The sequence below is a fragment of the Eucalyptus grandis genome, chromosome 6, assembly GCF_016545825.1.
Source record: "Eucalyptus grandis isolate ANBG69807.140 chromosome 6, ASM1654582v1, whole genome shotgun sequence".
NCBI lineage: Eukaryota > Viridiplantae > Streptophyta > Magnoliopsida > Myrtales > Myrtaceae > Eucalyptus > Eucalyptus grandis.
Genome location: NC_052617.1, coordinates 29498317 through 29569542, shown reverse-complemented (window position 1 = coordinate 29569542; position 71226 = coordinate 29498317). Strand labels below are relative to the sequence as shown.

Genomic DNA, 71226 nt, shown 5'->3' with positions numbered 1-71226 from the left:
TAAGCACGATCTAAAACATAAATTTATTTAGGTTGAAGGAAATATTCTTCAAACTAATAGAAGAAAAAGATATGAGTTTCATGTTCATAAAGGAGATTATAATATTTTTCTTAGTTTCTTTAGCTTGATCATGGAAAGTATTAAACAACTATTGTATAATTTCTTTGTTTTCTTTTGAATTGAATTCTTTGCTTAAAAATTTTAGGTTGGGGTCAAATTCTTTTTCAAGAGTAAGAGTCTTAGGGTCTACTTTGTGAATAAGTAGGAGAGTGACGAGGAGAATCTAATTTTTCAAGGTTTTGTTCAGTTTGGTCCCATTGATAAATGGATCTAAAAATCTAAAACTGATTATCAAGACCACTAATATTAGTTGTTATAAGATTACTAGGCTGATTTGAAGGTGTGGCATTATCTTGGTTTCTTGGTGGAAGAGTGATAATAGGAGGGAGGTTTGGATGAAGATCAACCGATCTTCTCAATGAATTAGAAGGAATTGATCTTCTATTAAATGATCTTCTAGGAGATAGAATGGTTATTTTTCCTTCTAGATATTGTACTATGTTTGTTAGTTCATTATTTCAAACAACACTTTGAGGGACTTGATTTTTCAACTCCCATGGTTTTGGTAAGAACATATCACTCCAATGTATTGATCTAGGGATGGTGGAATTGGCTCTATAATATCAATTTGAAGTAAAAAGGTTTATCCTTTTGGACTATATTTGAAGACGTTAACTTTTTTTTTTTTTGTCGAAAAGGTATTTTATTTATATCATAAGACAGAAGCACCAAAGCCCTCTGCTGGGGCATCAACACATAACAAAGCCCAAAGGCCTGGAGGAGGAAAGGCCCACTAGTTCAGAGGAATGGTTTTCTTTTGCTGCTGTCTCGCGGCCCAATCTGCCACAGCATTAGCTGATCTTGGGCAACAAACCAAGCCCACTTGCGGCAATTGCTGCAGAAGAACTCTGCATTCGAACAACACCCCATGTGCTTGCCAGTCTGTCTGTTCTTCACGCTTCAAGTGGTTGACCGGAACTTGGTTGTCAAACTCCAGGACCGCTTCCCCGATTTCTTTTTCCTTCAAGTACTTTAGGGCTTCGAGAACCCCTAGGGTTTCCACCCGCAGAACCGTCTCCGCCCGAACTGTCTTCGTGAAACCGTCTAAGAAGTTGCCAGAGGAGTCCCGGACGACGCAAACCGCGACTCCCTCGGTCGATCCCTCACTCAGCGACCTATCAATGTTCAGTTTGAGAGAGTCGGTTTTCGGAGCTTGCCAGGTAAGCGGGTTCTTCTGTTCTTTGATTTTTTCAGCTGGTGAATACCCAAATCCCCATTTTTGGTAGCTAGCATACTGAAATATTGCTAGATTTATGACTTTGCATACCTCTGGTTTTGTACCTTGAAAGACAAAATTGTTGCGCTCCTTCCATACTTGCCAAAGAAGATTTCCGATCCTCTCCAGAGAAGGGAGGTGCGAATTTTCCTTAATGAACTTTACCAGCCATTCATCCATTCTTTTAACCTCCCGTGCGTCTACTCGCAAGTTAATTTCCGGGTGTTTCCATACCCTTGCAACCTGAAGACGTTAACTTCAAAGGCTGAAATCATTGCTTTATAATGAATTCTATAAACAAAAGCTAAAGGAATTGAACTTTTGACTAGTTTGTAATATGTGTTTTAACTTTGAGGGTTAAAGATTTAATAATGTTTGGGTCTCTGAGTGATATTGAAAATTTTGGGTAACAATCGAAATGAATTTGGCCATTACAAAGACTTATTTTTATTATTATTAATATGGATTCTTCAAAATTTAATAATCTTGAATCACGTAGGATTAAGATAATAGAAGTATTTAAACCTTCTTTAGAGTAGGGCTCTAATACCAAATCCTCAAATCATGTAGGATGATACCTATGAGATATATACCTATATGTATGTATATGTATTCCGTGAATTTCCTTGCAAGGTGACATTACATTTACCAGAGGGGCAAAAAGGAGGTCGAATAATTCAAGGCATAGACTGAAGCATGGAACAAAGATTAAATAACACTCATTTACGTCTTTTTCTTTCTTTTTATATAGAAAACTTCTCCTTTATTGGGCAAGAGTTGGTCTTAGTCTGAGAGTATTACGGCCTAATAATTGTGGTGGCTTAACATTGCATGATATATTTATAAGAATGATTAATTACAATCATAATATAAACAAAAATATAATCAAAGAAAAACCCCACAATGCATATCAATTACATATCAATGGTAATAATATCGGAAAAGAACTAAACACGTCCATATGGCTTAGGAAAAACAAAATATGCACCGTAGAGCTTTTTGACTGCGGAAGCTGCCATCTTTGCTAATACTGAAGCTCAGAATCAAGCAAAGCTAACTCCCAGCCAAGCTCGAGCTATGAACTAGTGAAGCACTGCCATGTCCGATGGGTGATGTCGGTGATGCCATGGTTGCCGGAGGCGACGCCGGTAGAGGAGGAGCTCGGGCAAGGGGAAGGAGAGAAGAAAATGCTTCTATGATTATTCTCTCTCTTTTCTTATTGTATGGGTGAACCGGTTCCTCCATACACGATCTGAAACTGGAATTTATGTGCAGACGGATCATCTAAAATTTTCAGTAGTTACTTGTCTTCCCCGACGACACATGGCGAATATAGATTGGTTGAGATGATATCACACTCGGCGATCCGAGAGCAACCAATGATTTCTCGGTCAACCGAGTTTTTGGATTACCTCCCACCGTCAGGCGCATCACGTGGTGCCACGTGTAAGTGGCAACGACCCGCGATCCCACGGACCAAACCGGTTTTGACTTGTCTTTGGTCTTTTGACTTGTCTTTGGTGTTAGCGGACCAAACCGGTTTTGCCCACCTTCTGTGTTCGTGGTGATCCGATCTCGATTGATAAATGTTATCAAGTTCGAGTTGAAGTGTCGCTGCATCTGTCTTTACAATGACGAAGCTCATTTAAAATAGGTAATTTGCAATATCCATGAAATGCAGTTAAAATCGAGCAGGCGATCCAAACAAGAAATAAATATATATATTTTTTTTATACCTAGGATCCACCGAGCCCGCCAGGCTTACGCCAGGCAGTCCACGGTTCGTAAAGTGGGCGGTACACCTCGGACCAAGCCTCAATATCTGAAGGGAAGCTAGCACAAGACCTCACTCCCATAATCCTCCACTTAAGACGTGTTAATGAAATTATTCATCCTTGCTAATATGAATAATCAAATTAATGTAACATTTCTATACAAATACTATTCTACCAAATTTTTTTTCTTGATATCTATTGTACTAGTTTGATCTACAATATAATTCTTCGTACTTGAGAGCATTTTCTACTTGGTTAGATTAAGTGAGCCTCTTACATAGATTTTTTCTTTGCTGTGACGGTAATGCCGTTATCTTGAATAGATTGAGTTAGGAGTTCACTAGCATAATGACATTGTTATAGACAACTTGTAACCGTGCAAGCAGAACCACACATTCTACTATGCACAGGATAGGAAACCGAAGCACACAAAAAAAAAAAAACTGTTGGTGGGGATTCAAGTGGAATTCTTCCTAATTTCCCAAGGAAATTGGAGAAACAAGTCATCCAATTTCCTTGAAAAATTATAAGGTGTAAACCGCAACGTCATTCTTTCAAGAGTAATGATATAGTCAATTGCTTATTTTTCATTGAGTTACTCTGAGTCATGGTATGCTAACAAATAAGTTAAACACAGAAACGTTATATGATTAAAAGGCCACTTGACAGAGTCTTTCTGTAGCAATTTCAATTGTGAAAACCTTTTATAAGGCGTTTGCCAGAAATCTCATAACTGTAACACCTCTAAAGCTACAACTGTTTAATAAAATTTTAGGAAGCTGTCTCTCCCAATTTGAAGGTGTTGTAGCTATTAAATATGTATTACCAAATATATTATTTACAACAAGCACTTCACATCCCAATCACAACACAAGATAGCTACAATTCAATCATGGATATAGCAAACGGGCTTTATGATGGAACAATTCCCCTTTTTGGATGCAATATAGAGTAGATTAGTCGGTTTTCAACAAGTTTGCAAAAGTGTCTCAAGTCGGTTTTCAATAAGTTCCCAAAAGTGTCTCAAATTCTTTGCTTTCTTAATTCTGAGGTATTATTCTTTGAAAGCGTGACAAGCTGTATTACGTACCATTCAAATTCATAGACATCTTTGCTTGCTTGAGCAGCTCTTTAGCCTTTTACGCAATGGAAGAGACGATAGGAAGTCAAATTTGCACTTCTTACAAACCTACAGGTCATTGTCCTAATTCATTGAACTCCTTCACATTGTCGACGCGGGCCTGCCTACCACCTAGAAAGTAGTGAACAAATGAAAGAGAGGCGCACAAAGACAGCTTCAAAGCCTTTGACTTTTCTTCACCTTACCCAATTTGTCAACTTCCACGTATAACAAGTATATATATAGATAATAGATGGAGATAAAGGACGTAAAGAGTTTCAATTATTCCCCGATCTAGGTAGTTCTTTCTAGATACATCCCCAATCGCTCTCGATTTGAAAGCTTGTTCCGCGATCACATTGTCCACATTTGATATTTCTTCTACCAATATCGGTGCCCCAAGAAAACTCGAGTTCTGGTTTCTGCAAAATCAGGCGCATGTATTATGGTGAAGATTCTTGAAATGGGTTATTGCTGCAGAAGAAGGTCCAAGATGGAGAGATCGAACGCCTCAGACAACATGGTCAGCCACATCGTCGCAGCTCAGCAAGAAGGAATTAGGACAATTCGGTCGTGCAACTCATGCGACTTCTCAAGCGACCCCGACGTCTGCATTTGCTTGGTTACTTGGAACATGAATGGCCAGGTGTGTTACGTACTCCTTTGATGATGATCTTGAGATATCCCACTCGTCTATAATCAATTCTCTTGAAAAGGACTCAACTGCCCGTTGCTTTCAGAAAATTGCTTTTATTTCCTTAATTGTAAGGTAACGTAAACCCCCGGTTCATGGGTCTTGATTACATTATGAGATCAGGAGAGGCGCGAGTGGATAGAATGGAACCCTACATCTTTAAATTGTCAGGATCAGTCCCTCACCAACACGCTTATTGAGATAAAGGATTTATTTTTGTGTTTGAAGGTATCTTATGAAGATCTTGCGGAGCTGGTCGGAAGCAAGCGAAAGTTCGACCTGCTGGTTGTGGGCTTGCAAGAAGCACCGCAAAAGAGCATCTCAAGAATGTTGCAAGCAACTTTGGCCGAAACACACGCGTAAGAAAGTTGCCATCAACATTTCTTTTAACTTCTCATTTCGAACGATTTCATGCCTAGTCATTCATGATCGGATCATTCTAGAGAACCTCCTGATCGTTTCTATATCTTCAGCTGGTACTGCCCTCAATTAGTAGGCACTGTACACAATATTTTTCCTTCCATATAAGACCCTTAATGCGCATTTGAAATACTTGCAGTCATCCCTCCGAACTTTTCTATGTTTCAGTTATTGATCTCTCTCTCTCTCTCTCTCTCTCTGTGGCATGACATTGGTAATCTTTATCCAAAAATGTAATTGTGTTTTGGTGACTTGAACAAGAGCTGCATATGACTACGGAGGACTGGCCACTAGATGGGCCATTATTTTATTTTAGTGAGACTTGTTCTGAGGCTAAGAATAATTGGAATATGATAATGCATCTTCTTTTGAGAGCATCGTTCTACAAATAGGAAAATAAAAGAAAATCTCCCGCCAAGATTCAATTGCATCATCAAACTACAACTATAATCTTACGTACTCTTCCCTTTCTTGTTGAGTCAATGACAAGATCATCAAATACTGGCTTCGAATCTAATCACAAAATACTTTTGACTTTTCAAAGGATGGAAAGCATCCAAACCAAAATGAATTTGGTCTGAACATTTATCTAGTGGCCTGAAAATTATTTTCAACCATCGTGTGTAATCAAACCATTCAATTTGGAAACCTTAATGTTGGAGGACAATTTGATCAAAATATTGGACAGATAATTGTGATATTGAAGAGGTCAGTGGAATCATAACTGGTTCATTGGTTTTTGGTTATTATTTTTCGTACTTCTGATTTTAGATTTTTGCCAGTAGTCGATGAATACTGACTCTTCATGTGTGACGTGAAGCTTGTTAGGAAAAGCCATCATGCAATCCGTGCAGCTGTATGTCTTTGGACCCAAGGACTCAGAATTGGACACCAAAGGTACGTACTTAGGGTTTGTTTGGGTGTCAATCAAATTGATCAGCAAGATTGAAAAAACATGACAGCTCTAGTCATAACCTCCTTCTCTCCATCAAATTATGCATTGCAGAACTGAAAGTCGACAAGCAATCCGTTGGGGGACTTGGAGGACTGATTGGGAGGAAAAAGGGAGCAGTTGCGATCCACATCAACTTCAGAGGTATCCGAATGGTGTTTATCTCCTGCCATCTCTCGGGTAAGTTTTTCAGATCCTGACTGCTTCTCATACCGAAATGGTAGGGCTATATGGCTCGGTTAGATGTTCGAGTTCAAAATGACTATATAGCATTACGTGTTCCTTTTAAATCAGGTTTTGAGGGGATAAATACATGCACAACTCTTTTGCTATCAGACTCTAAGTCCACTCTATGCTTTAAGTTTGATTAATAATCTGATAACAAAACAGTAGGATGCTAGTTTACGTCCAAATCTTCGCTCACATCATTCATCTAAGAAAGCTTTGTAAAGTTATGTCTTATGCATTAAAGATGGACATGGAATGGACAGAAATTCTAATTTTGATTAAAACTTCTCCGGCAACTCAGCGTTAGTCTCGACTCTTTTTTTGTAAGCAGCTCATGCACACAATGTGGAGGAGAGGAACGAGCAGTGCAGGCACATATCGCACTCCCTCTTTACCAAGTCCAAGCACTGGAACCCGTACGCACCACCCGCCCAACTCACTGTCTGGTTGGGCGATCTCAATTACCGACTGCAAGGCATCGACAACCAACCTGCCCGCAAATTGATCCGCAAAGACCTTCACAAGGTGAGCGATTGTTTATTTGTTCATTTACGTCAAACAATACGATCTTACCCGAGATAGCACTGTTTGTTCTTCACGAGATTTCTGAAACATTGAAGCCAATTTCTGAACTCGCGATCAGATAGCGCCTCATGATGAGACTGGAAACCTAGACAGTAAATTGTGTGGGTGCAGATGCTGATAGGCAAAGATCAACTCTTGCAAGAGGCTGAGAGGGGAGAGATATTCAGCGGATACTGCGAGGGAACGCTAAAATTCAAGCCAACCTACAAATATGATGTTGGAAGCAGCGACTACGATACAAGTCATAAGGTACGACCACACCATGAAACCCACCAGCTTCGCCAACTACCTCTCCACCCTTTTCTAATTTTAGTTGCTTAGAGATTAAATTATCATCACATCAAAATCAATAAGTGAGACAAATTAGGATGTTGGGTTCTTGATTTAGGAATTTAGATTAAAGTAGGAACCTATGCCCTAATTTTGAAGAGAGAGAGAGAGAGAGATATTGCCTTTTACACATTGAGTGCACTTCATGCAATGACAATTAATGAGATGGGTGTCTTGTTTTTCCACAAAATTAAGAGAGAATTATCCTAAGTTAAATACAAATATGTGATTCTAACTAATCATGGTTTTGACTTTGCTGCTAATAATGCAACGCGTGCTCCCACTCAAGTTGTCGCTCAAAAGACTAATGAAAAAGTAGTCATTCATGTTCTCGAAGTGCAACCTTTGATAATTACAGTACTTAATTCTTATATAAGAAATTCAACTTCAATATATCTTTATTGTGTTTGATGTCCAATTTCATCATGAAAAAACTAACACGAACTAAAGGAAAAATAAATTTATGTATATTTAATGCCTAAATAGATTGGCAATATTGACTTTGCAACTCATATTTTTTTAATATGATCTATCTTCCTTTTTCCAAATTTATGTTTATATTTAATAAAAAAAAATTATGTCTAATATTATATATAATGTCTCTAATATAATTGACTTCAATAAAAATCTACTCGAAGCATGAGCAAGAGTGCTAGTATTCATATGATTTGCTCTTTCAATTTAACTACGACTATATTCTTGCATATTCATTCTTGTTCAAGATAGAAGAGTGAACTCATTTAGGCAAAGATTTCTCTCAATGTACACTTTTCTTTGGACTTATGCTTATTTTCAAAATTATATTAGCACGACATCCAGTAGATCCTTCAACAGCAAATTCTTTTAGAATGACGACGAATTAAATTTAGAGTACACTTTCTGTTTTGTGTTATGATATATGTTCAGTTCTTTCTCCTACCAAAGAAAAAATGTTTGACCTATTTTTTGGTGCAGGTACGAGTGCCATCATGGACGGATAGGATCTTGTTCAAGATAGAAGATGCCAACAAAGTCAAAGCAATTTTACGGTCTTATGAATCAGTGGATGGTATTGAGAGTTCTGATCATAAGCCAGTAAAAGCTCATCTGTGCTTAAAGCTTAACCCCAGCCAAGATCAATGAAATAAAAACATAGTTTTTGAAACCGAGTTGTACATTTATTGTTCTTCTAGTGATATCTGTTCGCTCGAAAACCGCTGGCTTCGAATTGTCGATTTGACGGTCGAAAATCGAGTTCTACTTTTATCTCTTTTCCTAGTAGTATTCTTTTTCCACTATCTGGGTGGTTTCGACTTGTCTGGGATGCAATAGAAGTCCTTGAAGCCGAAGACAGCTGGTCATCCAAAAGTAGGAATTATACCATTCAACGCACATCAATTACGCGAAAAGAAAACTTACCCGTGAGCAGCACAGCTGGTTGAGATCCTTCCTCCAGTAACGAAAGTCAAGGATTCAAAACTCTACGTTGTTAGCGATTAAAGCGGAGGGCCCGGCAGTGAATTGCTAGGGCAGTTTTCTCCGAGGTATAATCGCTGTTAGGTCTCCACCACAGAAGCCCGTGAGATTCCAAATCGGCGTAAGCCGACAAGGGCAAGCTTCAGCGAATCCTCAATCACTAAAAAAAAAAAAAAATTACGCGAAAAGAAGCACATTTTAAGGTTTCTTTGGTTTTGCCAAAAAGTGAGAGCAAGAGACAAGGAGCTCCGTCCTCGTCTCAATGGCAGAACTGAAGCCAAGTTCTTGCAATTGTACCCGGTCCTCAAATCGAAGCTGCTCTTAGATGATTCGCGTCAGTGGTCGATCGGATGTGTCTCAAAATCTCATTTTTTTAAATATGATCTATCTCTTCTTCTTCTTTTTCCAACTTTATGCCGATATTTAATAAGATTATCTAAATTAAATACCATATATATATTGTCTCTAATAAAAGTGACTTCGATAAAAATCCACGAGAAGCATGAGAAGAGCGCCAGATTCATATGATTTGCTCTTTCCATTTAACTACGACTATGTTCTTACATACTTGGGCTAGCCAATATATATTTGTTTTTGGGGTCAGTGATTATCCAATATTTAACCATGATTTTATTGTAATTTTCTCTTGGATATTCAACTGTGGTTTATTTTAGTTCTCTCTACCTTGATTGTATTAGAAGATGCCTTAAATTTTATCTCTACGTGCAATAACATTTGTGGTCACCTATCTCGTTTGTCTCATATTTACAATTCGCCCTATATCTATTTTCATTTTTTTCCAATTAATTCTTTCGAATGGGATTAGCAACACTAATAAGCAATTTCATTCATCTACCAGAAACAAAAGTGCCCCCCCAGTCTTTATTTTCCAAACTTTTATCGAATCTCTATACGTCTTTCAAAATATATTTTCGTCTTGCTTGGAAAAGGAAGTAATTAATACCGATACATACATTGTGACCTTACTTGCGCACGTGCACACCAAAAATAGATTTGTCCAGCTTTCGTGCGGTTTTATAATTTATGCCTCAACATAAGGTTGGTAATACATGAAAAGTTACTAAAAAAAAATCAATTTCAAAGAATAGAGGTCAAAGGAGAATGACCAATATGCCACTTTCTCATTCTGTCGTTGTATCCTAATTATATGTTCAAATAGCGATTCGAGAGAACTCATTTATAAAAAGACTTCCCTCAATAAATAATTTTCTTTGGACTTAAACTTATTTTCAAAATTATATCAGATCAAGATATGACGGCTAATTAAGGGTGTGTTTGTTTAAAAAAATTTTTGTTCCTAGGATCACAATTTTTTGTTCTTTTGTTCTAGGGAACAAAAAAAGAATAGAAATACGTTTGTTTACACTTTTTTCTCGGGAACAGATTTGGAATAAAAATAAGAAGTAGAAAAAACTTGTTTTTTATTTTCGAGAAAACTTTCGAAAAACACTTTTCTCTCTCTCTCTCTCTCTCTCTCTTCTTTGATGATCCCGGAACCCCGTACACCGGTAGCCTAAGGTAAACCAAGAGCGGCGCTAGCCCATGACACATCACCAAGGCGCCACACTTAAGAATTCCCAACAACAGCATTGGGACTCGAACTGCCCCCCTCTTGGATGAGGGTGAGAGCACAAAGCCAGCGCTGCCATTGCGAGTGGTGGTCTTTTTTCTCTTTCTTTTCTTTTTCTTCTTCTTCTTTTTGCTAGTCATCGGCCTTGGCCATGGCCAGTGCCGGCGACTGGCCAGACGAGGGCCAGTGACCTCGCTGAAGCGTCACTAGCCCTTGGAGAGGCCGAGCCACAGCAAGGCTCATTGGCCCGAGCCTTGCCGTGGCCACGTGAGGCTCGACCTTCCTTGGGTTGCGCTAGGCCGAGCTCCACCCAGCCACCGACAAGGCTCAACCTCCCTAGCCGACACAAGGCCGTGCCTCGCCAAGCTAGGGCGAGGCTAACCTCGCGCTACCTGGGTGAGGCCGAGCCTCGTCGGTGGCCTAGCGAGGCTCGCCAAGCCTCGCCCTGGCCTAGTGAGACTTCGGCAAGCTCATTGAATGTTGCCTAGCTAGTCACCGGCGACAGCGGTGGCCAACAACCGGCCAAAGAAAAAAAGAAAAAAAGGAAGAAGAAAAACTATATATAAAAAAAAAAATACAAGTTTACTAAATGTATTTATATTCTTTTTCTATTTCAAAAATAGAAATTTTGTAGCTACCAAACGCGTTCTTTTATTTAAAAATTATTCTTTAGAACAGAAATAGAAAAATTATTTTTGTTTCTAGGAATAATTTTTAAATAGAAATGTTACTAAATGCGCCCTAATTTGGAGTACATTTTTCTGGTTTGTATTGTTATATATGTTTAGTTCTTTCTCCTACCGAAGGCGAAATGTTTGACTTAATTCCGGTGAAGGTACGAGTGCCATCATGTACGGATTGGACTTGTTCCAGATAGAAGATGCAAGTCAAAGCAATTTTACCGACTTTTGAATCAGTGGATGGTATTGAGAGTTCTGATCATAAGCCAGGGAAAGCCCGTCTGCGCTTATAGCTTATCCCTAACCATGACCAGTGAAACTAAAAAACACGAGTTCATTGAAAACGGAGTTGTCCTTTCATTCTTTTTCCCAGCAGTATTTGTTTTTTCAAAATTGCTCACTTCTTATTGTCGACTTCATGGTGAAAATAATTGCATTTCAACTTATCAATGATCTGGACATAACTTCGCAATCTTTACAATTTGACTTGACGGATAATTGTACACAAAGAAAGAATTGAGAATTTGACAATTGGGTTCGAGAAATCAATGAAATGAATCCATCAATAAGAACACAAATCATTCTAAAGGAATAAGAACAAGTGTTTGATTGGCAAAGGTGAAAATACAACTGGAATGACTAGAAATAAAACGACCGGAGATAGATTGAAAGGAAGTAAAGTGCGGTGACAAAAGTAATTTTTTTTCTTTAGAAGTCCGTGAAAGTCTCTTCTCAGATCAAATCTCATGTTTATATTTATTGTCATCCATATTGATTCCAAAGCATTCATTAATTATCCAAGTGGCCATCTTTGTCTGTACCCTTTCCTATCACGTTATCCACTCATAATTTATTTTCCAAGAAATAAACACTTCTTACTTTTAAGTCCTTTTAATTTCAAATAATCAAAGCTGCTAACTTGTGATAAGTTGACTTATTCTAGGAAAAGCAATGGTTATGATGAAACGGTGGAGCCACGCGGGCGACGAAAACCATACGGCAAGAAAATGGTTTGGGGACGGACGATGATCTCAATCATCGAGAAGGCCCAACTGCTCCTCTCCCCCAACATTAATCAAATTGAATTTCCCATTTCCCATTTCTTATAAGGTTTTGACCTTTTCTAAAGGGCATTTTATTTAGCCATCTTCTTTGACCTTCGAGAGTCATCGACTTGTTTCCCAAACGCTCCGTACGCGTTTTGCCGTCTAAAAAGGAGAAGAAAATATAGGGGAGACACGCGCCGTGGGGGCGGGGCCGTTAGGCGTTAGAGAGAGAATGAAGTTGCTTGTCCTTTGTCTCTTGGGGTTCACCCACTTATTAAAATGAGACGGACCCAAGTTACCGCAGTAAACGGTTTTATTACCTTTTTTGCACTTGACAGTACAATTACAGAATTGCCATCAAAGACTACATAGTTTTCTATTCTCTACATTTTCTGCCTCAGTTCGATAGCTCCTACGAAATACTACCAATTCAGGAGTAAATTACAACAGCCATGGGCAAAAATAATGGATATTAAGTCTCGTTTCATCTGACGACTATCACCCAAGTCGCATAAGCCATGTGAGTCCTTGAGTATGATGGGGAAAGAGTATACACTATTAACAGATAACAAGTAACTCAATATAAGACCCTATTAATTGAGATTTTGCTTACATGGAGGGAATAATTAATTCATGGACAGGTTCTAGCTCTAGGAAAGATGTAACATATAGGTAAAATAAATTTAAGATTTTTTAAGAAATAACAATAGAAGTTTGTCAGACAAAAGTTTGGAAAATTGAACTAGATGACTAATAAATGTACACCATATATACAATAAAAAAGGAACCTTTGGATTGATATGCAATTAAGAATCTCCGTGATGGAAAATGATGGATTTTTTTAATTACTTGCAAAAGGAGAAAAAGTGAATGGGCTCGTTTGTTTGCCATTAATAAAGAGCAAAACGGGCATGTTTGTTTTATCGCTTATTTAGATATTATTCAAATTTTTTTTTAAAAAATGAAATTAATCTTTTTTTTGTTAGAACATGAAAATAATTTGCGTACCTATAATCGTATGTCATGAAAAATTTAGTAGTTTCAAATTTAAAAAAGAATCAAATTATGCAGATCACAAGATTCTAATCAAGTAAAAATTACTAAAACACACTCTGAATCATTCTACACATTTAAACCTAGCGAAAGAAAGATTTTTAAAGTTCACATCCTTCCGTTCTTTCATCCTCCCCAATGTCGAATGCTTTTTAGTGCTTTATTTTCCAAAAAAAAAAGGCCAGAATTTACTTGTAAGCAACTAATAACATAGTAAACCACAAGGTTTGCCCTATTAGTTGCCCTTCCCACATGGAAATGAGATATGGGGTTTGAATCCTCATATTCTCCCGATGGAAACGTTTTAGTTTGAATTGTGGATTTTGACTCTCATCGCTTTATAAGGAAGTAAGGTAAAAGCTTGAGAATGAAAGTTATAGTAAGAGTAAAGTAGGATCAACAAAGAAGAAGAAGAAGTAGCAAAATACTTCAAATTGTTGTAAGTAATTGTAATCAAGATTAGTCAATCGTCCCCAAGAATTGGTAAATGAAACATTAATAATCATCTTTGGCCCATAATAATTTATTTAAAGTCTAGAAGGCTGAACATCTAAGCAATTTGGGCAAAAGCCACAAAAAGCCCAATTATGCTCAATGCAACATATTTACTTTAATTTTTTTTTCAACACCAAAAATCTCAAATTTGCATCTATGTGACACATTTATCCTCATCAAGTTTCCCAGGTGAGCATTGTTAAAATTTTGCTTACATGGACGCCATAAAGCAAAAGATGTTGACATGACACCTATGAAGCTTAAGTGAAATAAAATCAAGGTGTTTTGGTTGAAAAATCATCTAACAAAACTTTCACGGGAGTAAATACGATACATAAGCATGTGTTTGGATTTATTATGTCATAAAAAAAAATTAAAGTAAATATGTTGCAATGAGCATAATTTGAGATTTTAATGTCATAAAAAAGTTTTGAGGTTTTTAATATCACAAAAAAAATTCGAGGCAAATGTGCCACGATAGGCATACGTATAGGTTTTTGTGATTTTTTCCAAAGTAATTTTTCATCAAAAGTCATAATCAACCTAAATTTATCGTGAATCTTTTTCTCTATTCTTATAACCTCCACAATATGGCATTTCTAAACAATGTGTAACCATGTCAAAGACTAATTCTTCTCAAGTGTTGTAATTTCACTGAATCAATAGTAATATTGATAATCTTTCAATAAGTTATCTTTCCTTGTGAAATCATCCAACGATTCATCTTCCTTTTTCCTTTCGATCCGTCAATGCATATTACATACGAGACCGATTCAGTGTATCGCCGGACCAAACCCTAAAATTTCCCAGGCTTTTGTCTTTTTTCTTCTTCTTTTTTCCCAGACGGTCTTCCTAGGAAAGTTTTAAAGCTCTCTCTTTTTCTTCCTTTCTTTATAAAAAAAAAAAAAAGAATTATTTTAAGTTCCGCAATTTTTTTATATTTAATCAAACACGGCGAAACAGCGTTAGAACACGCGATGACGGAGAAAATTCAAAAACTCCAGCTGGGGGGGTTGGCTTGGGTGGAGGCGGAACCTTCGTCAATGAAATCGCATGTCGGGACCGTGTGACAATCACGTCAACTGCCAAGTTCTTGTCTTCGTGGGGTGGGCTTTGGCTTTGCTCCGAATTTGACTTTGAACTTGCGTCCGATTCAAGCACCCTCCCTCGTTTTCCTTTCCACACCTGCGTGCTTCTGTTCCTCCCTTCGATACCACCTGGCCGAGCCAAGTCAATTATCATCTCGGGGATTTGCTCCTCTGCGATTATTGATTTTCCCCCAAACATGCGTGAAGACTTCCCATTTGTGGTCTGACGAAAAGAACCCAGAACAGGTTTCTCGCGCTTTCCTCTTTCCGGTTGCCGTCTTTTCGCGAGCGAGAGAGACAAAGATCAAGAAGGGAAAATAAGAAAAGGGGTGGAAGAAAGATTGGACGGCGTGATCGAGAGCGTCTCTAGGACAACTCCGGTGCTGCTCTTTTGGGCAAATCAGGATCTTTTCTGATCTGGGTCTCTCCAAAGTTCCCATCTTTTCGCAGGCTCCTCTGTTCTTTTGTTTGAGGCGGGTCAGTCCTTTTTACTCTTTCGCTTTCTTTTCTTCCATGTGGATATGTAGCTGTAACTCTGCGAATTCAATTTTCTCTTTCATCGAATTGATGTCTGTTGGTTTATCTCTTCAAGTACATAAGATGTTTGGGAAATTCCTTATGCATTGTACGAACAAGTCCCAGGTTGTCTGCTTTTGAGCTCCGTCAAGCTCTGGTTTTATGATGGTTGGTGGGTGACTGCATTTGCTTGTTTTACTTGTATACCTGCCTGATGAAGAAAAATTCAGTACTGGCTCTTGACATTTGATTGTGCAACACCTGCTTGCTTGAGAATTTCAGATTATGAATGTTGGTATTGTTTCTTGAGCTTTAAGGATTCATTAACCCTTTTTTCCCCGTTCAAGATTCGAATATGTGCTAACATGTACAGGCGTTCCTCTTATTATTGCCATCACTTGTACTTGAGTCGATTCTTCTTATTCGGGAGTAATTGAAGAGAGTTGCATGGTCCTTTTTGTTTCTGGGTTTTCTTGTTCACCTGCCACAAGAATGTAAATTTACCTGATGATGCTCCTATATTTCCTATTGGTTGCGCGCAGATAATAAACACCATAAACTGTTCCAATCCATCTAATTATTGTGGAAAACAACATAATCAAAAGCTGTTTTTTAATCTATATGGCCTTTCAAATTTTCTTGTAGTTACTCGACTGAATAAAATTTCTTATAGGTGGAGACGTCAATGACCATGAACAGATAATATTATGCATCATGAGTTGGCTCAAGAAAATTTTCAAAGGTTCCAGCCATAAAATCACGGAAGGGCATCACCAGGGACATTATGGGGAGGGTCCCAATTATAACGCTCCTTCCACTTCACGGGTAATCACATCTATGAGTTCTTGCCATATTCCTTCAATATAACCATGTCTATCATGTGCTAACTTAGTTTGTGTTTTGTTTAGCTTGTATCATCATCATCCCACTAGGGGCTGGATGTGACTTGCTCTTATTTCTCAAATGATCTGAATGACTTGTCTTATGTGATCAAATGGACTGATGGAGTTAGTTCATCATGTAAATGGCACTTAACGTTTGAAAATCAGACATTATACTATTACGAAATGCAGTAGTCATCCTATTTTCCTTGACGTTGTCTGCCAGTATTAAACTTTTGTAATGCGATTCAGATTCCTGATTTGCTCTCTCCTTTTAACCACATTTGGTGGGCAACTAAATGTAGGACGCATGGTTGGAGTATGAGAATCAAGATATAGATCGTGCCATCGCATTATCCCTTTCGGAGGAGAGCCAAAATCAAAATAATGTGATTGGTGAGTGATACGGCCAATTGGCCATTTATTTCATCGGTCAAATTTTTTACTCCATATTCTGTTGGAGAGACAGACTATGTGCTTGTAATTCTGCTTTAATTCTTGAGCAACAATATGATGCGGACCTTTAAGCTATGATTTGTGGATGTCTTCTCTGTGTTCAAAACTTTTATGTACTTTCTAATTGAATGATTGGATCAGACAATCAACACCAACTGGAAGAAGATGAACAACTGGCTAGGGCCATCCAAGAAAGCTTGAATGTTGCGTCTCCACCCCGTAGAGGAAATGGACACTCTCCTTTCCCAAATGGAAATGGTCATATATATCAATCTGTACCATTCCCCTATACCACAGGTTACAGGTATGACAGCTTTTATATTGTGGAAAATTTGTTTAATTTTCATTTTGACTCTTAAGTTGTGTTTATCAAAAATTTGGTCCTAGGTTAATGGGCACTGCATGAGTTTGAGTGTAATCTGGGAGTAGGTAGGGAATGAGAAACCTTTTTACCCTTAAGTTACTTGAACAAGGTCAAGCAAACATTCTACTTGGATGGAATGGTTTATTTTCTCGACCTTATTCCATGGAGTTTGATTGTGTAACAAGAGCCATGTTTGTTATTTAGGCCATTGTGAACAAGTTTGGAGATCATGTACTATTTGGATTTAAAGTTTGAAAAGGGAAGGGTGTAGGAATAGTTGAAGTTTCGTGCTTGATTTCCTCTTTGATTCGATTAGATTTATATTATTACAGGGGTCATACCGTTAGCAGAGCAGTCATGTTAATAAGTTCACCAATGACATTAGTCAAGCACTTCTGATAAGGAAAACTTCAAAATTTTTAAAATACTAATTACATACATCAATAGAAAAGAAAAGAGGATCTTTTAAAATATGAAAGCTCCCTTTTGCAGTTGCGTGACAAGTGCCCTGAGAGTACTACGTTAACAGAGCCTTAATATATTTTATGACAAACTACATTCTCACTAACTTATGTCGAAAGAAATGTTTGAATTATCCCCCTATCTGACACATTACACAAGTTTTCACCCTTTCGGAACTTTGGATTATCAACGTTCACAATTTCCAGAGTTTTGAAGTCGTGTAAAATATGAAGAGGTGTGCTGAACATGAAATGCAGCCTTGATTGTGGGCTTATGCTTTTAGGACTTCGTGCATGATTACTGAGCTTCCTGATATATGTAAATACCATATAGTTCATCCATGAGCTTGTACTCTTTTGAATTTAAGCAACTACATTTTCAACTTGAATAATTTACAGCTTCAAGTAAATTCAATAGGCCCTAAAATGCTGCTTGTTACCATGAAGGATACTGGTGGTTTACAATTTTATTCATTAATTCTATTGAAGTCTCCCTCTGCAAGAAGCACCTTACTATGACCCACCATCCGTTGAACCTCAAATCTCTGTTATCCATTCAATCATCGAACTGTATTTTGATATACGACTGACGCTGACATGACTCTCTGACCTAATCTCGTTCATAAGGGAAAGATAGTGAGTCATTTTCTCCAGATTTTTCACCAATCCATCATAAGCTTGCTGATAAGGGAAAGAAGGTGTTTTCTCCAAGCATTAAACAAAAGAAGAGATGCTTACTTGTGTTTAGGATTTGCAGCAAAATGTGTCAAGCCCCCCTTTTTACAAGTGATACTCTTTGGCTAGTTGACAGTCTGGGTTAGTTGGTCACTTCACAAAAATTCTTTCTCATCACTTGATGCTGAATCATTGACATGCTAGCTTCTTGGGAAAGCTTTAAATATATTAGTAGTCAAGATATATTAAAATGAAAGTTGTTAAACGTTTTCTTATCAGGTAAAATTTCCTTTTACCCTCTTGTTACAAAAAATTCTAGTCAACTATTTCCTAAGAAATTGCACTTTTTTGGTGCCTATGTCTCTGTATATTTTGTTATGATGTATAAGATGTTCTATGGTACATTTTCCTTTTTCCCTTTTTAAGGAATGTTTTGCACATCTGTCATGCCTATGCATGAGTATATTTTCTTGTGAAACTACATATTTTAGTCCAAAAGAATGAGAAATAACCTTCTCTGCTGCATATCATGTTAGGTTTTACCATTCCTGTTATAATAGTTGAGGATGTAAAGGCTTAGACCAGGGGGACGAGATAAAAAGAATTTGGAAAATCCTGTAAAAGAAATCTTTCATGAAAATTCACACATACATAAAAAATTACTGAAGGTTACACTATGCACCTATCAGATTGGGAGTTTGGGGTCCCGTGTGAGCCCCTAAGATATGTCATTGTGTTAGAGTGGCATAGCTGTGTTTGCAATTTATGTCAAATTTCCGTTACCATTAGATTAGAAAGCCAGATTGACTTGCAATAGAAACAATTCCATTTGCATCAACAATCAATTTAAGTGTATCATGACTTAAGTCATTGTGTCGTGTAAATGATAGGTGTCCGATATTGCTAACTCTTTCATCCTTGACAATTGGCAAGAATATAGTTTCATCAACTTTTATCCAGCATGCCTTAAGTCTCTTGTTTCTTTCTTCTGAAGTTGATTACAGCAGAAACATGACAATTGAGTGCCTTCTCAATATTGTAGAATTTGCGCTGGGTGTAATATGGAAATCGGTCATGGACGGTTTCTTAACTGTTTGAATGCTGTTTGGCATCCGGAATGTTTTCGATGCCGTGCTTGTGGTCGACCAATTGCTGATTATGAGGTAAATACTGACCAAAATTATTTCTTATATAATTGATTCGTTTAGGAATTTATACATTTCTGGTTTTTGACTAAGAGGGTTATTTGGGTGGTTTACACCAACTAATCAAGCAAGATTATCTGTGAATTGCAGTTTTCTGTATCAGGAAATTACCCTTTTCATAGGTCTTGCTACAAGGAGCATCACCACCCAAAGTGTGATGTTTGCAGGCATTTTGTAAGTGTCATGGAATATACTTCTTTGAACTGGCTATATATAGCTTGAACGTGTTCCCCCTCATTGGATGTGCGTAAATGTGATCTTTCAGTTTCATCTGCTTTGAACTGACTCACCCTACTCTACATTATCTCTATTTGACTGTCAATAGACCCATAACTCATGGTCATTTTGTAAATGATTCCATCTCTCTTTTGTAATAAGGAAACTATACTCTGCTCATTTTTGTCAGCTGTAATTCTTAAATGGAGAATGACAAGAATTGTCAGTTTGTAGTAAAATCCTGCTACACTGAAGGAGGAATCTACTTGAATTCACTGAGTATTCTGTTTCATTAGGTTGACTAGAAACAGTGTTGAAATGAAAGGATTTAGATGACAATATCAAAATCACAGATAAATAAAATTTTGAAATAGAGCAAAAAAATTGAGGGACACTTGAAAGGAATACGCATAAAATTGGAAAATATGGGCAGACCTTCCAACTGACCATACAGTATCTTTCTATATATGGGGAATTATCGGTGTTGTAGATTGAAAAGACTTTGTATGCCTTAAGATGTAAGACGATGATGTATGTACCATGTAAAAACTATGAATTATATCCTGAGAGGCGCCACTCATATCAGAATACATCTCCATTGACAGATTCCGACGAACCCTGCTGGTCTTATTGAATATAGGGCACATCCTTTCTGGGTTCAGAAGTACTGCCCTTCACACGAACATGATGGGACTCCTAGGTGCTGCAGCTGTGAGCGAATGGAGGTCAGTCTGATGAATCCACTCTATCTCCCAAATTAGCATCTCAACTCTGCAAGAGAGATCCAGCAACCTATATTTGCTTGAAAGTTATAGGTTGAGATATTTTCTCCTCATGTGCAGTCACGAGAGATGCAATATGTCGCACTTGATGATGGTCGGAAGCTCTGCCTAGAATGCTTAGACTCGGCAATCATGGATACGAATCAATGTCAACCACTATATCACAGTATACATAAATTCTATGAGTTTTTGAACATGAAAGTGGCGCAGCAAGTTCCGCTTCTCCTGGTGGAACGTCAAGCTCTAAATGACGCCAGAGAGGGAGAAAAAAATGTAAGGCTTGCTCTTTTGCATTCCCTGTTATTGGCATGTTTCTATACTGGACAGTTAGTTAACCATTCACAGTCTTATTGGATGATAACATGAGAAATAGAAACGTAAAGAACGTAAATTGCAAGGCAAAATGTGCATGAACGTGTCTTTCATTCTAGAAAATGGTCATGCTTTGACATAGTAATCAAGAAGGATTTGATGGTCAGACAGTCTCATTTCTAGAACTTTTTAACATGCTTTTATAGTGACATGTCTCTGAGTATATCAATCATGATCAATGGCACTTTTGGGGGTACATTGTTTTTGCAGTTAATCACTTCAAAACATTACTTTTTGACCAGGGCCATTACCACATGCCTGAGACAAGAGGACTTTGCCTCTCAGAGGAAAGAACCATCAGTACGGTAAGAACTCCTGTAGAATGCTCAGTCTGTGAAATAGCATTTATCCATCGTCTATCTCTCTCATATGAATTTCTACCTTCTATGGCAGATATCACGGAGACCAAGGATTGGGGGAGGCCGAGCTACGAACATGATGACAGAGCCCTTCAAGCTAACACGGTCTTGTGAAGTGACTGCCATTCTCATCTTGTATGGTCTTCCCAGGTATTGTATGTGCGTGATAATTCTAGAACTCCATGCAGAAATTCATGTTTTGGAAATATTTGTTTTGCTGTTGCAATCTATTACACTTTTCCCGCTTGTTAATGCAAGTATTTGGGAACAGGTTGTTGACTGGATCGATCCTAGCTCATGAAATGATGCATGCATTCCTTCGACTTAATGGTAATTTCCTAGTCAGTGCCATTTTTATTATGGAATTTGTGTGCTTTCACAGATTGAATCCTATGTTTTCACAAGCTCTGATGCTCGGATGACTGAATTAATTCTACCATCATATTGAGTTCCTGTAAAATAACTTGTCAGCGATTTGGAGTGACATATTCATCATCTATGCTTAAGGTTTTCGAACTCTCCGCCAAGATGTGGAGGAAGGCATCTGCCAAGTGTTGGCCCACATGTGGTTGGAGGCAGAGCTCAACTCAGAATCAAGCAGCCACAGGGCACCGTCCTCTTCTCAAGGACTGAAGGGAGGCCCTAAATCTCAATTCGAGCAGAGGCTCGGTGAGTTCTTCATGCACCAGATTGAATCGGACTCGTCCCCAGTTTACGGTGATGGTTTCAGGGCTGGCCGGCAGGCAGTGAAGAAGTATGGTCTTCGAACGACCCTCGATCACATTCAGTTGACAGGGAATTTTCCTTGCTGATGTGAGATTCATTTATTTTTTCTAGCAGCAGAGTTGAGGATGATTGGCCGTTCATATTATTTCAAGGTCAATGTGCAGGGATTAGTAGGTGGTACATAGTAACTTAGGATGACACTCATTCCTCGTGAGAGTTCACCATACACATTCTTTGTCCATTACAATAGAAACCACAGGATCAGGTCATACTCTTATACATTCTTTACTTGGAAATTCTTTTCTCTCCCTCCTCCAGATATACCTTGTTTGTACTTCTTTTTCTGCGAGGAATGGAATATCGAGTATTCGCGACCGATATGAGACAACGATAGACATAGGATGTATGCACCCACAGAATGACACTTTCCCTTTTTCATGTGTGCAAATTCATAAAGAAGAAAACATGTTAATTTCCTAGTTTTCTTCTTCATTTCAACTTTTCCAGAAGGGGAAAATTAAGGAAGACTGTCAAATGCTTCTCATAACCTGCTTTTGAATGGAGACAGCAAACGGAAGGCTTCCCAGGGCCACAACCAAGCGCAGCCTCAGTTTTCCCAATTTCCCTTTGTATCTTGTCTTCATTTCTTGGTTTCTTGTCAGTGTTTCAGCAAAATTATCACTAGCTAAGTGCTATATAGGCTGACTCAATAACAGAGAGATGGCCAAACGAGACAAAGGGAAAACTACAGGGGGCTAAAAGTAAAACTCCCTCTTTCTCAAACAACAACGCGGGCCCATAACGTAACACCAAAAGCCCACAATCCAAATTCCTCTTTTTTCTGCCATTTTCGTCAAACCACCAATTTTTGCGCAGCTAGAACAGAGAACTCGAACCTTGGCTTGCTCATCATCATCTTCATCGAGCTCTCTCGGTACGACGGTCGTCCCTCTCTCCATCTGCAACATGCAACGCCGAGTCTCAGAATCAAGATGACACCCATCGTAGGCCAAACCCTCATCTACCCCACGATCTCTCGCCTCTTCACGTAAATGCTGAGGCACTCGTCAAGATGGCTCCTTCCCTCCAACCCACGTCGAGTCCGATCCTTCCACGCGCCGTCGTCGTCCCCCCGCTGGAACCCCCGAGAAGAGTCCAGGCTCAGCCGACCCGAGCTCCTCGACCGGATCGCCCGCATCCTGGTCCTCCGTCGCCTCAGCGCCCTGAAATGCCTGCCCTTCGCGTTCTCCGACGACCTCCTGGGCTCCGTTCTTCACCGTCTCCGCTTGAACCCCACTGCTTGTTTGAGGTTCTTCGAGTTCGCCTCCGAGCAGCAGGATTATCGGCCTGATGTGAAGGGTTACTGTAAGCTCGTTCATATACTGGCCAGAGCTAGAATGTACGAGGAAACCAGAGCTTATGTGAACGAACTGGTCTCTCTGTGCAGGAACAATTATGTTTCGTTTGTTGTGTGGGATGAGCTCCTGAGGGTTTATCGGGATTATGGGTTCTCGCCCGTTGTTTTTGATATGATACTGAAGGCGTACGTGGAGAAGGGCATGGTGAAGAATGCGCTCTACGTGTTTGATAAAATGGGCAAGTGCGGTCGAGTGCCGAGTTTGAGGACTTGTAACTCTTTGCTGAGCAGGTTGGTTAGAAATGGTGAGAGTTACACCGCAGTTCTCGTGTTTGATCAGATGGCGAGGATGGGGATTGTGCCCGATGTGTTCACTTGTGCGATAATGGTGAATGCAAATTGCAAGAATGGGCAGGTTGATAAGGCCATGGAGTTTGTGGAGGGGATGGAAAATGCTGGTTTTGATATGAATATAGTTGCTTACAATAGCTTGATTGATGGGTATGTGAGTTGTGGGGATATGGAAGGAGTTGAGAGGGTGTTGAAGATGATGGCCGATAAAGGAGTATTAAAAAACGTGGTTACGTACACGTCTGTGGTTAAGGGTTTTTGCATGCAATGTGAAGTGGAGAAAGCAGAGAAGATTGTTGGGGCAATGGAGGATGACAAGTCCATTGTTCCAGATGAGCGTACTTATGGCATATTGTTGGATGGTTATTGTAGGATAGGCAAAATGGATGATGCTTTAAGAGTTAAAGAGAAGATGCTGGAGCTGGGTTTCGGTTTGAATAATGTCATTTGCAATTGTTTGATCAATGGGTATTGTAAATTCGGTCAACTTTCTCAAGCAGAGGTCTTCGTATCGCAGATGATAGATTGGAATATGAAGCTGGACTCCTACGGTTATAATGCTCTAGTAGATGGCTACTGTAGAGAAGGCTTGATAGGAGAGGCTTTTAAGTTATGCAACGAGATGATTCACGAAGGAATCGAACCATCTGCTGTAACTTATAATACTCTTCTCAAGGGCCTGTGTCGGGTTGGAGACTTCAATGACGCCTTACACCTGTGGCGTTTGATGCTGGAAAGAGGCGTGGCGCCCAATGAAGTCTCCTTGTGCACATTGCTAGATGTGTATCTGAAGATGGGGGATCTTGAAATGGCGCTTCTGCTGTGGAAAGATATCTTGGCGAGGGGCTTCGCCAAATCGAGCATTGTCTTCAACACCATGATTCACGGACTGTGTAAGATGGGGAAAATGGCCGAAGCAGAGGAGATTTTCCAGAGAATGGAGGGACACAGATGCTTGCCTGATGAAATAACATATCGAGCCCTGAGAGATGGGTACTGTAAACTAGGGAATTTCGAACGAGCTCTTGCTTTTTCGTCGAAATGCCAGACTGTATAACGACACAATGGAGCCCCCAGCTCGAAAATAAAAGATGATTCTTTTATTTTTTTATCTTGGATGAGTTAGCTTTCCTTATAATGAGCTTGAAGCATCTCTTGAAACTCAATGTCACTTGACCCGGATGAGCTTGTATCGAGTACAATCAGGCTTGCATTCGGTTCTAGCGGACATTGTTGAGTATCTAGCGAGTTTGCTCAATAACCAGGAAAGAGATCCACCAGGGAGAGCTCCAAGATGAAGGGTAAGGGCCGGCTAATAAGGAAGTAACTGAGGCAAGGACAAGGAAAAGTTCAGGTGCTTGACCAATTAAATTCCGAGCAGTCGGATCCCACACCTATCTCAAGTTTGAAAGAGATTGAAAACGAGGTTAACCATCTTAAACGGTTCATAATGCCATTCTTACTACTCTCTCTCTCTCTCTCTCTCTCTCTCCCCAAAGTCTTGATACAATTACGTTCATATCCTTCTTGAAAAGCTACATGAGAACCGAGAAATGATCCTCTGATTATTAGAAGTTCCCGACATGTACCGTAAATATTAAACGTGGAGGGATAAAATCGTACTACCCACGAATTATATAGGAGATTATCCATTGTTTTTGGAAAAATTATCCAAAATCTTAAACCTTTTAATTGTATTAATTAAGTCCTAAACATATTTAAGTTTTGTCAATTGAGTCAATTCATCTAATTTTGCCTTGAAATCGTTGACGTTGATGTCAGTTATCATATGTGGCATAATCAACGAGGACGTGAACATTTTTAAATAACAATTTAATATTTTTTTGATTTTGATTTTGATTTTGATTTTGATTTTGATTTTTTTTTTTTTCCTTCCCTTTTTTTTTTTTTTTCTCTTATTTTCTTTTTTTCTTTTTCCTTTTTCTTTTTCTTGCCCCAAACCATCTTTGAGGCTCAAGTAAGAAATGCCAAGGACTAGGCCGATGATGGTTAACCTCTCTTGAGGCTAGTGCTTCACTAGTCATCGACGAGGCCCGATGATGGCTGGTGTGGGGAAAAGGAAAATTAAGAAAAAAAGAAGTAAATAATGAATAGAGAAGAAAATATAATAAAAATATAAAAATTCAAAAGGCTTTTTCAGATATTATAAAAATTTATTATATCGTGTCGATCGTGTCATGTAGGATGACCAATGTTTACATCAGCGATTTCTAATCAAAATTAGCTGAATAGACTCAATTGTCAAAATGCAAAAAAAATTATGAATCAATTGAAAAAATTAAAATATTTAGAATTAATTTAACAAAAATATAATAAGTTTGTGACAAAAATGCAATAGATTTATTATCCACATAAGTCATTTTTGCGTTATTTCGTACTTATAGGGGTCAACAAACCTATTTTACACTATTCTTATCCGTACGTAACCGCTTCTTCTATGAGATAAGAGAAAGGAAAATAAAAATAAGAGGAATTCAAAACAAAACAAAAAATTGAAAATGACAAAAAGTCCATCGTTGTCAACCACTTTAACAGTTTTTGGACCTCTCCTCGGCTTGAATGGACATGAAGAAGACATGTATTACTCCTCCTGATGATAATCCCATCAGGTACAATTTCGTGACATGTCAAAGTTAATGGGCAATAAAATAAATTGAATTCTCTCACGCGTGACATTCCCTCTCAAACTCACCATTCCATTGACTTTGACTTTATTGTTTTTTCCGCCTTTGCCCGTAGACTTTATAGATTAATTATCAAAATTATTCAAAGAACAAGATATCACCATTGACCGCTATAGTTGTTTTCCCTCAACTCACACGATGATGAATCGTTTACACAAGAGAGTATATTAATCTAAATTAAAAAGGCCATCCAGAGATAATCATCCAATCAGTCCTAAACTTACTTTACAAATGTTAATGCTGTTCTAAATCCTTATGCGAAATTTTAATATAATTATTTCAGCCAATTGCATAAAAAATTGCTGACATTGCCCAGCCATCCTACGTGACACGCTGATGTGAACAACTCGTGAATTGCATTGCTAATTGAAATTTAACGTAAAAATTTTGAATTGACATCTATAGAGTAGGTTTAGAATTAATTGGGTAAATTGCCTAGTCATTTTTATAGTGCATTTTGAAATTGTGCTAATGATTCCACATTTAATTCAGAAAAAAAAAAATCAGGTAGTTTTTAGCTATAAACTGATTATTCATTTTCATAACAGAATCTACTAGTTGATGCAATGAGATTTGAAACAAGTTATATATATTGACATTGGAAATCCAAAGGAGTTGTTCAAGTGTTCTACGTGTTAGTCATCCTCCACATTCCTCTTTTGCCACAACCGCGAATGTGTGTTGACCGCCCCATTATTAGTTTATTGATGATATGGTGTTTGTAAATTGAAACCTCATCACTTGTTATTTCCATCAAATCTAGAACAAGATAATTGAGTTTTCGTCAGTCTTGCTCTTCGAACACTCAATCTATGTAGTATTGATATGGACACGCAGCACGCCATATAATATGATATGACATGCCGACAGGTCATTTATCAAAAAATGAAAAATTCCTACACATTCCGACACGTTATTTATTAAAAAATTTTTTTTATATATAAGTGCATAAATGAATAAATAATAACAAAAAGAGCCTAGAGTTAATTTACACTAAAAACATTAATTCAATATTTGTTAGTATCATTCATTATTTTAATTTGACAAATTCAATTACATTTCATTACAATAATCCATAAAACTTGGAGGAAAAAAACAAGCCATCCACATTATACTATTACGTGCACTACAAGTCCTAAAATATATAATGAAAGTGCAATTGAGTCGAAAAACTTATCAAATTGATATAGTCAAGCTTTTCCATTAACACCATCAATTTGTTTAATGGAAAATGTTGAAGTGGTATTTTTAAATTTATTTATTTATCTTACATGGCATCTAATCTTTTTTAAAGAATAGTAAACAACTTTTGAAAAAGCTAAAATAATTCTTAAAGAAAAAGAAAAAAAAGAAAAAAAAAGGCAAGGTCGTGGCTAGGCACACCATTGCCGCTGTCGTTGCTACCGTCCTAGGGGGGTTGACAACCTAGGTGGCTGCCCTCGTCAGCCCAAGTGAGGGCCAAGCAAGGCTTGGTGATGCCGATCCTCGCCTATGGTTGGTGAGCCTCCTAGCCCTAAGTGAGGCCTTACTAGCTCTAGGCAAGGACTGACAACCCTTGCCAGGCCTAAGCGAGGGCATAGTGTTGCTCAGATCTAGGCGAGCCTTGGCTAGGCCTTAGCTAAGGCAAGCCTCGCTGGCCTTTGCCTAGCCAGCAATGGCCTCGCCCAAGTTGGTGACCACCCCCCTCCCCCGGCCACTTCACCGACCTTCTCCAATGGTGGTAGCGGCAGCAGCAGCGATGTCCAACCACGATCCCTACCCTTTTTTCATATATTTACATTTTGATCCATTAAGTATTGAATTTTTTTAAATTTAACCCCATGCTTGTTAAAATCACATGTTGGAATTCTAAACACGCATGTTAGGGACACGTGTCGAAATACATAAAGACTCTTGGAGAGTGTCAATGTTTCTTAGCACTCAATTAGCCAATAATATGAACAAGGAAAAACGAAAATAGAATTTGTGGCGGGTATGAATCCCACGCACACGGCTCTTTTGGCATCATAATAGAGATTGCCTGCTAATAATCAAATTTTTTTTCAAATTTTGGCTCATATCATATTAATTTTATGATAGTAGGATTTTGATGCACAGATTCCTTCGAGATGAATCAGAATATTATAGTTTTAAAGAATCAAATTAGGCAAAAAAAGGATACATAATAACTTTAAGGATTCGCAACAAATCATACAATATTATTTTTAGGATGGATGCGTTCCGTCCCTTTAACATTACAAGTGCCATCATGCACCATATAACAATCGACCATGACGCTAAAAATGCGTTGCATAAATAGTCCTTCGTCCGTCATGCACCATATAACAATCGAAGCACATGATTTTAATACTACGTGACTCGAATATCGAGTAGGAAGCATGAATTAAAGGCGATTTGAGTTCTATTATCTTGATTAGGACCCACCTGTAGAAATCACAAGTCCGTCCAGATCTTATCGTGCACCGTACAAATTATATCTTAACATCATCACTCCCTTCCACCTTCCACCTTCCACCTTCCCTCCCTCCACCGACACTCCGTACTGAATTTTTTGAACACGATTAATTCCTTGTTCTTTTTATTTATTTTTAATATTTTGTCCCTTTACCCAAGAAAAAGCAAATCGAAAACCATTTTATTTTCGGTCAACGACATATTCAATCGTATGATTAACACAATGCAGACATAGGAAAAGGGAAGTTCGCACAGGCTGGCTCGTTGAATTATCCACCGCTCTGAGTCCGACTGGTGTATGCGAACCCACAACGAACGACCGAGCTACACCGCTCGTTGAATTATCCTTCGCTGTACATTTCACTCATTAACCTCAAATTTATGACATACTTCACTAATCTCATAGATTTAACACCATGTGACTCAACAATCGAACAAATATTTTGAATAAAATATCATTCCCATTTGATGATATAAGTATCTTATCAAACATGGGTCATGTCTTAAACTGACATACGATATAAGCATGTTAAATGCTTAACGATAAAGTCATTTTGTGTGATTTTAGCTGTTTATTTGCGATGGAATTCTATGGACTCTGTGAGAAGTTTGGATCGTAAGATTTAAATCTTACATACCAAAATGTTTGACTATTCTACATTATTTGTGGTCAATGTTGGAACTTCCTATCAATGTCATTTTGAAGCTGTCAATCAGAAATCAGGTTGTCTTCCATTATTGACGAATGTGGGGAATTGTTTATAGCCAGTTGGGGGGGGTGTGGATTATGGATTTTGTAATTATTTATGGGGAAAATAATTATAAAGGCCATATGGAAGCTGTATCCATGGCAAGTTCTAGCCAAAACAATGTTCAGAAAATGAAATGGAGTTTCAATTTCAACCTTCATGAATGCCTTGACTAATCTCCACAGTTTATTTCCTTGTGCTTAATGAGACAAGCATAAGCATGGATGTGAATTCATTCTATTTATATGATAGACTCAATGGAAAATTGTGAACACTAGGTAGAGTTAATACTGCTGTAAGTAAGATCCCGCGTTAAATAATGTGAACCGGTCAAGTATATTTGAATTAAGTCTAGCCAATAACCTCTCGAAAGTCCTCATATGAACAAGTACCGTAGCACGACTAATTTTCGAGCTGCTAAAACAGCCCAAGAAATTTAATTTGCAATAACGATAATGTCTAGAGACAATAGAACTTTGGTTTAATTTTTCCTGGATAATGAAGCCTCTTTTATTTTTCTCTGCAGAGATTGAAATGTGCATTTTTATGCGTTTGAAGAGCAAAACGATGCTGCACCAAAACGACTTCTCTGCATCATCCTGAACATTTTATTGATTTTGCGTCCGTCGTACGCAATTACACATCAAGATCTCTTATATTATCTACAACTTTCACATATTTGAACTAAGATCAGAACTTTTCGATTGAAAAAAGAAGAAGAAACTAAGATCAGAACAAAAGGCTCAAAGGGAAACCATCTTGGCCTTCATCAGAGATTTTCCCAATCAGGTGTGCATGTAATGCTCAATTCATCGCCGTTCGAGGCGTCGGTCACGCGATCCGATATCAATCCTCCGGCTAAAAGGCCCCGACGTAAAACCTTGAGCATGATGTCTGATGTTTCTTTTCAAGAATCCAAAGAGAATGGAGTCTGCAAGAGATCGTAAGGAGCCCAGAGAGCGTCCAAAGGGCACGGCCGGTTGGCGTCGAGCCGGGCCCATGGCTTCCCCTTCCCGCTCCAATGCAAGAGGCTCACCGGCCCGGGATGCAAATCCCGGCACAGCCCTCGGAAGTTGTCCCCGCCAAGCCCGTGCTGGTTCCACCGGTGGTCGACCGCTGCAATCCCCCTGCGAGCACCAGCAAGAAGGGCGGCAGTGACCCTAGCTCGTATATCCTCATCCTCTTCTGCAGCTCCATCCACTCCTCTATCTTCTTCGTGTAGCCCCCGCGTCGCCACCGATCGAGATCCATCACCATCACTCCAGTGTTGAAGTAGCACGGCGTGCGGCCTGCGAAGGTCGATGACAGCGAAGGGTTCGACCAGAAGGTCAGCGTGAAGTAGGCGGTGAAGTTGGCGTTGCAGTACTCAGGGGCGGCGAGGATGGTGCTCTCGCCAAGCGGTGTCGACGCAAGCTTTGCGATGTCATCGACGAGGATGAGGTCGGAGTCAAGGTAGACGACCTTCCGGACACAGGGAGGGAGGAGGTCGGCGAGGTAGCTCCGGGCATAGTTCAGGGGACAGTCGAGCGCGGAGCGGATGGACGTGGAGATGAGGCCCGAGACAGCAGAGTCGTGGAAGCGGTAGAGCCAGAAGCGGAGGTAAGGGAAGGAGGCCGAGATGGTGGCACGGAGGTGTGGGGCGTCGGCGGAGGCGGAGGCGACGAAGTGGAAGACCACGTTCTGGGGGCAGGAGGAGTGCTGGAGGATGGAGAGGATGGCCGCCATGGAGCCGCGGATGTACGCGGTATCGAGGGTCATGGCCACGTGGACAGCCGTCTCGGAGCAAAGGAAGATGCCGTCATCATCCGCCTCAGGCTTCTCGGCGTTGTCTTCGGCTCTGTGGTGGTTTTCCACAATGGAGGGGCAATCTGGGGAGTTGTAGAATTGCGGGGCTTCCTTGAATTGTCGGGCAGCGACGGTCGTGGTGGCGGTGGAGGAGAGAATGGAGGAGAGGAGTAGGAGGAGGAGGAGGAGGAGGAGGAATGGTTGTTCAGGCATACTTTCGTGGGGATAGAGAAAGAGGGAAAGAGAGAGGGCATGTATTTTGTGAGAGGAATGTTGTTTTTAAAGGATAGAACTAACAAAAAATGGACCAACCTCAACTTCAGATTTCGCTTTTTACATGAAGGCTTGAGCATTAAACAAGAATTCTCTGATTTACAAGGACCCAATTACAAAAAACTAAGGAAAAAGTAGGAAATTGGAAGATTTGGGGGAAGAGAGAGAGAGAGAGAGAGAGAGAGAGAGAGATTTTTGGTCAATGTAAGTTTGTTTGAGTTCACATCAGCAATGGCAGGTTTTAAAGGTTCTTTGGTGATGGGTCCTCTTCTGTCTCTGACATTTCATTTTCTCTGGTTTTGCTCTTCCTCCTCGTGTTATTGTCATTTGAGGTTTGTGAAGTGAATAGGAAGTAAGACAGCCTAAAGAATAGAGAGATGATTGTTTTGGAGGGAATGGAGATGATATGCGCAAATTAGGTAATGAAGTCAAAAGTTGCTTTCCCCTTAATCATTTTAATCTCCCCCAAAGCCCCTCTTTTCACAACCTTTTGCAGGTAAACTATCTTCATACCATCATTATTCAAATAAATTTGCATAGTCGATACAGGACAGTAGTCTCTCAACCACCTATTGATTTAGTTTCCTAGTTTATTATTGAAAATTAGATTTCAGCTAGGATTCTAGGGTATTTATCTTCATTAATTTGTGACACGTTGGAAATTAACTCCCCTTGCCTATAAATATAGGCCAAGATAATTTTTTTTGTTACAACCACAGTGATTTGTATATCGAGCTTGTTGAAATTGGCATTTCCATCTTCTTCTTCTTTTTTTGTCACTTGTTGTTTGCGTTCTCGTATTTCTATTTGATTTTCCTACCCTTTTCTACGATTTCACATAAGCTATGACTTTCTTTTTGTAATTAATTTTAAATAAAATATTATGCAATAGGCTAACGTGGGAGAGGACATCCTTAGTATTGTAACTGAAGGTGGACTAGTCGAGGTGCATAAAAACTGGCCCGAACGCCACTTGACTATGAACACATACAAAAGGAAACATATTTATCTAATGAGACAATTTTTATCTACAAGAGTGGACCGCAAATAGGTGATCCAAAGACCACTCCAATCTCAAAACACTTAACCCTAACGCTAGTTAAATTAGCATCTATGCTACCAATTCATCGATACCTCCGCCTTTTCACCTTGGTGAAATTGCCCTAGTTGCAACATCAAATAGATAATATGAAGGTTATGATCCCCTTCGAACTCGCAAATCGTTAACTAATGTGCAATTGGAAAAGCTCTTCCCTTAGAGTCAAGGGTCAGTCCATACAAGGGTCTCTCTTTCTAATGTCACTTTGCCTCTTCCTGCTTCTGGGGTTCATACGAAAGAATGGGTTGCTCCATGACAAAGGCAACTAGCAATATAGCTTTGGAACTAATTCACTCCACAGGGAAGAATTGAAAGGTCATGCGAGGGTTGTTGAGGTTTCATCATCAATGGAAAAACAAAAAAACAAAAAAAAATAATAATGATAACAACAACAATGACAACGCCCTCTTTTTTCCCTTTATTGACCTTCCCCCTCCTCAGGTGTTGAACTATCACATTCTCAGAGAGGTGAGATTTAGCAATCGGATTCTGATGAATACAAACGAGCCGAATTGAAAACAAGTGTAATTGCTTCAAGGCCAAGTCTCTATCTCTTGAACCCACGGTTGCCGCCTTCCTTCTCGTACATACAACCTTGTCGCTCCAGTCAAAATCTGGGTTTTCTGCCTCTTTGTTTTTTCCCTTTCTCTCTCTCTCTCTCTCTCTCTCTCTCTATGTTCTCGTTTCGTTTTATTCGACCAGTCTAAAGCTGGCGGTTGTGATTAGACTTCTTTTGAAGTCTGGGTGGCCCATTTCGTATTATTCATTGTTTAGAGAATGTAGGTGGCTGTTAATTACATATTCTCAATTACATGTATACAGTTTCCTCTCTCTCTCTCTCTCTCTCTCTCTCTCTCTCTCTTCTGCTGAAACACACGTATGGAGTTTCTGCTTCCCACCGTATCAGCCTCAAAACAGCTTGTCAGCAATTTAAAAGATACGGGCGATGGTCCGCGCCTCTTATAGAACGGTCCGATTTGAATATCAAGTGCCACTAGAATGAGTCGACATAATATGGTGCAAGCCGGCAGAAGGATAATATAAGAGATCTATCTTCAGAGTCTAGTCCCATTTTCTAGTCACCTAAAGTTGAATAAAGACCCAAACCACACGATTTTGTGAGCCACCACTCCCACAGTTCGTGGCTCTCAGACACGGCTAAAACAGTGGTCAGGCGTGCACCATGAAGTTCAACTAAGCAGACCCATTTGGGGAAGCTCAATGACAGATTTTGAGAACGAGGCCAAATTCCAAAGGGTGCGAGAGATCAAATACGCATTCCGTCGAACACTTGCAGCATGAGGTAGGTCGGTCCAGTCCCCCAAACTGTCTCCATCACCGCGTAAGGACAGTGGCCCTATAAAGAGGTCCTAGTTATGGACAAGTTGAACGTGAAATTAAGGAAGGGTGGGGGTGTTCAAGAATGGATGACGAATGGCATAAAAGACCTTTGTACCTCCTAGGAACCGAGTCCACAACCGTGTGGGTCTCCCAATTCAGTGGACCCATCACTCTGCAGAAGAAAAATGTCAAAAAAGGAGGAGGAGAAGAAGCAGGCAACAGCCAAAAAACAAAAGAGTGAACCTTCGTCCACATGCCCTTTTCATTTGACCCATCACTCCTACAAAGTGAAGAGGGACTGTCACATTGTCAACCTAGGTGATGGGAAAACATGGTACTGTGCCTTGGACTAGTCGCAAGCTGTAATGGGCGCTCTCTTAATTCGGGTATTGTACATTGTACAATCTTAGGCAGTATTCATTGCCGCCGACCCAACATTTCACACACCTTGTTTGTAGGTGTGTGAATAGGAGACAGATATTGCACCTTCCAAGAACCAGGAAAAATTGCAGCCATTTAATCTTGTGGGACTCATGGTAATTTCGACCACATGGATACAAAACAAAAGGCGCTCAGTCCCCCATTGACAGGTTAAGTACTTCACAAAGTTAGGCGGATATCCATTTGCTGCCTTAAGAGTAGAAGAATGTATCTCATTGGACCAAACACCAATTAAATGAGTAGGAGAATGACAGACTTACGTGAATTTAATTACTAGACAGACATCTTAAGCTACCATAAATAATGAAGATGCTTCACATTCATGTGAAGCATATCTTCCTGAATATCACAATCCATTTTAGTAAATGCAAGAACAACTCATTTAACTCTTGGAAATAACAATGTCCTGAAGTCTCCAGATCATGCAAATGTTATCTGTATTCTGTTGGTTTGAGCTCCAGATTATCCCTTCTAGTAAGAATGATGAGCTCACCACGCAGACCGGCACTTCCAAGTCAAAGCAACGGGAGGAACTGGATGACCTTTAGATTGTCGGTGGCATTGACATCAGAATAATTTCATCAGGTAAACATGGCCGCCTCCATGACAGGGATTATTTTAGGAAATGGAAGATATCATACATGAGCTAGCGGATAATCATTGACAATGCAAATTTGTTGTTGATTCAATTCTAAGAACCACTAACATTGTTTATTATTCATGTTTACTTAAGACCGTACCATTTTTCAATACATTCTTATATTTCTCACATATCCTCATGATAATGGTAGCAAACAGGTGATGCTACATTCGTTCTGGTTGGCTTAGTTACAAACAACTTTCAGAGAGCTTTGCCCCAGAATTAAAAATACTTCTCTCTTGGGTAGTCGACATAAACAGGTAAAGGTCTTTAATTGTACCTAATCCATAGAATTCCTGTAATTCCTAACCTATGCTCTTGTCCACAGTTAAGAAGTCGTTGTCACGATTCAAGTAATCCAACTTCAGACCTCTCAATGTTAGAACCTTTCCTCATTGAGCTTCCAGATATCCTGGTCCTGTTACTTTCCTCAGGGATGAGGTCCAGATAATCGCAAAGAAAACAAGTGTACAGGATAATGTGCTTTAGGAAGAATGTTCTGAAGCTCGAGCCATCAAAATCTACATAAACTACCAAATCCCAACATCTAGCAGGCCACATTTATCCTGAAAACGGTGGCTGCAGCCCTTAATGGCATCGGCAAGAGACCATATTGAGGGTCAGCCACACATTATTTGGATTGAAAGGACGATCCAGAATTAATAAGAAAGCCAAATTAAACTGAGTCGCTACTGCTAATTTGTCTGCTGCTGTGGACCAATACACTAGCTACCACAGATGCCCCTGCACACAGGGTGAAAATAGTGAAAGAGATCGTGATAAAGATTATCATCGCATAAATGCTACTGTTATCTCAGCAAAATGATTCTAGGGTTCAACATATATGTACGGAAAGATGAAGACATCAGAGTAAGGCATATTGATCCATTTTTCATGTCTCAAACCAGGTGACGAATCCCATAAAGTGACTCAAAGAACACGGATTGAATCTTATCTGAACAAAATCCTAAATACAGGTTTTTCACACCACTGACATAACTTATAGACAATTTCCTTGATGAGAAGACGGCTTAAACCCCAGAGCACTAGAAACGTTCATATCCAAGATAAAGGGAAAGCTTAGAAATTGGTTAGCAGCTTGAGCATTCTGTTGCACGATCGCTTCTAATTCAGAAAGAGTGCAAAAGCCACACAGACAGCAATAACCAGTAACAACATCTTCAGGTGAACATCTTGCTGTCCATGGCCTCTCGGATGATGATGGTATGCATGTGTGTGGTGGTGATGGCCACCATGAAACGTATGGGGATATCCAAACGGGAATCCAGGGGATGCACCATACATGGCGGCATCGGGAAACCCATGGAGCTGAAAGTTGAACAATGATGATGGGAAGAGACCACCAAAAGCTGCGGACAATGTAAAGTTCCCAAATCTCGCAGTTGCCATGGGCCCAAATCCACCCAAGCCACCCCTAAACCCAAGACCATGCTGGTGAAAAAGATTCGGTTCAGGAGGAGGAGGAGGAGCTGTTTCAGGCCTCTGCCCTGCTGGGCGGTGAGGGATGTTGACACCTGGAACGGACTTCGATCTCGGATCGGACGAGCTTTTACCACGGCCATACAACGGAACCAACTTCTCCTCCTCGATGAGGGCTTTACAAACTGGGCACTCTTGCGCTTGGGAATGAACACGGAGCCATTCATAAAGGCAAGGCCAGCAGAAAAGATGACCACACAAAGTCACAATAGGGTCTTGAGCCAAGTCCAAGCAGATGTTGCATTCGAAATTACCAGCATCATTGTTATTGTTGCTTGAGCAAGAAGGGCTTTGGGGCGCCCTGCTTGAGGATTCCCCAAAACCACTAGCCATTCTTGAGATAACTCAGTATACAATTGCCTATACACCCAATCATAAGTCACAACCCTCGTTAAGATCGGATGAAAAACATGAAGTGATGGTTTTCATTATACCGCACATTATGAAGTTTCAAACAAGGCTTGAAGCTAATTCAAGAAGACCATTGGTTGACCTGGCAACTATAAATCTTCCTAAAATTTCGTAACTACTAGACGCACAGCTTGAAAGCAATCATCTTCTACAAAAATCAACTCAAACCATTTTAGATTAAGCATTCATCAAGAAGCCTGCTAAAAAAAATCAATCCCTCTGAAGGCTCAGGCATATCGATCTCCTCAACCCAAGCAAATGCTAGCACCAGAAATCCCTGCCGAGATTGCAAATCAACATCCGCAAGCCAAATAAATAACGACCCAGCAACCGAAATTCCCGAAAATCATCCACGAAGACGCCAACGAATTCGACATCGACCTCCACATCTAATAACGAGCAAAGAACAACGACGATTCATACCCAAACGCCGAAGATAATTCGACAAAACACAAACCGACTCGGCATCGACCCATGTGCAATAACAAGCGAGTTGACAATCGATGACCCATAATCATATCAACAGCGAGGGCGATTTCACGTCCCCTAAACCGGAAACGCTTCGATCAGAAGCGCTCGAACTCGCAGTAAACAGGAGACGTCACTGACCTCTTCGGACGTGCGAATTGATCGATCCCAATGGCCGAAAATGAGAGAAGCGACCAGCGATTCTCCCGACGAACCAAAAGCCCTATTCTAACACGCCATGGATGAATCGCACCGGAGCATCCAACCCGTGTCTCTTTCTTCGTGCTTTCGCCCGTTTCCGCTGCGATTGAATTCTTCCCGTTGATTTTTCAGGAACATGTGAAAAGGAGTCTGCGCTCGCGCTACACCAACGACGCGTCATCGTCCGGCTGGCATCCTCTGTGCGGGGTACCATGTCGGCTCTTCCATTCTCAACCGTCCGATGGGTAGGAGCGGGGACCTCGTCCTTTGGGTCAAATTTTCGGACGTATATATATATATATTATTATTTTATTTTTCGGACGTATATTGCGAAGTCCTTCGTGTACCATTCATTTTCTTTTAGTCTAGTACAATTAAGATGTATCACAACACATCCCGTATTGCCTGAATATGAACGTCCGAAAGAGAAATCAAATCTCAATGACGGGGCACATTGCGAAATGAAGAAAATCAAATCATGATAATGGATCATGCTACGAAAACGGGATGCGTCGAGTCTTTCGTTTTAGATTGCAACTATCGGAGAAAATGTCGAAATTGATTTTTCTGCTACAAAAATGCAAAATTACCAATAGAAGCACTTATTTATTTAAGTATGTTCACTTTCAATGAAAATTACTGATATTCCTATATACCATTATAAATAGTTTTTCATATGGGATGGTACTTTAGGAATTTAATTTAAATACGGGCATAAATTAGTCCCACTATGCCCCATCCAAAAAAGTAATTCCTTACACTACTAACAAGGTTTGATGATGGTGGTTTGGGGGGATGACCAAATGGGATTATTCCTCTTGGTTTTTCCTCCACGATGGTTATATAAATTAAAAAAACGACCCAAAATTTCTTTAATATTATATTTCAACCTACTTCTTGTCCTCGTGTGAATATGATGACTATATGCTCCAATCCTGTCCAAGGTCAGTAAATGTCGTTGGATGGAGAAATCCTTATTCCTTGCGACCTTTCGCTGTGATTCTAATGGCCGTTCGGCTACATTAGAAAAGAGAAAATAACTCTATTGAAATTAAGTAATCACCGATGATTTTCAAGAAATAACTAGCAAGATTTAGAATGAATCGACAAAATGGCATGAATAATCTTACACAACCTAGTAGACCTATGGGATGCCATGCTCCCTGAGTCCGAGATGATTCGAATGATTGTTCTTTATCCTCATATATAGGAAGATGCATTATACATAAGTTCCCCTTTTCCTCCATTCCTAATTGGATGAATAAGTTAGTGGGTTATAAAGATGGAGATCGACCACCTGTAATCTCAATTACTTTCACATGCGGATTATGTCTATAACATATAATGCGCCAAACGGAAGCATTTCTCTAATTAGGGACGGAGAAAATATTTTTCTTATAGACACGTAGGTGATGTTGTTCGATAATGTAGTTTTGTACGTTCTTGGTTATGTGAATCGATGCAATATATCAATCTAAGTGCTGAAGTTTGGTTGTGAATATTACTCTCCAACTTAGGTATCACTTGTCTCGTAATGGAAGAACATTGAATTCGTTCAACAAGTAACTTAATTGCTAGAACGAAACTTTTCAATAAATAATTTGAAGTGGTGTCATTGTCCCTACTTTCTACATAGATAAGTGGAGAGAAAGGGAAAAGACAAAAATCTACTGAATAGATTAAATCTCTTAGTTCCTCAAAATTCATTTTTTTAAAAGTGGCATCACGAGGCAATCTTGGATTCGCCTCGACTGAGTGGAATTACACAAGATGAAGTTGGCAAATACCTTAGGGATAATTATTAAAAAAAAAAGGTCCTGAACTTATTTGTACACATACCAATCAAATCCTACGCTTTTCAATTTGTCCAGTATAATCTCAAACTTTTTGATAATTTGTCAATGTAGTTATTCTAGCCATGACCAATTTTGGTCATAAATCGTTAATGTGGACGTCGGTCTTGAGAACAATCCAATTCTTTTTTTTTCTTTTTTTATCATCTCGTGTACTTAGGGAGGTTGGTCCAGTACCAATCTTTTTCATGATGAATTTCCCCCCTTCAAATACCCTATCGATCATTAGTAATCAACATCTGTTCATAGATGGATTTATTGAATGAAGGGCTTGCTTTTTAACTAGACTAGACGACGTATTTCCGTCAGAGTCACTAGTCATAGGCATTTGCTTCGTACTCATCATTGTTTTATTATTTTTCCATATGTAGTCGAAACATCCATACATTGCATAGACAAGATGGCTAATTATCCCCCGCTTGGTTCAATAAAGAGGAAATCATTGTGTAACCAAAGCTTTCCGTAGTAAAGTGTCCAAGGAAATGAGAAAATTATCAAAAAAAAGTCACAAATTTATTGTTTAACTGCCAATTCAGTCATAAACTTATTAATTTTATTAATTTAGTCCTAAACATTTCAACGTTTATCAATATAATTATTCCAACCAATTTTGGCCAAAATCGCCGATGTAAATGTCAGCCGTTGTATACGGTACGACTAATACTGACAAGAAAAAATGGAAAAAAAAATTCTTTTTTTGGTCTAGAAAAAAATGGAAAAAGTCGAAAATTGAATATAAAAATTGTAAAAAATTGTCAACGTCATCATCGACTATACCAAGTAGGACAACTGACAACCATGTCCCCGATTTTCGGCCAATTTGGCTGGAAAAACTATATTGATAAATTGTCAAGAAATTTATGATTAAATTAATAAATTTGAAAAGTTTAAAATTGAATTAATATATGTATAATGGGGTTAGGGAATTTTTTTTTTTTAATTAGCCCCCAAGAATATTGGGCTGAAAAAAAAAAGTAATGAGGAAAAAGAATGCCACCAGTTTTTTTTTTTTTGGTCGGTCAACGACACCAGTTAAATGGTTGTACTTTTCTTCATCTACGATTTAAGGGAAAATTTAAGCCAATCGAGTCTCTTATTGATGAGTTCCGTGGATGAACATCCCTCGTGTGAAAATTTCACTAAAATTACATGTCCATCAATGTAATTCACCAATTAAAATTAGAGGTTCGAGAAAAAAAAAAAATCAAATGAGAACGCAACCCCTCTTGAAATATGGCCACATATATGCAAACTTCCCGGAAGATGCTCGATGACATGAATCTTTTAAAGGTAGCAAATGGGTAATTATGATTTTGCATCACGGGTATTCGTAAGATCATATCAAGTGAAACTGTCAATTCTCTCTTTCTACCTTTGTCAAAAGGAAAAAGATTTTGCAAAGCTACAAACCTGACGTGGTACTTTCTTAATATGTTTAATTTTTTCCCCACAAGCCGCCTCATATATCTATTCTTAAGTTATGCTAGTCAAAAATTATTTTTAAATATGTTCATGGAAAATATTCGGCATTATTATAATATCTGAGAAGTTATAAGTATGTTGTTGTGACTGTATATCAATCATGCTATAATTAAAAAAAACTCGCACATAATATAAGGACCATTCAAAGCAAAATATTTTGTAAAATTAATGTATCTAATTGTCATGTTTTGTTACTACTTTGTACTATATTTAATGACAAAATGCAAATTAATATTGTGTGTATTTGTATGAATATAAAAAGGTCTCACAATGTTCGAATATAGATGATAAATCGATGTGTTGCATCTTTTAATCGACTGACGACAAATATGAAATAAAATGAAAATCGAAATATTTGTACTCAAGGGTATTATATGTATAAAAAAAAATATTATAAACACAAACGCATGCAATAAATAGAAATTTTACTGAAAAATACAAACGAGTGTGCATAGTACTAAACCATAATAACCAAGCCCCTCTCTCGTCTTTGTTTCCATTGATGCATCTTTGCCAAGCAAAGACACCACTTTGTCACGTTTAACGCCATCTCCGATACTCAATTTTACTGAAGGACCAAATCGGAAAAAAGGGAATTGTATATTTTAGGGATTCGATAGCATAAAAAGAAGTTGACACGTGATTATGTAATAGAGACCTCCGATGCATTTATCCCTAGGCATGTCTAAAGAAAGGTAAGAAGGGTGCATTTTGTATGGGCGGAGCCCAGATAGAGTTGCCCTATGTGAACTACTTTGAAAGAGGCCCAAACACAGGAGGCTTCAAGCCATAAAATTTTATTTGACGTCTTGTGCTGTGTGCATTTCGTATTCGATCCCTACCAACAGTAGTATAAATTACCATTCTTTTTATGAAATCAACGACTTTTTTACAGTTCGTAAATTGGCAATTTTTTACATACTAACTTACCAACTTTTATTTGCATAATTTACCATAATTATGAACTTATCAACTCTTATATGAAATTAAATCTAAATTAAAATAATTTGCCAAATTTTGTCATATTTAATTGACAACTAGTTTTGGGATACAAAATTTCATTTGAGTTACATATAGTTTAATTTTTTTTTCTCAATTTTACATATTTTTTACGAACATACCAATTTTCATTAGGCTTGATTAGTAACCTTTTTCACTTAACAGCTCCATTTTGACATTCCCAGTCTAAATTAGTATGACTCATCACTAACTATTAAATTACCACATAGTTCAACCAAAAAAAAAAAAAAATACCCGATAGTATTAATTTAAACAACTCTCATTTGAATTTATTGCCAACATTTATTTATTTACTAAACTTCCCAACTTTTAATATCGTTTGCAAAAATTTATTTGCATTTCTTAGCAACACCAACGAGCAAATTACTAGTCGAGGTTGATTTTCACCTTACTCCAACAAGAGGCAAGTCTCAGCCAATTCTCTTATTGGGCTGCACACGTAAAACGGTATCTATTGGTTGATTGTACTGCACATATATAGGCAAGTCTCAGCTAATTCTCTTATTGGGTTGCACTCGTAAAACAATATCTATTGGTCGATTGTACTGCACATATACACACACATATACGCAAGTCACCTTGAGGCTACTAAGGTGAAAACATGAAATATGGAGGTATCGATTTCTATTGCCAAGAACTCCAAAACTTCATGTAATTGTGAGCAAGAACACTCGATATTCATCGGCCTTCCATGCTCAAAATGAAATGCGTACATGGCTAAGACAAGAATAAACATTTATGAAAGTAATGAAATGCGCCATTCATCACATGACAATATAATTGTTAAACCAATCATGCTCAAAATGAAGATTTTATACTTCTGATAGAAAAATATAAAGAAAAGTTGCAGCCACATCAAGCATATTTGGCGAACTTCGTAATCAATGTATTACTAAGATAGCCTTAATGAGGAGAATAAAACATCTTCGCCAAAAAGGCAACTATCGCGCTAATCTTTGTAAAGAAAATCAAACTGTCCGTAAATTTACCGAGATTAGTCTTATGAAGATCTCCGACCTTGACCAAAATTAAGAATCCTTATCCATCAATAAATACCACCGAATCAGCAGATTAACTACTAAATATGGATATCATATGGCTATTTGAATAGCCGCTGGAAAGAAGACTTGCTTGGTCCAAAATGATACTATCTCGATGCTTTCCTTCTCCCCCTCCTCCTACTCCGTCTCCTCAATTGAAAAACTGCATGTCAATCTATCCGATCTTACCTGCATCAGTCCTCCAAAAGCATGAAAAAGGATGACTAAGTTTGCTATCACTGTTTTCCCTTGAGCCCGTGATTGTATGCCACCTTTGCTTTTATCCCCTTCATCGCAACATCGGTCACGTTCTCCTTCTTGACATCAATTTCTTTTCCGTTAATTGTTTTGCCATTTTCTGCGAGTTCTTTTTCTTTTGACTTTCCAGTATCAGCAAACAAGTGCTCCTTGATGTATAAGCAGGGCCTTCATCTCTCCTCCCTGAACTCGCATTACCACTTGAAGAAGCTCCAAAGGTGTGAGTGCGAGATCAAGCTCCTAGCCTCCAATAGGAGCATCTGTAAATTCCTAACAGATAGGCAAGCGAGCGGGGACCAGATGAGGGAATCAGAACATTTCCCCTCTTGGAATTGTCCATAATTTATTTGGACCGGATGCTTTTGAAACACAGTCCTGAAGCCACAAATATGAGTTTAGCAACGGCTACACTGCGTTGCTCAATGCAATCTTCAATCACGTAGCTGTGTATTAGCTCATTCAGGCGTCACTCATTCCAATCGAGAGACCAATTCCTATGCAAAGCCCAAACATATCCTTCTAGGGGATAAATCTGAACTAAGCCCCTTGTTCCTTGTTGTGTTTTAGTGCCCAGATTTAAATTGGGATAGATAAGATAAAATCCTCCAGATCAGAAAAAATTCCATCATATGTTTGGTGCAACCTAAGATAGGATTAAAAATCTCTAAAAATACTCTGTTTTGTCAAGCACACCAAAGGGGTCGTGATTCTTCATCCAGAGTCTCAGGTTCAAACAAAAAAGTTCTCTCTCTAACACACTTGCTCGAACTCAATCAGATCGCGGTTACTCTTTTCTTTGCTCGAATTTACCCTTTATTCAACAGTTTGAGATCCTAGGAAATGTGCAACAATGGACAAAAACGAAGGACATGTGCTCTACGAGATTCATTGTCATACATCAGGGCCTTGGTTTTCTATTATCCTCCTAAACAGGTCCAATCCAATTCTCTTAACTCCATTTCTCATAAATTCAACGCCTTTTCAGTTTCTGATCTTCTTCTCCGTTTGCTTCTGATTCAGGTGAATGAGGCTTCGAGTGGAAACTTCCTCTCCTTAATTTCAGGTACGTCTTCGTTTTCATATAAAAGTCTCATTTGAACCTTTTTTAAGCTGTCGTGAGAGTGAGTGAGTGATGGTTATCCTTGAGTTTTTTAATGCATCCCTATGCTTCTCGAGTTATAGCTTGGCTCTGTTGAGATTTTGCAAGGGTCAATTAAGGTTCCTGTTTTATGTGTCATGAAGGTGTGAGTTGACTTCAATAGAAATAAAGCACAGAGCAACAACAACAAAAGCAACGAAGCATGGACCAGATCGACTTTAAATTTCTTTTCACCTTCGGTTGTTGGAACACGATTGGCGATGGTCGGAGGCAACGACGATTGCACGGTGATTGGAAGTGATAACGATCAGCTGTCGTGGTGGTGGTCATCGCTCGGTGGCCGACGGCAATATCCACATGCTCCATCGCTCCATCTTTGGAAGATGACATGGTTTGCTTGTTCATCTTGTTTTGATACTTTTTTTTTAACTTTTTTATTCAATGATGGCTTATCACACCCTGTTTCCCTGATTTTTTATCCAGCATTTTATCCAAATATTTTTGGGTCAAGAGGATGTTGCTAAACACTAAATATCTATGAATCAAATCTAGACCATCAAAGATTTCCCTATCCGCATATACCCACAGGTTTTGGCAAAGCCAGATCCAACCCAACGCAGAGAGCGCAGTTCTTGGTTACTTTTAGATGAGGCCAACTTATGCGCAACTTGAATGGTTTCGATGTCATGACATTATGGATCAAAGCATGGGAACAGGCCATCCCATCATCATCATCATCATAAGTAGCCCAGACTTGATTATTACCACTTGAAACCTCTGTCCAATCATTGTCAAAAAAAAAAAAATGAAAATATGGGTCTGCAATGAGCGTTTGCTTTGGGACTACGTTCTCCACTTCAGATTCAACATTAGAAATGGCATGGGAAAAAATTTTGATCCGACTTTTGTCGTTTCTGTCCATGGGCTTCCTATGCTTAGCTGCAGCAGAATTTGGACCATTTGTAGGAGCTTTCTGCTCCATGTTGTACCCTTCCTTGCTGTTTCCTTATGAAGAATTTAGTCCATCTGCAAGTTCTTTCTCACTACTCCAATCATCAAGCTTCTTAAGAATTTCCTTCTTTGCTATATGTATTAACATATTTGGTGTTAACATATAATGCAGGTGGGTGGACACTTCCCTCACTTGAAGCGATCAAAGATTGCAGTGAGGATTGTGGTGTTACTGTTGTTCTACTGATCAAAGTTTGTGGCTTCAAGACTGTGTTTCTTAAGCATCCGGATCCAAGTAAAGTATGGACAATTCCAAGAGCGAAATGTTTAGTTCTCTCATCAGGCCCTGCTCACTTACAAGTCAAGAAGGTGCAAATGCTTCTATTGGATGCTGAGAGCATAATCCTGCATCCACACCTTTGCAGCTTCTTCAAGTGGTGACACAAGTTGAGGGAGGAGAAACTTGTTCTCAGGGCACTGCTGATACAATTAACAAGCACTTGTTTGCCGGTACTGGAAAGTCGAATGAAAAAGTAACTCCCAGAAAATGGCGAAACAATTGATGGAAAAGAAATGGAAGTTAAGATGGACAGCGTGATCGATGTTGCGATAAAGGGAATGAAAGCGGGTGTACTAACGCAAACTTAAGGGAAAGCAATGATGAAGAATATAAACATCCTTTGGCTTGCTTTTGGAGCATTGCAACTGGCTAGATAGGATAGACTGACATGTAGTTTTTGATTTGAGGAGATGGAGAAGGAGGAGGGAAGCATCCAGACAGTACCATTTCGGACTAAGTCAATCTCCTTTTCAGCGTTTGTTCAAATAGCCGTATGATATCCGTAGTACTTAATATGTGGATTTGGCTGGTATTTATGGGTGGATAAAGAATCTTAATTTTGGTCAAGGTTGGAGATCTTCAGAAGAGTAATTTTAGCATTATAGATAACTTTGCAGACAGTTTTGATTTTCTTCACTAGGTGTAGCAAAGTAGTTCTTTTTCTGTTGAAGATGTCCTATTCTCTTCATTAATTTTGTCATGGTGATCCATGGAAAACAAAGTTGGCCAAATCTGTGTTATGTGGCTGAGACTGTTCTTTACATTTTCATAGTAGATGTATAAGATTTTTGGTACGAGTGTGATTCACTTCGACATTACCTTGTCAAGGATGAATGGTGGATTTCATTGCTTTCATAAATCTTTAGTTTTTTCTAGCCCTCTACAGATGGTGTCATTGCCTTGTTCACTTATTTCCTTTGCTGAGCGGAAATGTTAAGTATGTCGCTTATCTTGGTCAGGGAACTTATGACCATGGGCTCTCTTTCACTCACTTTACCGAAACAAACATGGGTCGTAGACTTCGAATCCACTGAAGATGCTGGGTTACTTCTCCTCAGTGTCTCCTGGATCAACGGAGGCCCAATAAAAGCGCCAGCAAGCGATTTAAAAGTATGCACTTTATGCTCCACCAGATCATCAATGACAATTGAACCATTTTTAACATTTACGAGCCGTCTGTCGACAGGATCCACGTCCTTTAAGCAGTCGCTCAATTTTGTCATTTTGCGAAAGGCCTTCTCATACCATTTAGCAGGCAAAAGTTACTCCATGGGCATTGCCAAAAATATGACAAAACAACACATTCCAGCGCACGAATCCATTACTTCGGGTGTCAAGATGCTTTCCCCAGCAGAGGCTGTTCCACAGATGTTTGCGAGCCATTAGTAGTTAGCTCTAACAACTCCTATTGATCCTCGGATTTTTCACCAGCTGGATTCTCAATTTGATCTTCATGAGGCCCATTCAAAAACAGTGACCTGATCAGTGGGTTTCATCCTTTCTTGCCCACTCCATTTCATCTCGCCTCTAGTGTTACTTCTACGTAATCCTCCTACCCTCTTAACCTTTTTCCCAAGGCTAAGGGGCCTCGAGACCGAAGCTCATCAACAAAATTCAATCCACTTCTTTCCACCAACTCACCCAAAACCTCCACAAAAGGCCGAAAACCCGAACGCAAGACCACATTGCGGAGACTCGGGTTCGAATTGAAGAAATCGATGGGAAAAATTCTGGACGAAGTGCACATTATCTTTTTGGGCCCTTGGTATGCATTACTGTCTTAATTTTTGTTTCCCCACAGCCTGCAACCTAGCGACTGTGATGAAGCTATACATTGTCTTATCGAGTTAAACGAAAACCCTCATGCAAGTAATCCCATGCGTAGATGTTATAATGACAGAGAATTTCTATAGGAGGCTTTTTCCGTTGCCTTTCCGCGTGTTCCATTCTCGTTTTCTTTGCCTCCGCGCGATTCGGGCTGGATGAGGTGAAATCATTAGGTTACCAGCTACACCGTGACCGACTGATGCGACGCATGAAGGTTGTGCTCATACTGATCCATCTCCCAAACTAACCCTCTCGTTCTTTTGCTTAAGATTTACCGGCCTGTTGCTTGCCCATCTCGGACACCCCACTTTTTAAAATGAGTCGATTTGGATTTTATGCATGTTATTGTGTGAGGGGTCTCGGTTTGACTTTGAGCCCTTTCATGAGGGAGAAATCGTCCTGTCAATCTTAGACTTAGAATACAAATATCATAAACTATCTAATTTTGCTAATTTAATCCTTAATCTTCGCGCAAAATTCTAATGTAAATCTTTTTTTTATTAATTTTCACTGTAAATCGCTAATATAACAGTGTATCACATATAACGGCCAACAATGATAGGATTACCATATTAGTGATTTCTAGTGAAAATTAATCGAAATAACTAAATTGAAATTTCGCAAAAACGTTTGGGATTAAACTAGTAAAATTAAATAAACTTAATACTGAATTTACATCAATAAAATAAATTTATGACTTATTGGGTAATTTTTTGTTTTACAAGTCATGAAGGAACAAAATTCAGGGGCAATTCGCCCTTTATGGTTACTATATGAATTATGGCAAAAATTGAAAATATAGAGCGTTGTATTCATAGCACCGACTCATTTGTCTTCCTCACTAGGTAATCAATCCAGAAACGCATTTATGAGGCTTGGAATTTGTCCCAATGTATTGCAAGTACAGACATGATTGGCTAGCTTGCGGGGTTTCTTCGTAAAAACACACAAAGAACGCGCTTTTCGCAGCTGTGAAAGATTAATTTGGGCTTGTACCAATGCATGAGACCTAACCTTTCCTCCTCAAAAAATAATTGTTGCCCAAATCATTCATATTGTTAAAAGTTTAATTGTCGAGAAGCAAATCAACAATGCTAAGCTTTCAATTTCGTGACTAATTTCAACACCTTAGAATCCCATATCAGATGGCAAAAATCTTAGCTAAGTGATATATAACTTCAACACCTATTCTTAAGTGTTCTTTACCTTGTATGGTTACTTTAGATAGTACTTTCAAGAGTTTGGCGCGATAAAAATAGGTGGAGTTGTAAAATAAGGTACCAGAACAAACCCCCCCCTCCCCCCTCCCCTCCAATAGATGTATGATTTGTGGACATATAGGTTCAATACAATTTGGTTAGTGTAAGGAGTAATTGACAACGTGAGAGGAGACACAAACAAGGTGTGGCTTCGGATAGACCATACACCCATATAGAAGGAGCATCACGAGGTAATATGAACCAACCCTTCCGAGGACGGTAATTTTTTAATTGGCAAACTTGCCACATCTCAGAATCCCACCTTGGATGGAAGAATGTTTTATTAAACAAATTAGAAGTTAACACCTCCAAATAGTCACTGCTTCTCATGACAGTTCCCGTATCTCTTTCGGGAATTTGTCCAATATTGAATGAGCCAAGTCTCTTTTTTTTTGTCAGAAACGAAGGAAACTATATTGAAGTGGAGACACCATTACATCCGGCGGCAATAGCATCAGCGCAAATAAGGTCTACCAACTGAAAAGGGGGAAAGACAGTCCAACATTGGACAGAGGAAACACGATCGTGGGCCTTTGCAGCCCAATCAGCAGCAACATTTGCCTCCCTCCGGCAGTGCCCTAGCGAGAGATTAGGGAAATTGGAGAGTAAAGAGTCGGCTTCGAGAAAGAGGGACCGAGCTTCCCATGGCGGCTTGCGGTGACATTGGAGGACCTCAACCACAATTTGGCTATCAGATTCAAAAACAATCGAAGCATCTGATAAGGCCTGGCGCTGGAGATGTTGTAGGGAGAAGGACACCGCTTGGATCTCAGCTTGAAGGGCAGACGATGTAGGAAAGAACTTGGAAAAGCCATCAGTAAGTCTTCCTTGATGATCTCTGCATATACAGGCCATTGTACCTTCTCGTGATCCAAGCTGATACGACCCATCTACATTAACCTTCAAGGAACCTGGATCCGGAGGCCTCCAAAGAGATCCCCTATTCAGTAAGGAGCGACCCTTTTGAGTCAGTGACGAAGTCAATAGACGAGTGACATGGGAATCCGCAAGTGCAGCCTCAGCCACCCGAGCCGGCCGAATGCATTCTTGCCGGAAAATGAAGCCATTCCGTGCGCGCCAAATCTGCCAAAGAACCGAGGCCAAAGTCTCCAAACCAGGTACGAAAGCTCGAGATTTTACTAGCTGGACTATCCAGTCATCAATTCTGTGAAGTTGCAAAGGAGATATTTGAATATGAATGCTAGGGTGCGTCCATACCTGCTTAGTCCACGGACATAACAAAAATAAATGTTCAAGGGTTTCCGGAGTGTCTTGATCACAGAGGAGATAGCAGGGGTTAGTGATAATATGTCTCTGAAACAAATTAGCCCTTGTAGCAAGGGCATTCTGACAGATCGACCATAGAAATGCTCGAATTTTTGGGGGGGAACGCATTTTCCATATTCTGTTCCATAACCAGCTGGGATTCTTATAAGATGAGGAAGAGTTACTTACTGGCTGTTGTGTTGCTGTTGTTGTGAAAGAATGATAGGCAGATTTAACAGAGAAATGACCATCTTTAGTGGCAGTCCAAATCAGCTGATCAACGGTAGATAGCGGTCGGAGAGGGATAGTTGTGATATGCTCTATAACCGAAGTGTCGAAATACCTGTGTAGCAGGCTGGCATTCCAAGTGGTGGTGGATTGATCAATAAGATCAGCCACCAAAGTAGGTTCTTCACGGTTGGAAGGGCCATGTAATATGCCAATAGGGAGCCACGGATCACCACGTATCCTGATTGATGTACCATCACCTACAGACCAACGTGTGTTGGGTAGGATGGCATCCCGGCCAGTGAGTAGACTCTGCCAGCCCCAAGATGGGCGAGAGCCTTTGTCAGCATACATAAAAGACTTGGAATGAAAGTATAAACCTTTAAAAACTTTGCTCCAAAGAGATGGAGGTTGATTAAGTAAACGCCAAGCCTGCTTGGCCAACATAGCTCTATTAAAATGAATAAGATCTCAAAATCCTAAACCTCCATCTGCTTTCCGTTTTTTCAGTACATCCCAACTTCTCCAATGAATTCCTGATCTATTTCTGTCATTCTACCACCAAAATCTGGCTATACTTCTTTCAATAGATCTGCAAATAGACATAGGCAACTTGAAAGTAGACATTGCGTACTAAGGAATAGCTTGAATAACAGTTTTGAGTAGGATTTCTTTCCCGCCCTTTGAGATCAAACTGGCTTTCCAGCTCTCCAACTTAGAATGAACTCGGCTTAATATCCACGAGAACATATCCTTTTTCGAACGTCCCCAATCTGACGGTATCCCTAAGTACTTCCCACATTTGTTTAGAATAGGAACCCGAAGCTCTGAAGCCAAATTCTGCTACAAACTAAATGGGCAATCTTTTGCACAGTAGATACCTGATTTGTTTCGGTTAATTTCCTGCCCTGTTGCAAGACAATACTGCTGTAGTATACGTACTCCTTTACTTGCTTTGGGGTTTGGTGAATTAGCTGGCGAATGGAGCGGATGGGTGAAAATGAAGAGGTTGGTTTTGCGAAAACAGAATAAGGGTTCATGAGGGGGAGTTGGGTTTCAGAAATCTTGGTTTCATCGCTAAGAGAGACTTCATAGAGATAATCTATCTTAGAAGCATTAGAAACACGAAATTCTGGTGGTGTTGAACATGAAGATGAAGGTGCAAGAGAAACTGGGGCTTCGAGGATTTCTGGTTCTGTAGACATGATGAGAAGAGATCTTCTCAGCTCTAGATTCACCCGTCAAGCGCATGGAATGGATAATATTAAAAACGAAACCGGGCTCTGATACCATGAATGGACCTAGACTTAGAACCAGGGAAGGAGAGTAAATTTCCTGCGGTATGCATCCCACAAGGGCGAACAACCCGGTTCAAGCCCTTCGGGGACAGCCTTTTAGCAGAAAACCACTCAGCCCTTTAGTTCAGAGCCTAGAGACACTCAGAGATGCCAGGATGAAAACGTTTCTAACCTACCCAAGCTGCATTTCTTGAAGGATCCTACCAAGCTGGAGAAGAAGAGGAATTTAGAAAGCCATGGAGAGATTTTCACAAAGCACACCTTTTACTTCAGGGGACTCTGCCTAAAACATTACACCCTCCTTGACACAGGAGCAAGTTGTTCAATTCTTTGACATTCAGTAATAGTAGCAGCAAGAAAGAAAATGGCATCATTCGCAAAAAACAAATGAGTTAAGGAAGGGCACCACCTATTAAGTTTAATTCCTGTGAGATGATCAAGACCAACAGCTGTCTTAATAAGTGTAGAAAGGAGATTAGCCAACAAAATAAACAGGTAAGGGGAAATAGGATCCCCTTGTCGTATACCTCGAGAAGGGTAGAAATAACTAAGATGTTCTCCATTTAATTTAACACAGAACGATTGGGTGGAAATGCATTGCATAACCCAATTCACCCAAATAGGATAAAACCCAATTTTAATAAATAATTTTGGAGAAAATCCCATTCAACCCTGTCATACGCTTTCCTCATGTCCACTTTCAAAACTGCTGGATAAGTAGACCTTCCTTTTTTAATTCGAAGCTGGTGTAGAACTTCTTGAACCAGTAGAACGTTATCTTGAATTTGTCTACCCCCCACAAAAGCCGACTATTCCTCTGAGATAAGATCTGGAAGGATAGGTTTTAACCGATTGGCTATAATTTTTTAAATGACCTTGTAAGCAAAATTGCACAAACTGATAGGACGATACTGATCAAGACTTTCCGGGTGAGGAACTTTAGGAATCAGGGCTAGCAGAGTTCTATTTAAGTAAGAAGGCATAATACCAGTAGTAAAGAACTCATGAACAACTGCGAAAAGATCATATTTAATGATATCCCAATGCGTCTGATAAAATAAACCACTAAGTCCATCAGGGCCTGGAGCTTTGGCTGCTCCTAATTGAAAAGTAGCCTGCTTTACCTCTTCCAAGGTAAGAGCAGCTATTAACTGAGCATTCATATCCTGATTTACCAAAGGATCACATTGAGCTAGAATGGGAGCATAATGACGACTTCCTACGGAGGTATATAAAGAAGAAAAGAAAGACGTTACCATTTCTTTAATTCGAGTAGGATCCTGCTCCCATAAGTTGTCATCATTCTTAAGCATAGTAATCTGGTTGCGCTGACGTCGCTGAACAGTGGTTGCATGAAAAAATCCGGTGTTCTTGTCTCCCCATTTTAGCCAGTTTAGTCTCGAACGGATAGCCCAATATTGTTCTTCTCGACTCCATACCCTCTGCAGTTCTTCTTTCAAAGCTTTAACTTATGTCTGGTCAGATAATTTATGTCGTTGATTTATAAGGTGCTGTAGCTGTAGCTGCAACTCATCAGCCTTCATTCTGTTATGTGAGAATTTCGAACGGCTCCATTTCATTAAAGCATAAGAAACTGCTTGAATTCTCCTATTAAAGGAAGCTGTCTTGCTGTGGATAGAGTGCCAAGAAGTGGTAATAATATCCCTACATTCCTCATCCTGATTCCAATAGGACTCATACTTAAAGTAGTATCGTCTAGAGCCTCTCACTGGGAAAGTGTCAAGGATCAGAGGGTTGTGGTCTGAACCAACAGCAGGTAAGGCAGAAACCTCAGCCCTAGGAAAACGAAGTCGCCATTCCAGTGAGCATAGTGCGCGATTAAGACACTCCTTTATTAACTCATTTCCTTGACGATTGTTTGTCCACGTAAACGCACAACCCTTTGCTTCAATTGACAGTAACGAACAATCATTAAGAACAGATTGAAAAGATGCCAACCTAGTAAAATCTACTGGTCTACCTCCATACTTTTCCCAGTGAAAAAGAATCTCATTAAAATCACCAATGCAGGCCCAGGGAAGAGTATTAGCAAAGCTGATGTTGATGAGATCCTGCCAAACATCTTGTCACAGACGAGCACCAGCAGGGGCGTGAAGACACGTGAGGCGCCAAGTAATATTTCCTGCTACTTCTGTACATATCATGTCAAAAAAATACGGTGTCGAACGCTCAAAAGAAAGAGAAACCGAATCATTCCATAGAACTGCTAAACCCCCTGCTAAACCGACCGGATTATAAACACAAATGTGAGAAAAACGCAACTTAAGCTGCAACTGAGTTAGGACAGCTTCACCGTTTTTAGTTTCCATAAAAAATACAAGATCAGGTCATTCCTTGAGAACCAGGGCCTTTAAATGCCGAACTGTCAAGGTATTGCCCAACCCCTGGCAGTTCCAACTGATCAATTTCATTTGTGAGTAGGGGGCTGTTGAGGGCCAGCCACCCATGCCCAACTTCCATCACCAGGAGCTTGCACTACTAGAGTGTCCAGTAATAAAGATTCATCCAGGTCATCAAGTACAACTCTTGGTATATCATATGGGTTTTATCGCTTCAGTTTTTTAACAGGGCTAGCTCTTGAGAAATGTCTAGAAGTTTTTAAACTCTTATCCTGTTGAAAGGAAGTTGTGTTAAGCTGAACCCCTTTATGCTTTGTTGATGCTGGAATCAAGGCAGTATGTAAACCTCCAGCCATTTTGGATGCAGGGGGAAACTCAGTTGGACAAGGCTGCAAGGGTGGAGATGTGCCAGAGGAAGGAATAGGCAGCAGTAAAGGAAAGGGTGGAGCAACTGTTGGGGGAGTTTTAGGTATCACTTCCTCCACAATATCTTCCACTGCTTTGGTCTCATAATATAGTTTCCAGTACGGGCTATGTTCCTTGAGCTCGGCACGCAACCATTGTCCATACGGCAACTTATCCTCCCCTGTTAAAACATCAGCAATAACAGATTTCTCTGGACAGGAGGTAGTGTAATGTCCCAGCTTGCCACATCGATAACAATAATGAGCAAGACGTTCATATCTAAAATCGAGCCAAAGAGTCTTATCATTTATTCTAATTAAACGACCTATTTGCAGAGGATGCCGAAAGTCAATCTCAATGCGAGCACGCCCTGATCTCATGGTAAATGTGTCCTGACCATCAGCTCTGACTTCTAAAACTTTTCCAACTATCATAACTGCTTTTCTAATAGTCGGCTCTGAACACAATTCCAGGGGCAGGCCAAAGACTTGCACCCAAAATGTACAGGTGGAGAAATCATAGCAATGCAGCGGTGTGTTAAGAATCCAAAACTTAAATACGACCAACCGACCAGAGAAAACCCAGGGACCCCCCTCCGAAACCCGTTGTTTATCAGTAAGTAATTTAAATTTCGCTGCATATAAACCATCTTCACGCTGAGATATATCCACATGTTCTGTACGCCACACCTTTTTCATAATACTCTGAAAAGCCTGAAAATTAACAGGAGAGTCAGCAAATACCTTGCCAATCAGGGTTAAACGGCATTCATGCAATTTCGCAGGAGTGGGCTCATCATCCCAAACTTCCAAATCATGAGGGGAGCAAAGTCGTCCCAAGCTCTGACACAAAGCGGCCAGACGAGTCGAATTTTCTTCATCACCTTGTGCCATATCATCGAGAAGCAGAGTAATGGTAAAACCGAGCAATCAAAGAGAAAGCATGAAGGCGGAAAGCATTGTGACCCAAGAAAACTTGACAGAGGAGCCGAATAAAACTAAAATAGTAGGAGGATCTCGCATGCAAGTAGTTTGATGAGTGACGAGAGGAAGGGAAGCATTGCGAATTCGTAGAGAAAAGATGGAGGAGAAAAGGAGCAAAAGGAGAGAAGAGGCGAAAGCGAAGAGCAAATCAACACTGGAGATGGGAATAGTGTGAAGTGGTGACCTGCACCGAGAATATTAGCTGGTAAAATAGAAAATCCATTGAGAGATCCAAGGTAAGAAGAAGAGATTAGGGTTTAAGAAAACCAGAAAATCGAAAGAGAAGCTCTGCATGCACAAGAGAAGAAACTATCCCTGAAGGATAGAGAGAAACTCAACCTGAATGAGCCAAGTCGTCACACTCATAATTTGGTACCGAATCACCCTAAATGTTCCTTTTAAAAATCAAACCGTTAGGAAATTAACCGGCGGTGCGCACAAGTCGCAAGTTTTCCCAAGAGAGAGAAAGAGAGAGAAGGAAAGATAAAAGTGCTGGGGGTAGGACAATGAGGTAGGATTAGTTATTGGTTGGTTCAAATTTTTCTGGTTTTTGGAATGGCTGTGAATCAAAACCTCCTAACATTGGCCGAGTCTCGACACCGACACAGGTCATGTTATTGCATGTCGACAATTTTTAGATCCGCCAAGATATAAGGATTCTATGGATGACGGTGAGGATTGTGTAGATCTCTCGAAATTGAAACATGAACTTAATAAAGTATGCAAAAACCAATCCGTGGCGGATACCACCTAATTGATATACCAAAAAAAAATAAAAAATCAATCAATCATAGTTAGTTATGGTGTTTGAGTGTCATGTATTCAACTAATTGTGAATATTAGTAGGATAGTATTTCGCACTTTCTATGAGGGTAGGGCGATATCGAAAGCCATGACTTGTCCACATGACATGATACGATGCACAATGGTACGTACATTTATTCACTTCTATAGACTAGAATTGAGATGTTTTTATTATAAAATCAAGTGATTGGTTTCTTGGACATAATAAGCTATGGTGTTTAAAAGTTCACATGCATGTATACGTGAATTCCGTATATTGGGGAAAGTATATATATATATATATATATATATATATATATATATATATATAAAGCTCTAAATCGATTGCACTATATCAATTCAATCCTAAATATTTTATCGTGAAAATTGAATTATAAACATTTTCATATTTTATCAATTGAATCTATTCGGTTAATTTTAATTGGAAATTGCTAACGTAAATGCTGACCGTTCTATGTAGACGACCGATGTTGAAATGGACATTTTTTTTTTATAACTTTTTTATTATTTTTTTCTATTAAGGACCACCAAGAGTCACCGACCATAGGCGAGGGTAGTGACTGATGTGGGCACGGCAGCCCTTGCTTAATGCCCTTGTTGACCACAACAAGGACATCACAGCCCTATCACTTATGAGGGCTGCAAGGCCCTTGCTTGCCAAAGCGAGGATGCGTGGCCCCTCACTTAGATCTTGCAAGGGCTGCAACACCTCGCTCGAATTGGGCGAGGTCGTGAGGGCATTGCAATCCTCGCCCCAAACTGATAAGGACCAAGATGCCTCATTTGTGGATGGTGAGGGTATCTCAACCTCGCCCATGGCCGACAACCTTTGGAGCCCTAAATAAAATATAAAAATAAGGAAAAAAACAAAAAAAAATATTTAAAAAAACAAGTTTAGCACCGACCATGCCACATAGGATGACTAATGTCCGTACCAACGATCTACGTAGACTCAGTCAACAAAATTTAAAAATGTTTTAAGACTCAATTGATACAATTGAAAAATGTAGAGATGAAGAAAAGTGCAGCCATTTAAAAGTTATCGTTATTTTCCTCGTCACTTTTTTTTTCCGCTGAATACCTTGAGGACAATTATTTAAAAAGTCATAAAATTTTTGATTATTTTCCCATTTTCTCGGACACTTCACTACGCGGAGCTTTGGTTAATCAATGATTTCCTCCCTATAAATCCATGCTGGCGATTTTAGCTATCTTGCCTTTGCGATGTATAGATGTTTCAACTACATATGGAAAAAATAATATAACAATGCTGGGCATGAAGCATCCCAAATGCCTATAACTACTGAGTCTGACGGAAATACGTTGTCCTGACGAGTTAAAAGCAAGCCCTTCATTAAAGTATTCCATCTTTGAATAGACGTTGATTGCTATCAGCCGATGGGGTATGCGAGAGGGGAAAATTCATCATTAAAGAGAGTCGAGTTGGATCAAATTTCAAGAACTAAATGAGCCAGGTTTAAGAATAGGACCATTGATCACCTCAGTCGCAATGAAACTTCATCGATCTTAGGCTCATGGCCATTGTTACCAATTAGAACATACTTCCGAAAGGAGGACTCGCGATCGGACAAGGAAAAAGTCTCCACCGGTATCACCAATTCTTCATTCGATGTCATCACCATGGACTCATCAATTTGCAAAATTAGAGTTAGGAGATGCAAGATTGCATCAAAATTCAATTGATGGTAATTTTGGCCTTTTATTTTTATCATATATAATATCTTGCTATAGTTTCTTGAATTTACTGGCAAATGTCATTGTCAAGGATTCTTTGTAGTTTTATTTCTTGTGATCATTGCTTTATGTAGAAATGATTTAGGATGGGTGGTAGGATCCCAAGTAATTGCATTTCAACAGAGAGTTTTGACTTAGTGGACTGGAGCAAGATTCATTAAGAATGGCTCGGCCTATCCCATAACCATTTCTAATGGGCTTAGTGTTAGCCCATGTCCTTCTAACATGTGGCAACCTATAATTGGCCCACCTCCCCAAGCATAGACAGCCTATCACCATCAAATCTCTACATGGGGATGGCCACAAAATCATTATGGCTAGAGATGCTTCAATTATTGTCCCAAACAATGGTGTGGTACCGTTAACAATATATATATATATAGATATATATCTTGTGATTGCTTCTTTACTACTACTTCTTTGCAAGCAGTTGCTCCTCTAGTGGAAGTTTTCTCCAATTTCCAATTTCTGCCAACACATCTCCCTTGATTAGTTTTCATGCATCTATGAGTTTTCGATGGTTTTTGCTGCTATAATTCTGTTGGTGTTCCTGCCACTATGACTTCGCCGTTTGTACGGGGTTGCTAGTTTACCGTGTTTGTTCTGCTACTTTCATCTCGGTTGTAGACTTGTAGTTAACGTTGCTCTCGTTCTTGCCTCCACGACATTGTCACTTCTTCTTTCACTTAAATTCCGATGGGGGATTTTATCGCAGCCCGCTATAGTCATCGCTCCTCCCACAGTTAGTGTTCCTATTGTTGCTTCCTATGATTACCTAGCAAGTCGTTCGGATGGGCATTTGAGTTGACCGCAAACACGTGCTCCTCTTTCCTCGCCCACTCTATTTCATCTCACTTTCTGCGTTACTTTTATGTAATCCTACCCCCTAACCATTTTCGTGAGGCTAAGGGGCCTCAAGACGGAACCTCTTCAAAAAAATTCACTCCACTACTTTACACCAACTCACCCAAATCCTCCACAAAAGGCTGAAAAACCGAACCCAAGACCACATTGCGAAGATCCGGTTCGAATCGAAGAAATTGATGGGAAAATTCTGGACGAAGTGCACATTAGTTAACGTGTACATTCGTCGCTGTACTTCACAAGTATAATTTCTTTGCTCGTCACTCACCTTTTTAGGCCATTGGTACGCATTACTGTCCTAACTTTGCGTACCAACAGCGTGCAACCTAGCGACTGTGACGGAATTATACGTTGTCTTGTCGAGTTAAACATAAACCCTCACGCAAGTAATCACATGCGTAGATGTTGTAACGATAAAGAACTTCTATAGGAGGCTTTTTCCATCACCTTTCCGCGTGTTCCACTCTCATTTTCTTTGTCTCCCCGCGATTCGGGTTGGATGAGGTGAAATCATTTGGTTACCAGCTACAACATGACCGACTAATGCGACGCATAAAGGTCGTGCTCACCCTGTTTTATCTCCCAAACTAACCCTCTTGTTCTTTTGCTTTAGATTCACCGGCCCGTTGCTTGCCCATCTTAGACACCCCACTTTTTAAAATGAGTCGATTTGGATTTTATGCATGTTGTTGTGTGAGGGGTTTTAGTTTGACTTTGAGCCCTTTCACGAGGGAGAAACCATCCAATCAATCTAAGACCTACAGTACAAATACCAATTCCGTCATAAACTTTCTAATTTTACCAATTTAATCCTAAATCTTCATGTGAAATTTTAATATAGACCTTTTGGCCAATTTTCACTATAAATTGCTACGTAGTTGTGTACCACGTATAACGGTCAATAATAATAAGATTGTCATGTCAATGATTTCTGATAAAAATTAATCGAAATGACTAAATTGGAATTCGCAAAAATATTTGGGATTAAATTGATAAAATTGAAAATTTTAATATTGAATCGACGTCAGTATATGAATTATGGCTGAAATCCAAAACATAGGAGCATTGTATTCATAGCACCTTCTCATTTGTCTTCCCCACTAAGGAATCGAATCCAGAAACGCATTTATGATGTTTGGAATTTGTCCAAATGTATTGCAGGTACAGAGATGATTGGCCAGCTTGTGGGGTTTCTTCCGAAAGACACAAAGCGAAAGCACGCGCTTTCCACCGCTGTGAAAGATCAATCTAGGCCTGTACCAATGCATAAGACCAAATTGTTCCCTCCCCAAAAATAATTGTTGCACAAATCATTTATATTCTTAAAATACAATTGTCGAGAAGCCAATCAACAATGCTAAGCTTTCGATCTCGTGACTTATTCCAACATCCTAGAATCTCATGTCAAATGGGAGAAATCTTAGCTAAGTGATATATAAGTTCAACACATATTCTTAAGTGTTCATTACCTTGTATGGTTACTTTAAATACTCCTTTTAAGAGTTTGGCTCGAAAGGAACAATTGGAGTCGTAACATAAGGTATCAGAACAAGACCCCTCCAATAAATGTGAGATCTATGGACAGATTAGGTTCAATACGATTCAATAAGTGCAAGGAGTGATCAACGACGTGAGAGGAGACTCGAACAAAGTGCAGCTCGATACGGATTTCTAAGATGATGGGAACAGATAGACCATACAGCTATATAGAAGGAGCATCACATGGTGATATGAACTAGCCTTGTCTAGAATGCCAATTGCGGATGTGCAACATCTCAGTGTCCCACTTGGATGGAAGAATGTTTTATTAGACAATTAAGAAGTTAACACATCCAAATGATCACCACTTTGTATATTTGTTTATGTGTCCCTTGCGGGAATTTGGCCAATACAAAACGAGCCAAGTCGTCACACTCATATTTCGGTACCGAATTACCTAACTCTTGCTTTTAAAATTAAACTGTTAGGAAATTTATTGATACTACACTCTAGTTGGAAGTCTCCCAAAAGAGAAAAGGAAAGATAATGGACGATGAGGTAGGATTAGTTATTGGTCGGTTCCCATCTTCTGTTTTTTGGATCGTGTGTGAATTAAAACCTCCTAATATTGGCTGAGTCTCGACAACAACACGGATCATGTCATGCATGTCGGCAATTTTTAGATCCGCCAAGATAAAAGGGCTCTAAATGTTAAAATATGTCTTTAAGTTTAAATCCGCAAACAAAACCTAACCTGAGATAAAGTGTTAGTTGTGAACATCTGAGTATGTACCATGAAAATATATATTTCTTATTCGGTGTTAAAGTCTTAATTGATGTTTCCTATTTTGTTTGGACATCGAATTGGAATCAGCAAAATTAGATAATGAAATATATTGACAGGCTTATATCCGGATTGGTACAGTATATGAAGCATGAACATGTTCCAAGAGCTTCCGTGTTGTGTCGAATACCTTGACACGTGTCTGACTTGCTCGATTATGCTCAGACAGACTATGACGCGTGGTCAACTCTTTCTGACATACTCCGACACGCATGTCTGAAATTGCGAGAAGCATGATGGTTTATGGAGCAGGTCTGCAAGTGCAAAGGGAAAGAGAATCGTTGAAGAAGGCAACAGAGGACAGAGGCAAGGGCATGGGAGCGGAGGCTAGGCTACAAGTAACGACGAGGTCGTAACTGCAAGGAGGTAAAGACCAAGGCAATTGAGAGGGCCGCGACTGCAATGCCACAATGGAGAGCCAAAGGCAAGGTGGTGACCGATTGCGATGAGACAACTAAGAGAGAGTAGAGATCGACAAAAAAAGGACCAAACCACCTAAATCTTGTGTTCAATTTATTTTTTTATTCTATCTATTTTATTGTTCGATCACTCGTTTCCGCAACACAAAGGATGACAATGAGGATTGTGTAGATCTCTCAAAATTGAATGGAAAACCATTTTTGAGGAATTGGTTGTATGCATAGTTATGTCAGGATGTGGACTCGTCATGGTATGCAAAAATAGATCTGGATACCAACTAATTGATATATAAAAAAAAAAAAATCAAACATCATTAGTTATGGTGTTTGAGTGTCATCATTTATGTATTCCACTAATTGTGATTGTGAATATTAATAGGATAGTTTTTCACACTTTCTACAAGGGTAGGGATTTATCGAACAACATGACTAGTCCATGTGATATGATCCGATGCATCAAGGTACGTGCATTTACTCTCTCATATAGACTAGAATTGAGACGTTTTTTTTCTTTTTTTTCATAAAATCAAGTATTTGGTTTCTTGGAAATAATAAGCTATGGTGTTTAAATGTTGACGTACATGCATTACGTGAATTTTGTATATTGGGAAATGTACCCAGAAAAAAAAGGTCTAAATCTATTTTACATATACCAATTTAGTCCTAAATCTTTTAATTAAGTCAATTGAATTCTATATATTTTCATATTTTATCAATTGAGTTCATGCAACTAATTTTAACTAAAAATCATTAACGTGAAAATCAACCGTTTTACGTTATATGATCAGTGTTGAAGTTGATCCATTTTAATGATTTTTTTTTTTGAATTTTTGAATTTTTGAATTTTTTATTAAGGGCCAGCAAGAATCACTAGCTACAAGCGAGCGTCAAAACGCCATTGCTATGATCAGCGAGGGCACAACAACCCTTGCCTAATGCCCTTGACCACGGACGTCGTAGCCCTTGCCGTCGCCAATGAGGGCCATGAGACCCTTGCTAGCCAAAGCACGGACACATGGCCCCTCGCTTAGATCTAGTGAGGGCTACAACACCCTTAATCAAGTTAGGCAAGGCTGTGATGCCCAGATCAACGAGGATGTCTTGACCCTCACCTCAAACAAATGCGGGTCAAGATGCCCTCCGGGTGGCCCATGGCCAATAACCTTTGCTAGCCCTTAATAAAATAAATAAAGAAAGAAAAGAAAAATATAAACTTTTAGTATCGGTTATACTATATAAGACGACTGACGTCCATATTAGCAATCTACCTGGACTCAATTGATAAAGTATGAAAAAAATTTAAGACTTAATTGGTATAATTAAAAGATTTAAAATTAAATGGACATAAATATAGTAATTTTTTTTAAAATAAAAAAAAAATTACTCTTCTTTTTGCATATTATTAGGAACTATTATGATATGTTAACAAAAGCATTATAGAGCGCCTGAACAATCATGATTGGTTTGTCCCTGAGAGAACTGGGGTTTTCCCTCATTGGTCGCTTGACTAACATGATTGAAGTCACGGGACCAATCACTGTTCCTGACCTTGACCTCTGTCCTTCTCGCCCATCAACAAATACCTTCTTCTCATTAGGGTCATGACCACTCCTTGTTCTATGCTTCCTGTTCAGATTGCTACTTCCTCACCAACTGGCATCCCCGTCGCGTTTTTTGCTCACGTGTAAAACCAGATAATAACGTGTTTCCCAGTTACTGCTCTTAGTTGACAAATGAGGAGGATTTTGGATCTGCCGTTCCATCGAAGATAACTCTACTTTCAACCCGCTTTCAAATCAGCACTTGACTTTCAACGTAAAAAGTACACTTTAGTGTAGCATCGCGGAACTCAATTCCCATGCTTTGGCACGCGACTCTCTCTCTCTCTCTCTCTCTCTCAATCAAGCGGAACTTCTCAGCTCAACCATGTCCTCCGTTGAAGTAAAACTAAAACATCCCAAGCTCATCGAATCCTAGTCCTTCGCTCTAAATCTCTTTCAAGACTACCGAGCGGCTCAATTTCGGTCTCAAGCTCTCTATGTTGGTAACTCCACCATTGTCATGGTCATAATTCTCAGCTTGCTCTCCTCCTTCTTTGCTTTTGCAAAGACCAGTTCCTCCGAACGACCTTGACAAGTTTCTCTTCCATCATGATTACTCGCCGTCAGGGCCGCCTTTAGTGTGGTTGGTTTTTACGCATTTGGACATTATATAATGAAATATTGCCACGTCATATTTTCCAGCAATCCAAATCGCTGATGGCACTGAAATGAGTCTTCTTTATGAAAGTGAAACTCAAGTAATCGATCGAAAAATTTTAGCACTAAAGTAAATGCCATATGAAAATTGTGGCACTTTTAATGTTAGTTTCCCTTTGTGAACCGTTAAAACCACTCTATATTTCTTAATAATTAATTTTACTTCAAGTCACAATATAGACATAGACCTTAAAACGAATAAGGATAATTGCATCAAAACTTTTGAATAGTCCAACCAAAACAAATTCTAACACATATCTAATTTGTGTAATCAAGCTATGTCCAATTTGCATATATTGGAAAAATGTTCGAAACTCAATCACACCTATATGAATTCGAAGATTTGATTGCACCTTGCGACAAATCTTAGATATTATGGCGCACTATCTCACCTCAAATGAATTCCTTTCAAAAGTTTGTATTCAAAAAATGGTGAAATAAAAAAAAAAAGATTATATCTTACATATCAATATCTGAAATTCTTTTAAGGGTATCAACTGTCTCATATTAAATGAAAATCAAAATTATAGGTGCCGTCAAACGTCAAAAGTAAATGCGCCCATAAGAATAAAAATCAAAGTATCGTCTAACTTACGGCTGTGTACTACAAAGGCCTATGTAGCCCATATCTTTGAGTATAGTCATCAAATATTTATAATATTAATAGTACATGTATGTAATATTAACTATACCCTCTAAGAAATTGTAGCATTCAATGTGGAAAGTAATTATTTTATCATAATAGTGTCTTGGTCATGTATATAAGATAGAGCAAATACTATAAAAGATTTTAAATTATTTCCACTGCGACATACATACCCAAATTTCTTTTTGTATTGTAAAAAAACCCAAACTCATATATGTGCGATATCTATCTCGGGTATATTTGTCACACTGATATAAATTTAGGAGTTTTTATAACTTTGTCACAATAAACAAATTTAGGGTCTTTAGTGACATAAAAAAAGTTTGGATTATGTTACAATTGATATGATTTGGAGTTTTTTTGTAGCATTAACTCATTACAGTAATTAAAGAGCTGATTTTTTGCTGATAGATTAAGGTAACAAGAGAGAATGACCCTCGTTTATCGCCCCCCTTGACGTAGGCATTAATCATGGAAGAGTCTTATCTCTAAAAGAGAACCTTATCTTAAATAGCCAATCATAGATTTATGAAAAGACACCTCCCATAATTTTATCATTATTTAATTGCAACATCGATTACTATAAGTTGTAAAATATTCTCGAATATCTTTCTGTTATTGACTTTCTCTCCCTTTTAAAGACTATCAATAGTCATGAGACTGGACCGAAAGTTTATGATAAGATTACCCAAATCGATTGCCATCAAACTAAGCAATAAGTGTGATTAGATGTTAAACATGTTAAATGGATCCGACCAATGGGTATTTAGAGTCTGAGATTGTACAAGTGACTAGATTTGGGGGCTTTTTTGAAATAATTGTACTCTAGTTAGGGACATGTGTCACAATGGGAGTAGTACAATCATGCCATGTTCAATGTCAAGACAAGTGAACACCATGCGGAATATTAGTTCCCATGTGTGAGTTAGAAATTTTTTTTTTTTTAAACACATGAAGATAATGTAAAAAGTGTGTGTATAGCTAAAATAATGGAAGAGGTTATAATTTAAAATGAGCAATGCAAATATAGTTTAAAAAAATAATGGTAAGCCCATTTCATTTTCCTGTACCTTGACCCAGTATTTCACGGGGACAAGGCGTCGCAGGAATCCAGGGTGGGTTGCTTACCCTCAACCCCATTTCAGGGGTATTTTGGGCTGTGCTGCAGAGCCCAGTAGAGAGAGGTTTTGGGAGAATCTTTCTCAAGAAATCACGTGAACAGTTTAAGGACTTGCTCAGGTCCAAACTACAATAATTTCAAATTATATATTCATATCAAATGTTGCCAAACATTTTTTTTTCATCTGCTAGGTATACTCATGGATTTAAAAGCTCTTGGAGCTTGACAGCCCCTAGTGAGCTTACCTAGGGAAACCCCACAAACTCATAGACCCCTCCATTCCAAAAGAGGGGAATTTTGAAGCAAAACCCCACTGATTAACGTTGCTGAACTTCATTATGCATTTCAGGCATGTGTTTTCAATTGGTATTTACGACTATTGTGTCATTATTAGCCTTAGTTTCAATCGATGTTGACACATCAAAAAAATTAGCTGAAATCGTGATCATCAAGTTAGACATCCCCAGTACTTTCCTCCTACGTATGCATGAGGATGATTGTTGAATAAGCAGGTACCACCAAAACACGACATTAGAAACATGTGAAGGCTATACTATGTTTAACTATATAGAATCTTTACTATATCCACTTATACAATGGGTATAGGTGATAATTCCCCTTCAAACTGGCCTATTCCTTTTTAAACAGAGTAAATTTTTGAAGATCACGACATTTGTAACGAGAATTTGGGATCGGAATATTACACTAAGCGGGCAGTGATACATCATATCCGACTTATAATCTCAGGAGCTGAATCAATCAAGAAACACGATAAAATTATAATCCAAAACATCGCAGAATTCCTTCCTTGTTGCGAACACGGGACGCAACGGTCGTCGAACCACATTGCCATCTCCCCCACACTCTTTCCTTCCAAGAAGAGCCGATTAAATAGGAAGGACGATCACGAAAAGATAGAGACCAAATCTGTGCAGGGATCGTCCCCGCATATAAATACACACAACCCCCTCTTCACCTCCCACGACCTCCTTCAACAACCGCTCTAATCTCCCTCTCGCTCTCGCTCTCTCCTGTTTTGCTTCCTTAATCTGCAAAGCATTCATCAATGGCGGTCCTTGCCTCCAAGTCTCAGCTGCTCCTCCTTTGCCTCCTTTCAATAGGTGAGTCCTTTGTCAGCTGCAAAAAAGGGGTTTCTTTTATTTTCACTTATTTCGGTTATTCGACCACAATCGAAAAGGTTTTGCACTTTTGCCCCTCTTCATGCAAAATCTGCTATTTGAATAAGTTGGATGAATTTAATTAGTGTTGAATCGAGCAAGATCTAACCCTTTAATCTTGGCGAAATTCTAGTGAGAGATCAGGAGGTTTCATCGCTGATAAAGTTCAAGACTTGACCCAACAAAATTGGTTACTGTTGTTCTGTTTTGGTAGGCAATGTTCTCGCATCGGCGACGGTCATCACTCTCCAGAACCAATGCGGCTACACCGTGTGGCCCGGCACTCTCTCCGGCAACGGCCCCACCCTCGGCGGCGGCGGCTTCTCCCTGCCCCCGGGCGGCTCCGTCCAGCTCCAGGCCCCCGCGGGCTGGTCCGGCCGCTTCTGGGGCCGCACTGGCTGCAGCTTCGACGGGTCCGGCGCCGGGACCTGCGTCACCGGGGACTGCCCCGGCGGGCTCAAATGCACCGGCGGGGGAGCCCCGCCGGCGACCCTGGTGGAGTTCACCGTCGCCGCACCGAACGCCGGGGGCATGGACTTCTACGACGTGAGCCTGGTGGACGGGTACAACGTGGGGATGGCGGTGCGGGCGACCGGCGGTACCGGCAACTGCCAGTACGCGGGCTGCCTGTTGGACGTCAACGCCAACTGCCCGGCCGAGCTGCGGGTCGTCGACGGGTCGGGTAGGGTGGTGGCGTGCAAGAGCGCGTGCGAGCAGTTCAAGACGCCGGAGTACTGCTGCACCGGCGACCATGGGACGCCGCAGACGTGCGGGCCGTCGTCGTACTCGAAGATTTTCAAGAGCGCGTGCCCGACGGCATACAGCTACGCGTACGACGACGCCACGAGCACGTGCACGTGCACCGGGGCGGACTACTTGATCACCTTTTGCTCGGCCCAGTCCTAAATGCCTAGATGCGACTGCGAGCATCAATATTATTATTTTATTTTTTATTATTACTTCCAAGTGGTTTAGATTCAGAGATATTCAGCTGATCTTGCTGGTACGTAGGTTTTGAGATTTATTTTATCATTTGTTGAAAAATTTAGTCCTGATTATCACGTCCTACATTATCGCACTCAAAATCATAAATCCTAATTACAGAATGCAATTAAATCCTTCTTTTCAAAATTTGCGCTATATAACCCATGCGGGTAATTTAAAGAAAATCGATGGGAACGTCACAAGGAAACCAAATATTTTATTTAAATTGCTTTGCTTCATCCAACAAAAAGTTTAGGGGTTCACCTGTTTACCGTGAATTTCTGATTTTTTTTCCTGTACGCGTTGCAAAGTGAGGTGGGTCCGGTTCTGGATGGTTTTGGTGAGAAAGAAGCTAACCTTTTTCTCACTTGTAAAAAAAAAATATATATATATATATATATTTGTAAATTTATTTTGGTTCCGAGAGAAATCAGAGGAGGAGAAGGAGGGGAAGTAAATGTGGCAGTTGGTACACGAGCAGCGGCAAAATAGTGCAAGTCGTCCTTGTCTTTTCCAGGATTCTTGCTTGGCAAGTACTTGCAACTTGTTTGGGTAAAAATTCTTAAAGGTGCACATATAATACCCGGATAATCATTATTGCCCAAATTCCTTTCTCCGCGTATATAATCAATCACATTTCAAAAATTAGTAGCGAGTTCACCGATCATGCTCCATGTTCATGTCATACTAGTAAGTTGCCCCCTCGTTGCTATTACAATGTAAGTCTACTTCTTGAACTGAAATATGTGGAATGATTTTCAGTATGCTATCCTCCAACTAAGTGACACAACTAGTAGACCTATTAACTTAGTAACGAGCCTAAGATCCTTGCCCATGGAGATTAATGACTTATTTTACTTTCTATAAGAAAATTTGATTGGGTTAGGTGGGCTTAAGCGAGCCCACCTCAAGAAGGGAATTGCTTGCGTAGACAAGTTTAAGTTGAGTTCACAATCATATTAATCTCTTACATGGATGTATCATCATCAATTGTTGCATCTTTAGGAATAAACATCATCAATCGAGGAAACATTGTGCAACATAAACTGTACTCATTCAAATATTGATGTTGAATCACTCGTTAATCTCATTCAACATAAACTGTACACAAACACTTGAATCTTCAAACATTAATTGCATGACCTTTTCTAAGATCATCATTAACTATAGAACTAATACCACAAAAGACTCCAAAGTAGTATATGTGTAACAAATTTACCTCAAAATAATTTTTTGATTACCAAAAAACCCAAACTGGTATTTTTGTGACAAATTTACCTCCCGTTAGTTTTCGTTGGAAAAAAAAAACGATGTAGCCAACTAATGTTAGAGTCATCTAATTTTGTTTCAATTCTTTGATAATTACTATTTTCTATGTTGATGAGAAGTATAAAAACAACTTCCACGAAACATTTTTCACCACCCAAACAAATATACAAATTTTACTCCTAAAATGAGATGAATGCTCTCGATGGAGTGCAGAAAAGTCTTAGTTATAGATGGATGTAAAACTTATGTCAATAATTATTTTCATCCAATACCTCCAAATAATCAAAATTGGCTCTTTTAAAAGTCATAATCACTAAAATTAGAACTCAAATAGGTCGTCTTACTCATCGCCGAATTATAAAAATGCAAAAAGAAGCAATTTTCTGACCAACACTTAAATTGTAGCCTAAATTAAAATTACAATGATGAAATTTTAAAAGAGTGAAGGCCTTTTATATAGTGCCAGATCATGTATCTCCACGTGATGACCCTCATATACCAAATTATTTTGGTTATTATATACTGATTTAATGTAGTTAAGGATTTCTAAATTTTGTTTTGACTTTAATACCACAAAACAAAATATTCATTGCATTCTGCGTACTTCCTAATTGAAAAAAAAAAACATATATCAACATTATGTTTGTAAAAGCTTCTTTTTTTTGGTGGTGGGGGAGGGGCTGTTGAGAGAAACTAAATAACACTAGTCAGTATGGACTTAGGAAACTTATCTAAAGTAACGAATATAAGAAAATATATTATACAATCTTATAAGTTACTTGAGTTGTAAAAGTTGACATCCTAGAATACGTACTCTTTCTAGAAATATATATTTAGGAAAAGGATACATCTAATATTTCAAATGGTAAGAAAGGAAAATAAAGATAGGGGGAAAAAGAGAAAATGATACTTGTCAATTTGAAAATGAAAAAGATTAAGGTAGAAATAGAGTAGATGAAGTATAAATATAAAATAGAAAAAAAAAATATTCAAAAGAGGGCTTGAGGGAGTGACACAAGACACATGTCGTCCCAAAACCCTTATTTCATCTTCTTATATATATATATATATATATATATAGAAACCCGTAATAAACCCATGTCTTGGGTTCGATAAGAATGCTAATACATATAATTCTTTCATCTAAATATTTTTCTAAGATTAATAAATTTTTATCATGAATAATCTTTTAATAAATTTCTAGAAAGAATATTTTGTATTTTGTAACATTCTAGTACGTAGACGTGTTAATTGTCCTTATAGTGACGTGAGGGATATGTATGGAGCATATTGTCTTTTAAGCTTTAAGATTGATAATTCCCAATGTTACAAGTAAACTCAAGTCATTGTTTCCAGTTTTGACAGATCTCTTCATTGAGAAGCCACAAAGACTCCGGAAACTTCCGATAATGAATTATTTGGGTGATATGAACAGTGATAGTGAACAGTGATTTCCTTAGCCTACTGCTACAGTGACTTGCTACAGTAATCTGCTACAGTCATCAGTCTTGTCCGTCGCGAACATTGTAGTCATAAACTAAATCATCAGAATCATGCATTCCCAAAAGATATTTTTCATATTTTTGCTCAAGTCCTGCAAGTAAATTTGGTGAGAGAATCTGGTTTGACAATGATGTTTCCTCTTAATTCTGGGAGGAGCCTGTAATGTCAGTAGGAATGTTTAGCTGAGGCCAATTGGATGGCTGAGCAGAGTAGAATGTGTCCATGCCTAAAGATAAGGATAAAAGTCATTGATCATAGGGGTCTTGGAAAAGAGGACCTCCCCATTGTGCATAGTGGTCTTAAGAGGACTGTGCAGGGTCATTTGTATCTGTCATTTCTTGCTCCTATGATAATGCGGCTTGTCTGAATTCCTCGAGTGCTTTCCTTGGCTTTTGGTGTAAGGCTATAATGATCCCATGCAGTGGGTACATTATAGTTCCATACATCTTCATGAATGGTTTTATTTTCTTGGCACAAGACTCTTTGGAGTTCTCGGTACTGGTGTTCACAGCAACCAACAAATTCTGGAAAGGAATGTAAATCCAAGTTTCTATAAGATGTGGTTGAGATTTATAGGATGTGGTACCTATAAATTGTGAATGATCGATAATGCTACCATTTTTTTTTACAAAAGCCCATGGACGTTTGAAAAATAGAATGGTGTGAACCCTAGGGTTTAGTTAGATAGTTCTCAATTATTGCTGTAAGAGCTGCTTCTAGTGAGTGGGAGGATAAAACCAATTAAGAAAGTCTAAGAGATTTTGGTCACTCTCCCTTTTCAATGTTTCGACCGAGTCC

General features: G+C 39.2%; 7 protein-coding genes across 8 annotated transcripts; 4 read left to right on the top strand and 3 right to left on the bottom strand.

Moving 5' to 3' along the window:
* Window positions 1-757: 757 nt before the first annotated feature.
* On the bottom strand, window positions 758-2595 carry LOC120294681. Its single transcript, XM_039315069.1, has 2 exons — window positions 2325-2595; window positions 758-1579 (listed from the first exon to the last, which is right to left on the bottom strand). The coding sequence occupies exon 2, from the start codon at window positions 1514-1516 to the stop codon at window positions 854-856; it is 663 nt and encodes a 220-aa protein (XP_039171003.1). The 5' UTR covers window positions 1517-1579; window positions 2325-2595; the 3' UTR covers window positions 758-853.
* Window positions 1151-8584, top strand: LOC104416004 (type IV inositol polyphosphate 5-phosphatase 11). 2 transcript variants are annotated; one of them, XM_018870685.2, is made up of 8 exons: window positions 1151-1280; window positions 4712-4877; window positions 5154-5284; window positions 6166-6242; window positions 6352-6477; window positions 6857-7050; window positions 7222-7359; window positions 8395-8584. In XM_018870685.2, exons 2-8 carry the CDS (start codon window positions 4725-4727, stop codon window positions 8560-8562), a joined length of 987 nt encoding a protein of 328 aa, XP_018726230.2. In that variant the 5' UTR covers window positions 1151-1280; window positions 4712-4724; the 3' UTR covers window positions 8563-8584. The 2 variants fall into 2 exon arrangements, with proteins under 2 accessions (XP_018726230.2, XP_039171001.1); XM_039315067.1 differs by lacking the exon at window positions 1151-1280 and having other exon boundaries at window positions 4499-4877.
* A 6171-nt stretch (window positions 8585-14755) lies between these two features.
* On the top strand, window positions 14756-22237 carry LOC104416106 (protein DA1). Its single transcript, XM_010027571.3, has 12 exons — window positions 14756-15325; window positions 16038-16189; window positions 16551-16641; window positions 16843-17005; window positions 19244-19364; window positions 19497-19580; window positions 20228-20347; window positions 20465-20677; window positions 21019-21081; window positions 21170-21285; window positions 21407-21465; window positions 21643-22237. The coding sequence occupies exons 2-12, from the start codon at window positions 16079-16081 to the stop codon at window positions 21945-21947; spliced, it is 1446 nt and encodes a 481-aa protein (XP_010025873.2). The 5' UTR covers window positions 14756-15325; window positions 16038-16078; the 3' UTR covers window positions 21948-22237.
* Window positions 22238-22719: 482 nt separating this feature from the next.
* LOC104416208 (putative pentatricopeptide repeat-containing protein At1g19290) lies at window positions 22720-25043 on the top strand. The gene has a single exon (XM_010027658.3). The coding sequence runs from the start codon at window positions 22914-22916 to the stop codon at window positions 24624-24626; it is 1713 nt and encodes a 570-aa protein (XP_010025960.2). The 5' UTR covers window positions 22720-22913; the 3' UTR covers window positions 24627-25043.
* A 5005-nt stretch (window positions 25044-30048) lies between these two features.
* On the bottom strand, window positions 30049-31742 carry LOC104416309 (probable galacturonosyltransferase-like 1). The gene is given in 2 exon segments (XM_010027746.3): window positions 30049-30602; window positions 30605-31742. Coding segments are annotated over 2 exon segments (1089 nt in total). The 5' UTR covers window positions 31476-31742; the 3' UTR covers window positions 30049-30384.
* A 4100-nt stretch (window positions 31743-35842) lies between these two features.
* LOC104416415 (E3 ubiquitin ligase rnf-5) lies at window positions 35843-37816 on the bottom strand. The gene is made up of 2 exons (XM_010027845.3): window positions 37577-37816; window positions 35843-36916 (listed from the first exon to the last, which is right to left on the bottom strand). The coding sequence occupies exon 2, from the start codon at window positions 36887-36889 to the stop codon at window positions 36182-36184; it is 708 nt and encodes a 235-aa protein (XP_010026147.2). The 5' UTR covers window positions 36890-36916; window positions 37577-37816; the 3' UTR covers window positions 35843-36181.
* A 28556-nt stretch (window positions 37817-66372) lies between these two features.
* Window positions 66373-67937, top strand: LOC104416520 (pathogenesis-related thaumatin-like protein 3.5). The gene is made up of 2 exons (XM_010027929.3): window positions 66373-66615; window positions 66887-67937. Exons 1-2 carry the CDS (start codon window positions 66561-66563, stop codon window positions 67576-67578), a joined length of 747 nt encoding a protein of 248 aa, XP_010026231.1. The 5' UTR covers window positions 66373-66560; the 3' UTR covers window positions 67579-67937.
* Window positions 67938-71226: the final 3289 nt, after the last annotated feature.

Bases quoted from the DNA above. Each gene is read 5' to 3' on its own strand.
- LOC104416208 (XM_010027658.3), top strand. From the start codon at position 22,914: ATGCTGAGGCACTCGTCAAGATGGCTCCTTCCCTCCAACCCACGTCGA.
- LOC104416004 (XM_039315067.1), top strand. From the start codon at position 4,677: ATGGTGAAGATTCTTGAAATGGGTTATTGCTGCAGAAGAAGGTCCAAG. The intron at 4,878-5,153 runs GTGTGTTACGTA...TTGTGTTTGAAG, and splicing joins CTTGGAACATGAATGGCCAG to GTATCTTATGAAGATCTTGC. The intron at 6,243-6,351 runs GTACGTACTTAG...TATGCATTGCAG, and splicing joins CTCAGAATTGGACACCAAAG to AACTGAAAGTCGACAAGCAA.
- LOC104416415 (XM_010027845.3), bottom strand. From the start codon at position 36,889: ATGGCTAGTGGTTTTGGGGAATCCTCAAGCAGGGCGCCCCAAAGCCCT.
- LOC104416520 (XM_010027929.3), top strand. From the start codon at position 66,561: ATGGCGGTCCTTGCCTCCAAGTCTCAGCTGCTCCTCCTTTGCCTCCTT. The intron at 66,616-66,886 runs GTGAGTCCTTTG...CTGTTTTGGTAG, and splicing joins CCTTTGCCTCCTTTCAATAG to GCAATGTTCTCGCATCGGCG.
- LOC120294681 (XM_039315069.1), bottom strand. From the start codon at position 1,516: ATGGATGAATGGCTGGTAAAGTTCATTAAGGAAAATTCGCACCTCCCT.
- LOC104416106 (XM_010027571.3), top strand. From the start codon at position 16,079: ATGAGTTGGCTCAAGAAAATTTTCAAAGGTTCCAGCCATAAAATCACG. The intron at 17,006-19,243 runs GTATGACAGCTT...TCAATATTGTAG, and splicing joins CCCTATACCACAGGTTACAG to AATTTGCGCTGGGTGTAATA. The intron at 21,082-21,169 runs GTAAGAACTCCT...CTTCTATGGCAG, and splicing joins AGGAAAGAACCATCAGTACG to ATATCACGGAGACCAAGGAT.